This window comes from Castanea sativa, chromosome 1 (assembly GCF_040712315.1).
Source record: "Castanea sativa cultivar Marrone di Chiusa Pesio chromosome 1, ASM4071231v1".
NCBI classification, from domain to species: Eukaryota; Viridiplantae; Streptophyta; class Magnoliopsida; order Fagales; family Fagaceae; genus Castanea; species Castanea sativa.
The window spans coordinates 64049197-64119432 of NC_134013.1; the positions used below are offsets into that span (position 1 = coordinate 64049197).

Here is a 70236-nt window from a genome sequence, read left to right on the forward strand (position 1 = left end):
GCCCCACTCCATTTGCAAAAGGGTTTCAAGTATACACACCCTATTCCCACTTTAATTGCCACCTTTGACCCACACCACTACCATGGGCTCTAATACCACTTGTTGAGGATATAAACAATTTGGAGAATTTCCTTAAGTAATTAATATTACATATAAAAATACACTTAAATCCAAAAGGCCTAAACTCAATGAGTATGTGCTCAATTATATTATATTAATTACTCATTATTCATATTATTATTCAATGTCTCACACGCGTATATACACAAAACTTCCTTGCACAACTTCTTTCTTGTCACTGATTTTTAACAAATATTGCTTTTTTCTTTCTTTCTTTCTCTAACTGGCTGGCATCATAGGAGGACGTGCAACCACTGAAAAAAAATGGGGGTAGACAGATTCTCTATTTCTTGGTCAAGAATTCTCTTTGGTATTTTCTTCTTCAACATAACCCAACCTCAAACAAGCCAAATATTTCAGAAAATATATAATTTATGTTTTTTTGTTTGATAAATACTATACAATAAGCTATAAAAAAATCAACAATTTCCAAATGGACACACGATAACACTTCTCAAATAATATGCTATAGCTTTATTGATAAAATTAAAAACAATGATTACAACTTTACATACATAAACATTTGATGAGCAATGCATGGGGAAGTTTGTGACCCCTCAAGCTAATAGTTATCGATTATAAAACATAAAAAGTGAAGGAGAAAAAAAAGTCGATAATTTTTATGATGAAGTATTGAAGATGGTCAGCCAGAGTGAATCACATTTAGTATTATTATTATTATTATTATTAAGAGAATTACAAAAGATGGATTCAAAGAGAACTAGGCTAGCTGTTTTAGCCTCAACTAAAACCTCAATGCTTGGAATACTCCAAAGCGAAAAGGATCAAATTTATTCTGATAATTAAGAAGGTTGGAACTAATTGTCAGACAACCAATTGATCCTGCATATGAGATCAGGGCTAATCCATATTAAGGTCAACGTCCCACAAAGGACTTGAGCCATTTTGCAGACTTCTTTGGGATTCTGTTCAAGTTGTTAAGGTAATCTGTGTAAGCAAGCCCAAATCGAGCAGTGTAGCCTGACCCCATTTCCATGCAGTCCATTAAAGCCCAAATGAAGTAGCCATTTACGTTCACCCCCTTCCTGCACTCAAACAACAAATAATCTTTATGATGACTTTGTTTTATGGGACAAACTTGTTTTATGGTCCTATTTATGAATAATATTGCTATCATCAAACGGTAGTTGTTAGTACTTAGCACATAATTTGAACTTACTTCATGGCTTCTGAAATAGCAGAAAGATGGCTAATAATATATTTAATTCGCGCATTATCTTTTAGTGCAATCTTTATTGGGATAGTATCGTTTCGTTTCTCTGGATATCCTGTTCCAAAGAATGTATAACTTGAATATACATCAAGATAAAAAAATATTTATATTTTGTGATTTTTTTTTTTTCTCTTGATTAATGTGGAAAAAAATTAAGGAACTATTTTAAGTTAATTACTAACCATTTTCAGTAACGTAGAACTTGGGATTGTTGTATTCTTTCTTCATATAAATCAATGCATCCCTTAACCCTTGTGGATAGATATACATTTGAGTGCTACCTGGTGTCTGGTTTAACAATGAAATAACATGTTCTTAGATGATGTCTTCAAGTCATTGAGTTTAATCAATGTGTAAACAATTTAAAATGAAACAATCTTACCCGATCACCAATGGGTTTCCCATTTCTATCGACTATGACAAATGCGACAAACAGGGATTAGATAATACTAACTACCAAAATCATATCTATGCCAAATTCAATTACAAGCTAAATTAAGATGTTTTACAAAGGAAACCACAAAGTTTACCTTTGAGCTCAGCATACTGGTATTGACTAAAGGTAGAATAGTTATCATCTTTATCAAAATGTTGGGAAAGCGCGTATCTGGATGTATAATAATTGACACCAATAAAATCAAAGGATCCTTTAACTAAATCCTTCTCTGCTTTTGTGAATTCTGGAAGTCCATCTCTTATCAAAGCCTTCATGATGAATGGGTAATCTCCAAACTCTAATGGTTCCATAAACCTATACATATAATAGGGGGGGGGGGGGGGTGTGGGGGGGATTAGGCATGATTTTTTTTATCAAAAGGATTTGATTATATGTGTGTGTGTGTGTGTTTTATTGACTTTGATAATTGTTCTAACCATCCAACCAAGAAGTCAAATGCTCTCTTGGCTGCATCTTTATCATGAGGTGTATCTCCATATGGCTCAAACCATTCTACCGTTGGTGAAACACCGATTTCTCCCCCTTGAGTTGGCTATGAATAAAAAAAAAATTATATAAATAACGTTGTAACAAAATGGGTGTTTTATATAGATTTTACCTGGTATTTTTCTTTGTAGTGTTTTACAGCTGCAGCATGGGCTAATATAATGTTATGGGTAGCAAGGTATGGATCTGTTGCAGGTTTTGGATTTGGATTCCTAGTTTCATAACCGTACGGCCCAAAGATTTGTGGCTCATTGATAGTAGTCCAGTACTTCACTCGGTCACCAAAATTGTGGTAACAAATGTCGGCATAGGCTTTAAAATCATCCCTATTATTAATAGTAAGGTAGCATCCAAGTACACGTACACTGATTAGTAATTATTATCTTAGGAAATATTGATAGTTGAAATAAGAAGTTTGATCAACTGGATCACATGAACCTACACAATCTGTCTGCTCAAGAAGCCCTCGTATTTGTCTTGCAGTGCTTGAGGTAAGTCAAAGTGGAAGAGTGTCACAAATGGGGTTATCCCTGCATGCATGGGGAATTCAGGTTCTCATTTTTTGAGCAGTTGAAAAGTAAACTGAATTGAAAATTTAGGAACAAAAACTGGTCCTTGCATATATGAAGCACAATCAGCTACTAGAATTGTAAAGCCAAATATTGGTTCATACCATTTTTTACCAATTCATTAATAAAACTGTTGTAGAAATTGACTCCCTCTTGGTTTACTCCACCAGCTACGGTCCCATCTGCATGCAAGATGATTATATAAATAGAACATAAACTTTTTTTTCTTTTTAAATATTTGGTTGATTTGAGGGTGGCATATTTTGAAGAAGAAAGTACCAGGGAGGATTCTTGACCAGGAAATGGAGAATCTGTAAGTGTCTGCTCCCATATTTTTCAGCAATTGCACGTCCTCCTGTGACACCAACCAATTAGAGAAAGAAAGAAAAACACACGTGTGGCTAGAAGGATGACATTATTTTACACAAGCTTATTTCTGAATTTAGGTTAGTGCAAAAGGCCAAAAACTTGATCTACTAATAAAGCTTTCATTATGGTTATAAAGTAGATTAAGAATCGGGGCTACACGTTAGCGACATTTCCTAATTGGAACTTCATAACTCAATAATGTATGTGTTTAGTGTGACGTGTTATTTAAAATTTAAAATAAAATGATGATAGATATATTTTTAGATTTATAATATATCTAATTTGATTCATAAAGTAGATCCATTCTAAATAAGTATGATCATTTTTCAATCTGATATAATTAAGAACAAATATTTTCTTTTGGTCGAACTTAGGAAGTGAGATGTGATGACTGATGAGCGTGAGATCTAAAAAAGGTCAAAATTTTGAAATACATGGGGAGTGCTTGAGTGCTTTAATTATATTCTATCTTTAGTTTTCTTGTTTTGAACATTTGTAGAGTAGAGTTGTTTTTATCATTTATTGATAACTATGTAACAATATTCATATATACTTTATAATGATTGTATGAATCAACTGCAATGTCCTTATCTCCAACTCCATCTTGGATAAAACGGTCCCAGGTGCTTGGTCCTCTCCCTCCTTCATCACCTGCTCCTTCTGTCTGCACCATGTCATTACATGTCAACTATTTATACAGTTAACTAGTTTTAAAGTCAAGTTGTTAATTAAATCTATTATAAATATTACTTAATTAAACAGAATAGTAAATAACATAAAATATGATGACTTAAGAAAATCAATTAAACAAACTAGTTTTATAATAAATAAAATAAAATAACCTAAGGGGAAACCTTGCCAAAAAAAAAACAAACCACTATATTAAAAAAAAGTTTAAGATCTAGTACAAAATCTTTGCTCCAAAACTTTACAATCTCAGTAGATGAATTTACAATAAAAACCTTTTATTACATCATATTGCATCAAAACCTCTAGATTCTTCAATATATGAATATTCCACAAATGATGCACTCACAATCACAATACGAACCTCCAACTGACTCCAAGAACTTCTTGAAGGTTTTTTTTCATATCAGTAAGTCTGCGGTGGTTGTTATTGCTTTGGCTTTTTCACCAAACGAACTTCAAATTTATTTTGAATCTCTTCGGTATGGTCAAATTGAGAGAACTTGGTTACAAAAACCCTAGCTACACAAACAGAGTGTTTCTTTCTCTTAAAAAAAAACCTTCTAATATATTGCTTATAATGTACTTTAAATATCGGTTCAAATGGATCTTGAATCAAGCTTCAAACGAACAAGTTATTGGCTTTTTTGTGTTGTTGATTTTTGCTGAAACTCAAATCTTGGTAGATTGAGAGGTATCAAGATGGTTATTAAGAGGTATCGAGCCAGCTATCAAGGAGGCAGAAGGTGACCTAGAAGGGCTAGACAGATCGAGATGTATCGAGGAGGTATCGAGAGGTATTGAGCCAACTGTCATGGTACATGCTGAAATTCACTTTTCTTGAGCTTTTCTTTAGTTAACTTTTGTCTTCAACTTAAGTAATCTTCAATTACAACTTTAAAACATATTAAAACTCAATAAAAGAACACAATTTGATATTGTTTGACAATACCAAAACACATGAACCTTAGAATCTCCCCCTTTGTCAATCCATGACAAAACCTCAATTACAAAAATAACCCAATTACAAGAATGAATCCATATTCAACTAACTAGCCTAATCTAACAACATGTCCCAAGAAATCATAGTATGAACTAGGATTAGATTGTTTTGATTGGCTTCGTATCTGTCTTTTCTTAAAGCACTTAACAAACACATTATGCGCACCATGTGGAAAACAATGACAAATAATACACAAGTAGAGCTCAAGAATATGTATACCAATAAAAAATTGGCACAAAATCCCAAAGTACATAATACTCCCCCTAAGTAAATAAAACACATCTCCCCGTTACAGAAACATGTATTGCTCCCCCTAACATGTAGACACTCCAAATACCAATTTTCTCTCCCTTCTTGTCCTGATTAATAGAAAGCTACAAAGTTTTACCAAGAAAACATAAAAGGGATCACAGGGGCACAAAGAATCCATAAGAGCATTCACTTTCGATCTTCTATATGCCATATGTTGGTATATTTTAGCATAAAACGTACAAAAATAGTCCATTACCCAGTCTTGCAAAACCTTGCAATTGTCAAAAAATTTGCAATTGTGCTACAGTGTCATCCTAAATGTATGATGGCCCTGTAGTACAATTGTAATCCAAAAAAAAAAATATTGCTTTTCACCTTTTGTTTTCTCTCACTTCTGTCTCTCATTTCCTCTCTCTCTCTCTCTCTCTCTCTCTCTCTCTCTCTCTCTCTCTCTCTCTCGTTCAGAGCTTGCACCAGAGCTGGGTTGGATTTGGAATGGTCACAGCATGCCGATCGGCATGATCACGGCATGGTCACAGCGTGGCGGAGATCGAAGGTTGGATTTTGGATCGGCAGAGATCGGAGATCATGGCGGTATGGCTTTGGATCGGTGGGTTGTGTGGGTCGTGGGTGAAGTGGTGGGTTTGGAGTTGTGGATCAAGTGATGGGTTTAGATCGGTGGATCAATGTATTGTGGGTTAGGTGGTGGCGTGGGTTTGGATCGGTGGGCTGTGTGGGTCGTGGGTTAGGTGAGGTGAATTTGGAGCTGTGGGTCAGGTGGGGTTGTGGTGTGGAGATTGGTGGGTTTCTCTTGGTTATTTGACAGTGGTTTTTCTGGGTTTGGGTGCAATGTATGGCTTCATTGGTGGCTCCATTGATGGCTCCGTTGGTTTTTTTTTTTTAATTGGGTTTGTTGTGATAAGTGGGGTTTTGGTTGGGTTTGAATTGATGGTTTGATGAGTTTTTTTTTAATGTGGTTTTGGTTTTGAATTGATGATTCGGTGGGTGGTGCTATGATATGTGGGGGTGGTAGTTTGTTGGTAAGTGGCATTGTGGTGGTGGCTATTGTGATTGTGGTGACTGATGTGGGCTATTGTGGTTGTTATGTGTGTTTTTTTCTAGGTTCTTTTGATTTGTGGCTGGTGTGGTGGTTTTTGGTGTGGTGGCGTGGTTGTTTCTGGGTTTTTTTTTTTTTTTTTTTTTTTTTTTGTGGCCGGTGCCTAGAGGCAGAGGGAGAAAGAGAGGAAAAGGAAAAGAGAGAGAGCGAGAGAAATAGTATAAAAAAAAAAGAATAAATAAGAATATTTAAATAAACTGGGAAAAGAATAGAGTTTGAGATGTTACGTGTGTTGTAAAATGGTATGGTATAAATGATAAAGTAACTTTTGATATGGTAAAATGAGATTTTGTTTAGAAATCGGATGTGAATGCTCTAAACAAACATGGATAGAATGAAAACATGGATGCCATGGATACTAAGGGGACAACATATTGAAAATAAGAATGACACACTCATGGAATGCTAATAGATTAAACTCCCACTATAAAGAGCAAGGGTTATAAGAACAATTTCTCCCATTTAAAAAAAAAAATTATAGAACAACTGTTACAGAAAAAAAAAAATTGAGATGAAAAGTGACTCACAAAACAAATGAGATAGCACATAAAGTACCAATATTCTCTCTTTCATTTTATGCAAATCTTAACACTATGTAACCCATGAACAAAGGTATGCAGACACTTCTAAGCATTATCACTTAAGATTATACCGTATAGTTCTCATTGAAATAAAAAATCACGCATTCAAGGGGTTTTCATGTGCTCAAGTGTCTTGTAAACTCATATCAACCTCAAAAGTAGAGAAAAAGTTATGAAAATAAACAATATAAAAATTTCCAAGCATTTCAAATCAATCAAATAGTATTGACCATGGAAAACCAATAAAACAAATTAGTTTTACAACAAAAACCTAGGGGAACCTTCCCAAAAAGCAATTTGCTAGTAAAGATAAGTTTGAGATTGAGTACAAAACTTTTATCCCTAAACTTTATAATCCCAATAGATGAATTTACAATAAAAACCTTCTGCCACATCAAATTCTCTGAACTTTTCAATATATTAACCCTTAATGAATGATGCACCCACAATCACAATCGGAACCTTTGACTGACTTCGAGAACTTCTTAAGAGTTTTCTTCATAGAATTAAGTCTATAGTTGTTGCTATGCCTTCAGTTTCTTCACCAAACAAACTTCAAATTTACTTTGAAACTTTGGTATGGTGAAATTGAGAAAACTCGGTTACAAAAACCTAGCCATAAAAAACAAAGTGTTTCTCTCTCTAAAAAGCCTTCTATGGATGGCTTATAACCTCCTTTAAATAATGGTTCAAATAAATCTTGAATTAGGTTTCAAACAAAAAAGTTATGGACTTTTTCACGTTGCTAACTTTTGCTAAAACGTGAATCTTGATAGATCAATGAGGTATCGAGACAGCTATTAAGAGGAATTGCACTAGCTATCAAGGAGGCAGAAGGTGGCCTAGAAGAGCTTGATAGATCAAGAGGTATCAAGGAGGTGTCGAGAAAGTTATCAGAAGATATCGAGCCAACTATTAAGGTATATGCTAGAAATAATTTTTTTTTTTTTTTTTTTTTTTTTTTTGTAGTTTTTCTTGAGCAGTGTTTTCAACTTGACCTTCAATTACAACTTTAATAAGACACATCAAAACTCAATAAAAGAATATAGGGTAAAATACAAAATATACTCTGAAATTTGAGGTTTTTGGATTTTACAGCTGAAGTTTTATACTGTTTGTATCAACAACCCCTCCGCTAGTTTTTTTTGCTAATGTGTCTGTTAAGTGACACATCAACTTGCCACTTATGCCAATTGATCCAATAAAAATATGACACGTGTATAACACTATTCCAAGTAATTAAGTACCTTAAAAAAATATTTGAAAATATTAAAACAATTCTTTAAAATATGTTATTATTATTAGGGATAATTACACATAACCCACTTGTGGTTTGAGTGCAAATCAATTTGCCTACCCGTGGTTTGAAAAGTATCACTTAACCCACCTGTGGTATGTTTCCGTCAATCTCTGTAACCGACCTCACTCCTAGTCGTTACAAAAACATCTCTTAACCCCAAAACACAACATAACCCGGATCAAAACACTCAAAACTCAAAAAAATTTCAAGAGAGAGACCTGTGGTGAAAGCAAAGTGTTCTTCGTGGTTTAGAGTGTCTGGAGGGGGAGAAAACACAAGTTTCGCAACATCGAAGCTAGGGGAAGGTATGTGTGACTGTTGTTGATTTGCATTTGGGTTCTTGATGGCATTTTTTCCCACGACCCATTCACGTAGTTAGGGTTTGTAAAATTTTCTCAAAATTGGTGTATGTTAAATGTGCATTTTGCTATTTATATGTAGAATCGCTTAGGATATAGCTAATGTACTGCTATGGTTGTTTATATGATGCGTATATCTGAAAGAATCAAGTTTATTTGTCAATGATTACACTTGTTTGTGAACTGTGGGTAGTGTGGTCCCTATGAATTTGTTGGGAATTTGGTTTTGCATGTGCTATATGTGGTCCTTTGGCCATGTGTTGTCTCTCAGCAACAAAACAAATATTATATGAAAACAAAATAGTACTATGTTTGGCTTGTTGTCTCTTTTGGCTTGTTGTCGTTTTCAGCATATCAGTATGTAAACAAACTACTTATTTTAAACAAACTACTAAATTTAAACAAACTACTTATTTTAATTGCAGATGGTTGACTTTACATTTGACATTGAAATTCATGTTATGGGATGTTTTGTGGAGGACCCAACCATTCAATATGTGGGTGGGTCTGTACATACATTGACAGAGATTGACCTTGATATGTTGAGTTTCTTTGAAATTCGAGATTTATGCCATCTAGTTGGTGCTCCTAAAGAACACAGTAGATATAGGTATTTACTTCCTGAAGGTGATGTAGAGAATGATTTAAGGGCCATAGAATCAAATGCAGATGTGGTGAACATGACTACCCTTCATAGGGCATGGCTAGCTAACAAAATCATAATCTATACTGACATAGATTTGGAGCCACTGGTAGTTGAGCATCCTGATGGAGGGGGGAGCAGATGATGGTGTAGGTGGTGATGGAGGGGTGGATGAAACAGATGTGGAGAGTGATTATGAGGAAGAAGAAGACGATGAGAATGTTGAGGATGTTGAGGTTGGTGATAGAGTTGAAGAACAAGATGCTGAGGTTGGTGCAAGGGTTGAAGAACAAAATGTTGAAGGAGATGATGATGATGATTGGCTATATGAAGGCCTAGAGGGGGATGACTTTGGTGATGACATATTTGCTGCTCCAAACTCAGCTCCACGAGGTTCTGCTCCAAAATCAAGTGATGCTCCCAATACAGCCCTAGAATCAAGCAATGCACCCCATGCAGACCCTAAGTGGGCTGAGCCAGCTCTTGAGGATGACTTGGTAAGCATGGATGGGTTTGATGATGAGTAGGTACCTGAGCAGCCGGAGTTTAATGCTAAGAGTGACATGAGAAATATTGTACTGAAGAAGGAGATGAAGTTTCCTAATGCAAAGGTGTTCAGAGTTGCTTTGAGGGAGTATGCAATTAAAAACCTATTGACATCAAATTCAAGCTTAATGAGAGGATCAAGATATCAATTCACTGTAAGAATGAGTATGGGTGGAGATGTTATGCATCTCAAATAAGTGGAGAGCTAACATTTCAGATTAAGACCTTGACTGATGACTATACTTGCCCCAAATCTTTTAAAAATAGCCAAGCAACATTAGCTTATGTTGCTGAGAGCTTCATTAAGGACTTTAGCAAAAATCCAAATTGGGAGGTGGGTGGTGTACATAACCATATGATGCAAAATTTATCTATTGGCTTAAGTGTAAACCAAGTATATAGGTAAAAGAGAAAGGCAAATGATTTGATCAATGGAGATGAGCAACTGCAGTATGGTGTCCTTAGGGACTATGCGTAAATGATAAACACAGTAGACAAGGGGAGTAGGGTTATACTACAGACAGAAATGGCTGATGAGACTTCCCAGCCAAAATTTAAGAGGATGTATGTTAGGTTCAATGCTCAGAAGGTAGGATTTTTAGGTGGATGCAGGTCATTTATAGGTTTAGATGGTTGTTACATAAAGCACAGATTTGGAAGGCAAATCTTATCTGCCACTGCTAGGGATGCAAATGACAACATTTTTCCAGTAGTCATGGCTGTTGTGGAACAAGAAAACAAGGAGTCTTAGATATGGTTTTTGGAAATTTTTGCTAATGATATAGGGAGACCAGAGGAGCTTCAATTGGTCTTCATTTCTAATAGGCGAAAGGTATGCAAGTTTTGTTCAGTTATACTTGAATAGTTTACTATATATGTAGCTGAACTAACATGTTTTGTTTGTTTGTTTGGTTATTTGTAGGGGCTTATACCTGCAATAGAGACACTATTCCCTACTGTGGAGCCTAGATACTATGTGAAACACATCTACAACAATTTCAAAGTAGATTACAAGGGATTGGAGCTGAAGGATGCATTGTGGAGGTGTGCTACTGCCACAACAGTAAGGGAGTTTGAGAGATGCATGCAGTACATAAAGGATTTGAATGAAAAGGCATATGAGTATCTTGCAAACATTGCACCTGCACAGTGGACAAGGTCACACTTCACTCCTAGGGCCTTAACAGATTATTTGGTAAATAACTTGAGTGAGACTTTTAACTCAATGATATTGAAGTCTAGGGACAAGCCTATCTTGGCAATGTTGAAGTGGATTAGGGTTAGACTTATGACTAGACTTTACACAAAAAGGGAAGGGATAGAGAAGTATGCTGGAAAGTTGTGTCAAAGCATAAAAGATAAGTTGGAGAAATTGAAGGTTGAAAGCAAGTCATTTAGTACTACCCCAGCTAGCAGTTTCCTTTATGAGGTAGCTAGTTAGTATGAGAGGCATGTAGTTGATCTTGTCAAGAAGACATGCAGCTATAGGTATTGGGATTTAAATGGCGTTCCATGCAAACATGCCATAACAACCATTTATACAAACATTGAGACACCATAAGCCTACACCCACTCATGCTACCACAAAGAAACTTACATGGAGATATACAAGGAGGGACTTCCTCCCATGCCTGGTCAGTCAGAATGGGCTGAGACTGGACAGCCTACTTCTGTAGCACCTTACATATACAAACCACCAGGCAGGCCACCCAAGCAAAGAAGGAGGGCTCTTGATGAGCCTAAGAACCCTTACAAAGCAAGTAGGCTGAACAGACCTGTAAGGTGTGGGAAATGCAAAAAGGAAGGGCATAACTCATGAGGGTGCAAGGCTAGCATCACTAGGGAGACACCATGGCAAAGGAGACTGAGGCTTGAAAGAGAAAATGTTGTAAGTAATTGAGATTTAAATGGCAAAAAAAAAAAAAAACTTGTTTTTAAACTTACAAAGGTATTAATGTACTGAAACTGGGTTTTGTTGCAGGCAAGGGGAGGGGTGCCTGCACCTAGTACCAGATCTGGATCTGCACCTCAAGTTGCATCCCAGCAGCCTACCCAGACTTACAACATGAGGTCTGCCACTCAGCCTTCATCCTCACAGCAAGGAAATCAAGCTTCACAGCAAGGAAATCAAGCTTTATAGCAAAGAAATCAAGGTAGGCCATCTCACATGAGAGCAGGATGGTTCTCTTCCTCACAACCAGAGTTTCACACACCCAGGGAGACCTGGGATACCCTACCAAGTTCTTTACAGGTAACTTAGTTGAGTTACCTCTTTCTTAGATGGTTGTGTAGACTGTGATATTTTTTACCAAGGATTTTGAATGTTCAAATGTTCATCCGAAAAGTGATAAAAAAGGAAACAATTTTTTTAAAAATAATAATAATTTAAAAAATTTTAAAGATTTATTTTAATATTTTTAAAGATTTTTTAAGTTAGTTAATTCGTGAAATATACAAGTGTCATGTATTTATTAAAAAAATTGGTATACATGGCTAGCTGCTGTGTCAATTAACGGACACATCACAAAAAAATATATATATATATATATATATATATATTTATGTGTGTGTGTGTGGACAGATTGTTGATACACTTTAGGGTATACAATCAAAATTTTAATATTTTAGAGGTAAAATTCAAACTCTCAAACTTTAGAGGTATATTTTCCATTTTACCTTAAAACATAATTAAGCATGTATTGACCATACCAAAAAACATGAACTTACATATGTGTGTGTATTTGAGAGAGAAAGAGACTCCTAAAGAGCAGAAGTGGCGCAACCAAACTTGAAATCAGCAGGGAAGTCCTTTCTCTGTACTTTCTTGGGTTTAGGAATTACTGTAGGTTGGGCTACTTGTACTCCGTTGAGAACTTCATCAAGAATTGTGGTTGGTGGAACATGGCCTTCCCAACTTCTAACGGTAGTTTCTGATTTCTTTAAAAAACCCACATCAGCCATAGATGGCCTCGTTGGCAATGCAAGGTAAAGTGCAATATAAAGAAACAGATAGAGAGAGAGATCAAGCAATGCTATGTTAAGCGCCATATTGAGAGACAAATAGAGAAGGGTGGTTAGTGATCTAGAGACAAAGAGATGGGACTTTGAAAGGTTGTTAGGAGTCTAGAGCTAAGGGCTATTTATGGATTTGAGGTTGAAAGAGTTAGAAAATTTTGTTTCGCGTCAAAGGGATCTAGAGACAAAGAGATGGGACTTTGAAGGGTGGTTAGGAATCTAGAGCTGAGGACTATTTATGGATTTGAGGTTGAAAGAGTTAGGAAAATTTGTTTGGCGTCATTCATTTTGTCTCATATATGTTTTTTTTTTTTTTTGAAACATGTTTTGTCTCATATATATATATATATATATATATATATATATATCATATACTAATAGTCGAAACATTTGACTATATATTAGTATATATATCATATACTAATAGTTGAAATGTTTGACTTTTTGTGGTTCACGTCTCATTATGCTACGTGGCTACATAAATTGAAGCCACATATACATTTAAAAACACCGAACAATTGTGACTTTTTATTTTTCAATAGGCACATTTTCGGTCAATAGACATTTTTATTTAATAGGCAACTTTTTGATCAATAGGCACCTTTTCAGTCAATAGACAACTATTTGTATAACCAATGTGAAGAGCTATAACCTTTTAATAGACATCTTTTGATATGTAGTTTTTCATTCAATAGGAACATTTTTTGCCAATAGGCACATTTTCGGTCAATATGTACATTCATTCAATAGGCACCTTTCGGTTAATAGACACCTTTTAGTATATTAAATTTGAATGGTTATGACATTTCAATAGACACTTTTTTTTTCTTTTTTTTTTCTACTGTAATTGTTATTCATCAAAAGAGATACATTACATAGTACATTTATGTCTACAAATCAACCAAGACAATTAATTATAGACAGAGAATAAGGTATTTTCCAATCTCAATCTATAAAATGTAGATCCATATATATGTAAATGCATTAACCGATATCATTGCTCCACAAAAAAAAAAAAAAAAAAAAAAAAACAGAGTTGATCATAAAGGTAAGTTTGAATCTTAAGCCAAACAATCAAAAGAATTGAAATCTAATACTGAAAATAGAGAAAAAAAAAAACAAAAAGATTAACACAAATCACAGTAATGAGAATATTGTGAAAGTAAATATATATACCTATCATTTAGAACACGAAGGATAAAAAAAAAAAAAAAAAACCAGAGACTGTCAGTAACTATTGGAACGTGTAAAATTTAAATATTATGCTATAGAAACATACTTTTAAAAAAATGAAAAATGTATATATATAATGCGTGTGTAATACATAGTTAAAGAAATCTAAATCTAATATAACAAGGAAAGAAACAGAAATAGTGAAATGCTCTTAAATCAGTGGTGACCATTTTGTGGTGGTAACTATGTAATAATGATCCCACTCACATTATATACACATATATAATGTGAGTGGGATCATTATTCTGTTATAGATTATCACCAGCATTCAATAAGGTTACAATTACTATTTAACAAAAAAGACCTGACTTACAAATAGCATTTAGGAGAATACTCACAAGTTTTTTGTGTTTTTAAGAAATATGAAAGAGAAGAAGTTGAGAATAAGTTACCAAATGAATGTGAACCTTTATTTATACCCGAAGGATTATTACCCTTCAACAAACACCTTTTTATTTAATAGATACATTTTCATTTAATATACATATTTTTAGTCAATACTCACCTTTTGGATCAACAGACACTTTTTATTTATTTATAAGAATAGACACCTTTTTGGTCAATAGGCACCTAGGCACCTTTTGATATATCCAATTTAAATGGTCATGACCTTTCTTTTTAGGCAGTTTCAACTTATGATAAATAAAAATATATATATATATATATATATATATATATTATAACCTATATTGTATACACTTATATATACAAAACAAATTAAACTAGAGACGCAACATTATGTCTCTTATTCCTTCTTACATAAAAACTAATAAATAAAACATTTTTTTTCCCCTAAAACTCATCCAATAGCTAATAGTTAAAACGTTTGACTTTTTGTTAATTGCGTTCCATTGCGCCATGTGGCTACTCAAACTTATGACATGTTTACTTTTAAAAACACTGAATAATTGTGTCTTTTCGTGTTAGTTTTGGTATCTATTCATCGTTTCATAGGGGATTCTAGCATTTTGCCCTCATTTTAAAAAAAATTAGCAATATGTCCTTGTTTTGAAACTATATAGGTTCGTGCCCCTATTTTGAAACTCGATTTTAATAAAATCGAGTTTCAATAAAAAACTAGATTGTTTTGAAATCGAGTTTCAACCAAAAACTCGATTGTTTTAAAATCGAGTAATGCCAAATGAAACTAAAAGAAAAAAAAAACTTGCATGGAACTCGAGTTCATAGAGCTCAAGTTCCATACCTATAACTGCATTTTAAATGTCCGATAGTGGCATTTTCAATGGAACTCGAGCTCCATGAACTTGAGTTCCATGCAAGTTTTTTTTTTTTTTTTTTTTTTTTAAGTCCATACCTATAGTTGCATTTTAAATGACTTATAGTAGAGTTTTCAATGGAACTCGAGCTCCATGAACTCGAGTTCCATGCAAGTTTTTTTTTTTTTTTTAAGTCCATACCTATAGCTGCGTTTTAAATGACTTATAGTGGCGTTTTCAATGGAACTCGAGCTCCATGAACTCAAGTTCCATGCAAGTTTTTTTTTATTTTTTATTTTTTTAGTTTGATCGCACTATACTCTATTTTCTACAAATTGAGGTTTACATTGAAACTCAATTTTGAGAAAATTGAGTTTCAAAACAGAGCCATGGACCTAAATAATTTCAAAACAGGGATATATTGCTAAATTTTTTAAAAAATAAAGGCAAAATGCTAGAATCCCCTCGTTTCATATAAGATATATATTAAAACAAAGAGATAATTATAATAAACCCACTTGTGGTATGGCCCGTTTTCACTTTGTCTACTCGTGGTTCAATCATTTATACTTTGCCTATTGAGGTTAGCCTTCCGTAACCCACCTCTTCGTTTGCCATTAGAAAAACACATTTTTAGGTAAAAACAAATATAACAAGAATAAAAAAGTTAGGGTTTTTGATTGCTGAAGAACTTCTTATTGCTGCCTCGACAACAAACCATCCTTCATTTCTTTTAAAACCCCAAGTATCTCTGATTTTTTTACATCTTTACCCTCATCTCCTTCCTTTAGTTTGAAGAAGCTGACTTGAATTGCGGATCCAGGTTTGGGTTTGGGTGTGACCGCAAAATGAAGATCGGAGGCGACCCAATCGAAGGCCATGATGTCTTCGACTATGAGCAGGTCGTGATCTTTGACGGCGCTGTCATGGCGGGGGTGGATAGTGTAGGCTTTGAGGTCTTGCTTGGAGTTGTAGCGACTGTGGAGGATGTGAGTAAAGTTGAGCGAAGTGGCGGTGGTAGTAGTTTGGATTAATGGGGCGGCGGTGAGCTGGGCCACTTGGTCCAGGGAGGACAAGCCATTGAGAGCGTCGAGCCACGCCTTTACCTTCGATGGTTCAGCCTCATCTTTCACCTTGAACAGGACGATGTGTTCGATGGCCTCGGACTTAGATTGAGATGATGGCCTCTCTACTATCTTGCTCATGGGTAGGAGTGGGTTTCGGCGCTGGGGCGTATCGGCGTGGATCGGAGTGGGTCTTTCTTGCTCGTGGGTCAGAGTGGGTTTCGGCGTTGGGGCGTATCGATGTGGTGGGTTTCGGGTTGTTTTGGGTTTGTTTTGTGGTGGCTGTGGGTTTGTGTTGGTGGTGGCAGTGCGGATCAGAGGAAGGGGAAGGTTGTGTAGGTGTATCAGTGTGGTGGGTTTCGGGTTGCTGTGGGTTGTTTTGTGGTGGGTTTGTGTTGGTGGTGGCGGCACGGATCGGAGGAAGGGGAAGGTTTTGTTGGTAGTGGCTATTGGTGGGGCGCTGGGATTTATTTATTTTTTATTTTTTCTCCCTCTTCATCTCTATCTCTCTGACTTCTCCTTTTTTTCAAACCCAACCCACTCACGGCATTACCCACAATCCACTATCAACCAAAAACGTGTATGATTTTTGTAAATAACTGAAATTGTCTGAAAGGATTTTTGTGAAATTAGAATAGAGCACTTTCAAGTGTAGGATTTTTGTAAATGTTTTTTATGATTTATGCGAATATGAAAATTTTATTTGGATTGATTGGCTCAAGATTGTTCATACTAAAAGCAAGTGTGTTCTTGAATCCAAGCTACAAAACCCCCTCTTTGATCTTGTTTGTTTGAGGTTTTTTTTTTTTTTTAGAAGAGAGAAACATAAAAATAAAAATAAAATACATTTTTATTTTAATAGAGGTGGATAACGGATTGAAGTTTAGATAGACAAAGTGTAAATGATTGAAATTGAACCATAAATAGGCCAAGTGAAAATGGATCATACCACATGTGAGTTTATTGTAATTATCCCTAAAACAAAATAACTGAAATTGAGAAGAAATCATTTGTAAGGAGCAGGCGTGTAGGGAGAGAGAAAGAGAAGGAGAAATTTAAGGGCCCTACTACCGTTAAGCAAACGAGCACCCACATTCAGGCCGACATCCCACAACCACAATTGGTAAAGGCATTTTAAATAGACTAAAATTTAGATTTGGTTGTTTTGGTTTGATTGATTTGATGGTGTTTGTGATGAAGGTTGAACCGGCTCCGCAAGAATCATATGCTAGCATAGGTATATTTCTTTGAATAGAAAAACCAAAACTTCACTTCTCTCGTCTCCCTCTCTCCGAATATGTATAATAGTCTTCTCTGGAATAACCCCAATTCCCAGATCCAATTGTATTATTCTAATTCAATTCGGTTCTCTCACTCTGCCTTTCCTTCTTCCAGCGATAGTATTCTGCTTGGAATGTTCCATCTCCTTCTTAAAGTTGTTTTTCCAAGCCTCCCTCTAACCCAATCGAAGCGTGATTCGATTACCTTGATTTAACACTTTTAATTTAGGTTTTGATTATTTTTACTCTCTAAAGCTTTACTATTTGTGTGTCTCTCTACCAACAAACTAAATGTTGTATTAGACACTTGATTCTAGCACTTCAAATATATTTCCAATTTATATGATTCTCGATTTCTTTCATTTACTTGAATATCAGATCAGTATTTCCTGCAAAAGAAGTTGGGTATATAATCTCTACAAAATCCCCTCTTAATAATTTGCTTTAAATATTTTGTTGCTGATGTAACTAACAAAAAATTTTGTTACTTGCATGCAAATTGTTTGATAAAATACCTGACTATTTTTTTTTTTCCCAGAATTTGATTGATTCTGTACAATGTCCATTTTGCAAGTCTTATAAGTAGACATGTATTCTTCTTGCTATAGTATACACATGGTCTGACTAGAGTCAATAAATTAGCAAAGAGGTTTTTTTCCTTCTTCATGTTCGTATCAATTTACTTTAGATTTATGTGTAATGAACTTCATATGGTAGAATTGTTTTCTTGGTTTTACTGTTATGTGAAATTAGGAGTGTGGGCAAGAAAACAAAAGTTGAATTGTTTATTTTGTGGTAAGGTTTGGAAGTTTGAGATTTGATTATTGATTGAGTAGAGTGATGGGGATACTGGATCTTTTATATTTGTGATTGGCATTTGGGAATGGGTTGATAAATTGGATTTGTTATCATTATCATTGTGGTTCAGGATATTTTAAGTTCAAATATTGTTATTTATCAGATGCATCTAACACAGATATATATATGCGGCTGTAAATAATCTCCTCAACAGTTTCCAAGAAGCCTGCATAATCAAAATTGGGGGCTAACAGGAGTATATAAGTAGAGAAACCTAGACTATTTGTCTGTTGTTTCGAAGTTTTGAATTTTGTGTTTGTGAGTTGCTTCTTATAAGAGAGAGTGGCATAGCGCCTCATGGATTGAGGTGGCATATTACTCCTTGGCAGCAAATGTATGGTCTTGCTATGCTATCACGAGATTGTCTACACATTTGTATATTCAATTTATCAATAAAGTTTTATCTTTTATCCTCTAAAAAAAAATAGTGCATCTTAGGAGTAGAACAAATTAGCAAAGCAGGAAGAGCAAATTTATTAGTTTGAATATTTTAAAGTGCTGCAAATGTTCTTTTTCTATTTTTAGGGTCTTCAAAATTGTTGATAGCTTTCAATATGGCTGTACATGCATAAATGTTTTGTTCATGACTGCTTCGCAGCTTTAAGATTTACAAGTCATTGAAAACTTGTGTACATGGCCAGATCATCAAATTCCCCAATTCAACGATATATAAATGATCCAGAATGCTCAAAAGGTTTAGTATTAGTGCTCAAGCTTCAGTTGCATAGTTTTTATTCTACATTCCATCGACTTGTGAACTGAGTTTGTTTTAATGTCTTATTGATAATTTGACAATTTTTTTTTTTTAATAATTTGAACTGAGTTTATCTTATATATAGTGGTTTTTGTATCTTCCTTTGTCATGAACGAATGAGCTTCCTTGCTGTAGGATTGAATTAAAAATAAATAATAAACTGTGGACTTGGCATCAATTTTTTTTTAAAAAAATTATATATAATTAATTTTGCAATATCTTTTCTCAGTTTCTGTTATTGCAATAATTGTCTATGTGTTGTATTTCTTAGTCAACTACTATAAACTATAAAGTAGTTTTTAAGCGATCCAGTTAGTTATAAAGACAAGTGCGCAAGACAACATGCTTTATATTGGTGTGGACTATAAATTCAATTATAGTTGAGCATTATAGGAATTCTAATTATGCCCAAATCTGTGTATGAGCTTTGGGAGTATTAATAATAATGTTGTCATTGCCATATAGCAACCAAGGAGTGACGTTTATGTGTTATGTGGAGCACCCTATATTTGTAATCAAAGAACATAGGGGCTTTATATGATTATTTGTAATTGTTATTTAACCAACTATCTTGTGCATTGCACGGGTTAGCGACTAGTATAGATAAAAGTTGAAACATAACATTTGTTATTGTTACACTTCTATTGAACTACATTAATAGCCACATCATCCACCTATTGTTTAGCTCTCTTTCTTATTTTTTAACTCTTTTTCTTCTTATTTGTATAAAATAAAATTTTAAAAAAAAACGTAAAATAAAATTTAAAAAAAAAAACTCTTTTTCTTCTTATTAATTCTTAACTTCTTGTTACACTTTCTCTAACATTTCTCCTCCTTTTACCTTTTCAACTTCCCAATACTTCCTAGTACTTTAATATCACTCTTCATCTATCATTTTATAATCCTCATTCATTTTTTACTCTTTTTAATCGCATCCTTTTAGCAATTCTCTCTCCCATTCTAAGCATATCTGTCTAGCACAAAAATGTTATTTCTCTCTCTCTCTCTCTCAATTTTTTTTTTATTTTAATCTTGCATCTCTACTTTAGGTTAGTTAATTTTTGTGTTATTTAAAACTCTACTTTTGGTTGATGTGTTTAATTTAGTTTTGTGTTTTTAAGTTTTTTTTTTCCTTTTATTTAATTTCATAGATGTTATCATATTGCACTATAAAGATATTATATACAAATATAATGTTAGTCTATTACATAATATAACTTAGATAATTTGGTGCATTTAGCCTGACCCCATCTCTTTGTGCATGTAGCCTGACCCCATCTCCATGCAATCCATCGCAGCCCACATGAAGTACCCCTTCACGTTTACTCCCTTTCTGCACTACACGAAGAATTAGAAAATCTTCTTGACTTTGTTTTACGAAGAAAATTTCTAGTCTGATCCACGCCTATTATTGGTGCTCTCAAAATGTAATATTGTTCATATATCATATATGTAATGTAAAACTTATGAGCATAGTCTCTAGCTTCTGAAATAGAAAAAAGATGACCAAGAATCTGCTGAATTTGTCCATTATCAAATGCAATCTCTATGGGAATACTGTCATATTGTTTATCTGGATATCCTGTTGCGAGGCATAAAGAAGAGGGTAAAAAATATATACTTTGAACTTAAACCAACTGTTGTGAAAATACACTGACTAACTCAAGATTAAAGAAAAAGAGAAGAAATAATAGACATAAGGATTTACATGGTTCGACAATTGCTTATATCTACTAGTAGCGACAAAAAAAGTTTCATTATAAAATAAGGAGATTACAATAGTAGCACAATGACATTCTCATAGGACCTAAGCCTCAAATACACCCTGGGTTCTCTCACAAAGAATAGAGCACCCTATTTCCAATTTTATAAGAACCCAGTTCATCCAGTCATTATTTTGGTAAAAATTGATGACAATATGTTGCTGGCAGGACCTAAACCTGACTCAGCAAGTGAAATAACATGTCTAGCATGCAAACCATTGGGCCACACGCATCTTGTTAGTCAGGAATGAAAAATTAATAAATATAAACCAATTTAAGTATCAAATATATTAAAAAATTAAATGGAACATCACGGTTTGACCTCGGTTGAACTTCAGTCTGACCTCCTCTCCCTTTCTCGATTCATTAAACAGTCCAAGTTTCAAAACTATGATTTGCACTAGTCTTGTAGCTAGCCTCATTCTCTTGTACAATACAATTAAAAAAAATTGTAGCATAGTGTTCATCAAAAAAAAAAAAAACTATAGCATAGTGTATATACATACTAACCAAGTCGGCTAATCAATCCTAATACAACTAGGACTTGATTTCTTATATTGCTAGCCACGAAACCAAAACCAAGTAGGACTTGATGTCCTTGGTTTCCACAACTCAAACAATCCTAACATAAATAAGATTCAGTCAAACCTTTATTGGTCAAGTAAGCCACCGACTCAACAAATCTCCACCTTGGTTTGAATTGGTCAAGCCTTAAGAACTAACAACTTCGTCGCCACAACCATAGCCCCTAAGGACTATAACAAGCTACAAACATTGACTAAGTCCAAGCAATGCTTGAACTTGTCCTTTGGAGTCAGCTTCGTCAACATATTAGCTACATTCTTCGAAGTGTGAACCTTCTCAAGAAAAATTTCTTCTATAACAATCAACTCCCTTATTTTTTGAAACTTTACAACAAGATAAACCCAATGTTTTGCCAAGTAAATGACACTCTGACTGTCACAATGCAACTAAACTCAACCTTGGTTCAAATCAAGCTCTTTAATTAGCCCATCCAACCACAGTGCTTCCTTTTTAGCTTCATCTCCAGCCATCTACTTAACTTCAGTAGTAGACATGGCTATTATGAATTGTAATGTGGATCTCCAATAGATAGGTCTGCTTGACAATGTGAAAATATAACCATCCACATTGTCTGCGTAATCTGCATCCACATACCCTACCACTAAATTATCACCATGTTGCCTTACAAACAAGATCTCATGTTTCGAAGTACCTTTCAAGTATCTGAATATCCATTTCACTGCATTCTAATGCTCTTTACCAGGATTTTCCATGCACCTGCTGATAGTACTTACTACATGAGCCAAATCCAGCTTAATGCAGACCATCCATACATCAAACACCCAATAGCACTTGCATTTGGGACCTTTGACATGTTTTCAACTTTCATGTCAAACTCATTGTGCAAAGCAGACTTTCTCCTGTCAACCTCACACATGCTCTTAGCTGCAATTACCATATCATCCCGCTTTCTAAACATGTCCACTTGCAACCCATTGGTTTCTTTCTCTTTGGAAATTCTGACAATTCTCAAATATTATTCTTATTCAAGGATTTCATCTCCTCTTCCTTCTACTTGTCCTTTTCAAGGCTATCAATTGATTCTTGAAATGTGGAAGGATCCTCGCTACTGATTGGTAAACAATAAAAAGAAAGATCCTTGAAACCATACCTAACCGATGGTCTTTTGTTGCGTTTAGGCCTGTCTGATTTTGTACTGTGAGGTTGCTTTTCTAGTTGAGACTCCACCTCATCTAGCTCCAACTGCAAAATTGATTTACCGTTATCACTACTACTTCCCACTACTTAAGATTCATCTTCCTTTCTGAAAGCTTTTATTATAGACTTTTCGTCAAAGGCAACATCTCTGATTATCACGACTTTTTTTGCAATCGGATCCCAAAGCTTGTATCCCTTTACATCTTTCTAAAACCCAAGAAAGTTGCACTTATTTGATTCTAAATCAAGCTTTGACCTTTCTTCACTAGGAATATGCACAGAGGTAGGACACCCAAAGATCCTTATCGAAGAATAATCAACTTCTTTTCTAGTCCAAACCTCTTCAACAACTTTCCCATTGTTAGGATATATGTGAATCATGTTAGGAACATATGTCAATATTTTATGTAATTGGCTAATCCTTTGACAAAACGCACTTTACTTGTAATTTGGTAGATTTAGGATGTGTTTAATGCTTCAAGAAATAAGGTTTCAAGTTCAAGTGTTAAAGCCATGCAAGTCTATCCAAGAATCAAGTGAAGAAATGTTGGATTTTAAAGCACGACAGCTAGTATCTATCAAGGCTTAAAAGGTTGTTCTAGTTCGTGGCTCGACAACTGCTCGATAGATAGGGTATCTATCGAGATTTATGAAAATAATTTTTTCAGATCTGATTTCATTCCAATCCGTGAATGTATGTTTGGGCTTTCTTTTCTCATAACCCTAAATATATATAAGGATTGTTTTAAGGGCCGTCAAAGGTTGCTCAAGTTGCTCGTGCGTATATCAAAATTTTTTTATGCAAATTGTAATTGAAGACAGAATTTGCCCTAGTTCTTCTTTCTCTTGAAGAAACTGTTGTGTTTGTACATCGTAGGGTTTTGTAACCAAAGAGCTTTGTGATCTTCATCGTGTGATGAACTGAAGAACTTTGCAACTAGCATCCTTCTCAAGTTGGTGATCAAGTCGCGTACTGGGATCCACACATCTATTGGTTAATCACGTACTGGGAGCCGTGCATTAAGAGGAGAGATTGTCACTACAGAACAAGTCCAATTGGGTATTGGGATAAGAGTTTAACTATAGGTTGGTATAAGGTACTGGGATTCCTTTATTTGTAATCGCTTGTTGTGATAATAGTGAATTCTTGGGAATGGTGACCTTAAAATCACCCGGTAGAGTTTTTGCCTCGGAAGTTTTCCCCATTCGTAAACAAATCATTGTGTCAACTTTCTTTTCCACTGTATTATATTTTAGTTGGTGATTTGTTTGTGTTGCCACGTACATTGCATGCTAATTTGATTAATTAATAAACTTGGGTAATTAATCAATTAATTCATCACAAGGGGTCAATACATTTTTAGTCTATCACCCATCAAGTGAAAAACTAGGTGATCAGTTAATGTAACAAACCATATTCACAGCTTTAGCCTAGAAGACCTTAGGAAGCCCAACATTCAGTCTTATGCACCTAGCTATTTCTCTAAGTGTTCTACTAAGCCTCTCAGCTCTTCCATTTTTTTGAGGTGTTCTTGGCACCGTAAAGTGCCTCCTGATGCCATGCTTTTCACAAAACCTCAAGAACTCTTTATTCATGTACTCATTGCCATTATCAATTTTAAGGCACTTGACCATCCCGATTGGTTTTCCATTTCATCTTTCCACATCTTGAATTTTTAAAAGGCATCAAACTTGTTCTTCAAGAAGTAAACCCAAACTTTCTTGGAATAGTCATCAATTAAACTCATATAATACCGAGATCTACCTTTAGAGACAACCTTCAACGGTCCCTAAATATCAAAATGAACATAATCCAAAATACCTTATGTCTTGTGTGTGGAAGTTTTGAATTACACCTTACACTACCTTCCCATAATGCAATATTTACAAAAATCTAATTTGCATGACTGAACTCCAGCCAATAGATTTCTTTTATGCAATTCTCTCAAACTACGCTCACCTACATGCCCTAATCACATATGCCACAAGAGTGTATCATCCTGTTCAGATTCAATTATTGCAGTAGCTCCACCTACAATGGTGCTACCAAGCAATTTGTAGATATTACCGTCTACTTTCCGTCCCTTCACCATAGCCATAGCATCCTTTGATACCTTCTGTAAGTGCACAATTGCACCTGGACCTAAAGACAACTATGGACTCAGGCCCAACGAGCCTTAAACAATGAAATTTATAGAGTGTGGATCTAAAATCTAGTTAGGGACACTGGAAACTTAATAAACAGGCTAAGATGTAAAAACACGTGCAAATAGTAAAAGATTATTGCAAAAAAGCTTCCTCGGACATTAGCCGAGGACGGTTTCTGTATTATTTCTCTTTCTTTCTTTTTTGAAGGTTACAATTCTTAATTTCTTTCTTCGTAATTGATCGATCCCCCTTCTTCTTTGGCCTCTACTCCCTTTAAATACTTATTCTCTTGGTGTTTTATCCACGTGTTGCCCAAATCTTCCCCTTCCTCCTTGACACCACCTTCTTCCAGTGTTTTAAATAGTAACCAGAAGGTTTTATTCTACTGTTCAGGGGTCACTTCCCCATTAATGCGGCCAGGGAGGTAGGTGCAAGATCTTTAATGTGGAGGTGGCAGCTTTTTCTAAGATATTTCTTCAACACTGGTGCCTTTAGAGGGTACGGGGATCCCCCCTTTAACCAACAGTCCTTCTAGAGCTCTGTCTTGATCTTTCTAGCGAATCTTTGAGTCCTCTTGGGTCTATCCGAGGAGAAACTCACCCTTGGATGTATTCTCGGACTCTTAGCGTATGGGCCGATTTGCAATATTAACAGGCTTTTAATCAAGAACAGATTGGCCCTCCTTGTTAGAGCCCAAAGGTCCAAATGCCTGCTCGGGTCCTTTTACTCCCCACACCTTCATTATCCCATTTTTAAACTTATAGCTAAAACCATTAAAGTCTAGGGTTCCTAACGAAATAAGATTCTTTTTCAAATCTGAAACATGTCTTACATCCTTTAATGTCCTCACGACATTGTCGAACATCTTAACTTTAACCTATTCCAACAACTTTGCAAACAACATTGTTTCTCATTAGAACAAAACCACAACTAACTTGTAAGTGTCAAACCAATTCTTGTGAGGTGTCACATGGAACGAACATACTAAATCTAGAACCCAAGAATCGATCAATCGGTCTACATTTGATGAAACAAAACACAAATCTCGATCTAAATTTGCATCTACCTCCACTACATTAGCAGATCTTGAGGAAACTTCATTGTCTTCTTCCTTGTCTCTTTTCCACTCTGGATAGTCTCGCCGTATATACCCCTTCTTTTGGCATTTATAGCACTTTATTGTCTTGCTCTTGGATTTGAATCTACTATATCCCCTGGTAGAATCGTTATCCCTATCTTTCTCCCTTTCAAGATTTGGATTACCCTTAACCATAAGCCCTTCCCCAGAACGTTCACCCGAATTCTGTTTTCAATGGTAGTGATCCATCAATACTCCTAAGATCTCTTTAAATTCCAAAGTCTCCTCCCCCCCCCCCCCCCAACATAGGGTTGTAACCAAGTGTTCGTAGGAAGCCAGAGGTGAGGTCTAAAGCATCATCACCTTATCTTCATCATTGAATTTTATATCAATCCTCAACATGTCGCTAATAACTTGGTTGAATGTGTTGATGTGCTAAGCCAAATCTGCACCCTCTAGCATCTTAAGCCCATAAAGTTTCCGCTAAAGATTCAATTTATTTGTGAGGAACTTGGACATATAATGGCTCTCCAACATCAACTATATAGCAGCAGTTGACACCTTATCCATGACATCATTCATAAGCTCATCTACTGGACATAGCTAAATTGCACTCATCATCTTCATCTCAAGTTCTTCCTACTCGTCATCGGTCACCCTTCTCTGCCATTACTCGAAGTTGCCAATCCTGTCAAACTTAACTATGTCTACCTTGCCAATAGAAGCATTAACCTCCATTAGATCAACCAACCTAGAGCTCTAATACCAATTGTTGTGAAAAATACACCCACTAACGCAATAGTAAAAAAGAGAGAAGAAAATAATGGACACAATGATTTACATGATTTGGCAATCGCCTACATCCACAAGTGACGACAGAAAAAGTTCCACTAAAAATAAGGAGATTACAATAGTAGCACAATAACACTCTCACAAGTCCCAAGCCCCAAATACACCCTTAGCTCTCTCACAAAGAATAATAGAACATCCTATTGTATTTGCACTAATCTTGTAGCTAGCCTCTTTCTCTTGTACAACACAATTAAACAAAACCGTAGCAAGGTGTATATATATACTAACCAAGTCGGCTAATCAATCCTAATACAACTAGGACTTGATTTCTTATATGGCTAGCCACGAAACCAAAACTAAGTAGGACCTATGTCCTTGGTTTCCACGGCTGAAACAATACTGACATAAATAGGATTCGGTCAAACCTTTATTGACCAAGCAAGCCACCAACTCAACACCAACCAACCAACTGTTCTCGGTAACCTAGAATTTGACATTAAAGTACTCTTGCAGTCTTGCTTCATATAAATCAATGCATCCCTTAATCCTTGTAAATAGACACAAATTTGACTGCAACCTGGTGTCTAGATTAACAATGAAATAATACGTTTTTAGGGTAAGTCCTTGATTTAAATCTATTTTGACATGTCAATTTTAAAGAAAATAATATTAACGGATCACCAATGAGTGCCCCATTTCTGTCGACTGTGATAAATATAAGATCTAATTCAAATATATTTGCATGCGTTACATTCTAATTATAAATAATAGAAATCCTCTAGAAGTTGTGTACAAAAAGTTTACCTGTCAAGTTAACGTACTGGTACAGTGGTACCCAATAAAGCTAGTAGACGTATGAGGTATCGTCTTTATCAAATTGAATGGAACCTGCATAATTGGATGTATAATAATTGACACCAATAAAGACAAATGTCCCTTTAGCTAATTACTTCTGTAAATTCAGGAAGTCCATCCCTTACCAAAACCATCATAATAAATGGGTAATCTTCAAACATTAATGAGTCCATAAACCTATTTTTAGGAGAGTGTTTAATGACTTAATTTATTAAAAGAGGAAACTGATATTATATTTATATATAAAATTGCAAAGATCATTTGTATGTATTTCATTCAGAGTGACAAACCATCCAACCAAGCTAAGCCATACAACAAACGAACTGCTATAATCCTATCTATAATATACAGCAAGCAACTTGGCCTAGGATTTCATTTCTCCCTGTTTCTGCTCTCTCCTCTCTCTCAACATCTTTTATTTTTCTTCCTTCTAACTTATAGTTTTTTTAAAATAAACTAACTTTTAACTTTTTAAAATACATTTAACATTAAAGTTCTCAAAAATTATATTTTTTTGATAAATACTATGCAAATAAGCTACCAAAAATTAACAATTTCCAAACGGATATATGATAACACTTCTCAAATAATATGCTATAGCTTTATTGATAAAATTAAAAATGATAGTGACGTTATTTTATGCTGACGGTACGTTAAGAAGTTGACGGAATTATACTTATTACATACTGACTGCACGTTAATAAGCTGACGGAAATATACTATCCGTCAGCTATTGTCGTTGACGCCTCTTTTAACGTTCGAGGCCACACCCCTTACGTGGTGACGTTAGGCTAAAGGAATCAAGATAGCGAAGACTGACGGCCAAGGTGAGAAGGTCCTTAGCTGACGATATCTTTGGAGATGTACCTAGGCTGACGGCAGCATAGGAGGTGTACTTTGGTTAACGACCTAGGCTGGCGGCAGTATAGGATGTGCATATTGGTTGACGACCTAGGCAGAAAAAGGTTGAAGGGGTGATCCAACCTCCATTCTTAATCTATCTTGACTTCTACATACGTGAATATAAGGAAAGTTCTTTCGCTACACGTTTGGTCTTAGTCAAAAGGATCCCTATAAGGAAAAGAGCTCTATACGATATGCAAAGATCCGCGAATTGCTCTTCTAAAAGGAAAGTACTTCCTCGCCAAGGCGTTTATTTCGGCTCTACACCACTATATAAACCCCAAAAACCCTCATGACAAAAGGTACGCACTATTACCTCAACTCTGGCACTCTAGGGTTGTTCTAAAGACTCTAACTTGATCGTCGGAGGGTCTTTGGCCGGCACCACACCGGTGCTCTCTGTCGATCACCTACTTTCTCTTCGCAGGTGTTGCTTCAATCGGAGGAGTACTCGCAGCTCACTGGTGATTTCTTCGCCATCATCAAAAAACAATGTTTACATACGTAAACATTTGATGAGCAATGCATGGGGGAGTTTGTGACCCTTCAAGCCGATAGTTATTGAATTTAAAACATAAAAAGTAAAGGAAAAAAAGTCGATAAGTTTTTACAATGAAGAATTGAAGATGGCCAACGAGAGTGAATCACATTATTTGTTATTATTATTATTAAGAGAATTACAAAAGATCAATTCAAAGAGAACGGAGCTGTTTAGGCTCAACTCAAACCCACAGTGCTTGGAATACTCCAAAGCGAAAAGGTTCGAATTTATTATGATAATTAAGAAGGTTGGAACTAATTGTCACACAAGCAAATTGGTCTGCATATGATATCTGGGTTAACACATCTTAAGTTTAACGTTTCACAAAGGACTTAAGCCATTTTGCAGACTTCTTGGGGATTCTGTTCAAGTTATTAAGATAATCTGTGTAAGCAAGCCCAAATCGAGCAGTGTAGCCTGACCCCATTTCCATGCAGTCCATTAAAGCCCACATGAAGTATCCATTTACGTTTACCCCCTTCCTGCACTCAAACAACAAATAATCTTTATGATGACTTTGTTTTATCGGACAAATTTGTTTTATGGGCCTATTTATGAATAATATTGGCTACCATCGAAAGCTACTTGTTAGTACTTAGCACTTAATTTGAACTTACTTCATGGCTTCTGAAATAGCAGAAAGATGGCTTTTAATATATTTAATTCGCGCATTGTCTTCCAGTGCAGTCTTTATTGGGATAGTATCGTTTCGTTTCTCTGGATATCCTGTTTCAAAGCATGTATAACTTGATTATATATCAAGATTAAAAAAAAACAAATTGTGATGTTTTTTTTTCTCTTGATTAATGTTGAAAAAAAATTAAGGAGCTATTTTACATTAATTACTAACCATTTTCAGTAACGTAGAACTTCGGATTGTTGTATTCTTTCTTCATATAAATCAATGCATCCCTTAACCCTTGTGGATAGATATACATTTGAGTGCTACCTGGTGTCTGGTTTAACAATGAAATGACATGTTCTTAGATGAGTCTTCAAGTCATTGAGTTTAATCAATGTGTAAACAATTTAAAATGAAACAATCTTACCCGATCACCAATGGGTTTCCCATTTCTATCAACTATGGCAAATGCAACAAACAGGAAAGATGGATTAGATAATACTATAGCTACCAAAATCATATCTATGCCATATTCAATTACAAGCTAAATTAAGATGTTTTGCTAAGGAAATCACAAAGTTTACCTTTGAGCTCAGCGTACTGGTATTGACTATAGGTAGAATAGTTATCATCTTTATCAAATTGGTGGGAAAGTGCGTATCTGGATGTATAATAATTGACACCAATAAAATCAAAGGACCCTTTCACTAAATCCTTCTCAACTTCTGTGAATTCTGGAAGTCCATCCCTTATCAAAGCCTTCATGATGAATGGGTAATCTCCAAACACTAATGGTTCCATAAACCTATACATATAATAGAGGGGAAAATTAGACATGATTTTTTTTTATTATCAAAAGGATTTGATTATATGTGACTGTGTGTGTTTTATTGACAGTGATAAATATTCTAACCATCCAACCAGGAAGTCAAATGCTCTCTTGGCTGCATCTTTATCATGAAGTGTATCTCCATATGGCTCAAACCATTGTACCATTTGCGAAGCACCGATTTCTCCCCCTTGAGTTGGCTACGAATAAAATAAAATAAAATAACATAAATTATATAAATAACGTTGTATAGAAACAAAATGGGTGTCAGCTTATGATTGTCCTATTGGAAATTAATTCTACAAAACGAAAAAAGAAGAAGATGATTTTACCTGGTATTTTTCTTTGTAGTGTTTTGCAGCTGCGGCATGGGCTAATATAATGTTATGGCTAGAAAGGTATGGATCTGTTGCAGGTTTTGGATTTGGGTTCCTAGTTTCATAGCCGTACGGCCCAAATATTTGTGGCTCATTGATAGTAGTCCAGTACTTCACTCGGTCACCAAAATTTTGGAAACAAATGTCGGCATAGGCTTTAAAATCATCCCTATTATTAATAGTACGTAACATCCAAGTACACATACAGCACTGATTAATAATTATTATCATAGGAAATATTGGTAGTTGAAATAAGAAGTTTGATCAACTGGATCACATGAACCTACACAGTCTGTCTGCTCAAGAAGCCCTCGTATTTGTCTTGCAGTGCTTGAGGTAAGTCAAAGTGGAAGAGTGTCACAAATGGGGTTATCCCTGCATGGAGAATTCAGAGTCTCAGTTTTTGAGCAGTTGAAAAGTAAACTGGTTTGAAAAATTTTAATTAGGAACAAAAACTGGTCCTTGCATATATGAAGCACAAGCAGCTACTAAGGTTGTAAAGTCAAATATTGGTTCATACCATTTTTTATCAGTTCATTAATAAAACTGTTGTAGAAATTGATGCCCTCTTGGTTTACTCCACCAGCAACGGTCCCATCTGCATGCAAGTTGATTATATAAATAGAACATAAATTTTCTCTTCTTTTCTTTCGAAATATTTTGTTGATTTGAGGGTGGCATATTTTGAAGAAGAAAGTACCAGGGAGGATTCTTGACCAGGAAATGGAAAATCTGTAAGTGTCTGCCCCCATATATTTCAGCAGTTGCACGTCCTCCTGTGACACCAACCAATTAGAGAAAGAAAGAAAAACACACTATAAGCAACAAATTGGTGACCAGAAAATGACAACAATTTACACAAGCTTATTTTCTGAATTTACGTTCGTGCAAAAACTTGTTCTGCTTATAAAGCTTTCATTACTGTTACAAAGAAGATTGAGAATCCGGGCTACACATTAGCAACATTTCTAATTGGAACTTCATGATTCAATAATGTATGTGTATAGTGTGACATATTATTTAAAATTTTAAATAATGTAACAATAGATATATTTTTAGATTTATAATATATCTAAATTGATTTATAAAATAAATCCATTCTGAATAAGTATGATCACTTTTCATTCTGATAATAAACAACAAATAATTCCTTTTGGTCGAACTTAGGAAATGATATGTGATGAGCATGAGATCTAAAAAAGGTCAAACTTTTGAAATACATGGGTAGTGCTTAAGTGCTTTAATTATATTCTATCTTTAGTTTTCTTGCTTTGACCATTTGTAGAGTAGAGTTGTTTTTATCATATCTTAATAATTATGTAGCAATATTCATACATACTTTGTAACGATGGTATGAATCAACTGCTCTGTCCTTGTCTCCAATCCCGTCATCGATATTATGATCCCAGGTGCTTGGTCCTCTCCCTCCTTCGTCACCTGCTCCTTCTGTCTGCACCATGTCAGTACATGTCAACTATTTATGCAACACAAGTATTCTATATTAAATCCAAGTTGTTAATTAGATTTATTATGAATAGTATTTGGTTAAACAAACAAACATCAATATCATACACAATAGAATAGTAAAAAACACAGGATATGATGGTCTAGGAAAACAAATTAAATAAATTAGTTTCACAAAAAAATAAAATAAAAAACCTAAGGGGAAACCTTCCCAAAAAGCAATCCTCTATGGTAAAGAAAAGTTTAAGATCTAGTAAAAAAACATTTGTCTTAGACTCTACAACCCCAGAAGATGAACTTACAATAAAAATCTTCTACTGCATTCTACTGCATCAGAGCCTTTGAACTCTTCAATATATAAACACTCCACGAATGACTCACTTACAAACAATCGAAACCTCCGACTGACTCCAAGAACTTCCTGAAGATTTTTTTCACAATAGTAAGTCTATGGTGGTTGCTATGGCTTCTACTTCTTCACCAAACGAACTTCAAATTTATTTTGAAACTCCTTGGTATGGTGAAATTGAAAGAACTTGGTTACAAAAACCCTAGCAGCACAAATGGCTTGTTTCTTTCTCTAAAAAAAACCTTATAATATTTGGCTTATAACGTCCTTTAAATACCAGTTCAAATGGATCTTGAATCAGGCTTCAAATGGAGAAGTTATGTGCTTTTTTCGTGTCACTAATTTTTGTTGAAACTCAAATCTTGATAGATTGAGAAGTATCAAGCCAGCTATCAAGGAGGTAGAAGGTGACTTAGAATGGCTAGATTGATTGAGATGTATTAAGGAGGTATCGAGATAGCTATCATAGGTATCAAGAGGTATTGAGCCAACTAATGAGGTATGTGTTGAAATTCATATTTCTTGAGCTTTTCTTTAGCAAATTTTGTGTCTTCAACTTAATCTTCAATTACAACTTTAAAACACATCAAAACTCAATAGAAGCACATAATTTTCATTTGCTTGACAATACCAAAACACATGAACCTTAGAATCTTCTCCTTTGTCAATACATGACAAAACCTCAATTACAAAAATATCCCAATTACAAAGAATGAATCCATATTCAACTAAACTAGCCTAATCTAACAACTTGTCCCGAGAAATCATAGCACAAACTAGGATTGATAGTTTTGATTGGCTTCATATTTGTCTTTTCTTAAAGCATAACAAACACATTATGTGCATTATGTGGAAAACAATTACAAATAATACACAAGTAAAGCTCAAGAATATGCATACCAATAAAAATTGGCACAAAACACCAAAGTACATAATGCTCCTCTTAAGTAAAAAAAACACATCTCCCCCTTACGAAAACATGTATTGCTCCCCTAACATGTAGAAAATCCAAATACCAATTTTCTCCCCCTTCTTGTCATGATTGACAAAAAGCTACAGTGTTACCAAGGAAACATAAAAGGGATCAAAAGGGTACAAAGAATCCATAAACAAACGTCAATAGAATGACAGCAAGATGCTATGGATACTAAGGGGACAACATATGGTAAATAAGAATGACACACTCATGGAATGCAAACAGATAAAACTCCCACTATAAAGAGCAAGGGTATAAAAACAACATTCTTCCATTTAAAAAAAATTATAGAACAATTAATGAGAAAAATCATTTTGAGGAGAAAAATGAATCACAAAAAAAAAAAAAAAAAAAAGATTGCACATAGAATACCAATATTCTCCCTTTCATTTTATGCAAATCTTGACACTATGTGACCCATGAACAAAGGTATACAAACACTTCTAAGCATGATCATTTAAGACTATTTCATATGAAATTAAAATTCAAGCATATAAGGGGTTTTCATGTGCTCAAGTCTTATAAACTCATATCAACCTAAAATATAGAGAAAAAGTTATGAAGATTGTAAAGTTGTAATTTACAACTATTTTGTGTTGACTTTAATTCCGTGCCAAATTTGATTGTAATTTTCTAAATCATATTTCCCTATATTTATGTGGGTTTTTAATTGTAAGGGATGAGTGTGAAAAAAGTGTGAAGACTCAAGCTTAAAACGATAAAGAAGTGGATTTGGCTTGTGCCTTATGAGAAGCTATCCCGCAAAAGAGTCACATGTAGAGCACATGAATGGAAGGTGAAGAGTTATGCCAGCCTGGAGGATTGTATCTCGCGGGTAAGGTCTTCCTGCAAAATACTCGCAAAACATTCTGTTAGGCAAAATATCATGTTTTGTTTTACCAAGACTTTACTCACACTATATATACCCTCATTACTCACATATTGTAAGGAGTGCTTTTCAGAGAGAAAACCCTAGAAAATACACTTGAGAGTTAGAGATTGTTATACCCATAATCATTTATACATTTCCTTGTGGTTTTCCTCTACTCCTACCTCTCCATCTCTAAATCCATGATAGGTTGATAGCTCAAACACTTACCACACCAAATTTGAGTGTCAAGTGAAATTTTGGTGCTGCTGGGAAACATTGGAAGGAGTCATTCATTAGCAAATGCAATCGGGTTGAATTGCGGGATCCGGAAAAGCTAAAGAAGACAAGGTTTCGAGAAGTTAATTGGTAGCAAGAGTTTGAATGGCTCAAGTACATTAGGTAAACTAGGCTTGGAGGGTCTTTTGTTATTCATGTACTCCAACTTATTCTCAAGTGGATCAATTTACCGCTTGGAGGGCAGCAGAGAGGTTTTTCTTTGAGTTCTTCATTTTCCTCTTTGATAACACGTCTCGGTGTAATCTTGTATTTGCATCTCTCTTCCCTACTCTTTAAGCTTATCTTTTATAGTTGATATTGGATGAATATGGCTTAGGGTAGTTTTATCAGTTGTTTGTGCTTATTTACTTTTATTCCACACTTACTTTAAGTTAAAGTAAAAGCACTCTAGCCGTAATTTTTATTGGAGGTCTGAACAAGCTCTTGTGTTTTCACACAAATTTGAGCTTTCAATTGGTATCAGAGTGGGTACACTTTTCCGAATTTCATTATCCTAGTGTGATCCTAGACCCCTTGTTTTGCTATGGATATAGCTATGGATAAAACCAACATAAAGTGTAGTTCATGTGTTTGTGATAATGACTCTATAAGCATCTTTAGAGATTGTCCTAGCAATGAGCTCCTAGAGTTAATCAAGTGTAAGAAACATGCTAGAAACTTTTTTCACATGTTGAAATGTTTAGAGCATAAAAATCACGAGCTTCATAATAGCTTATGTGAGTCTAATTCCTTAATTGCAAAATATAAGAGAAGGAATAGACATTTTTGTAACAAACTTGATGGTTTGAAAAGAAAACTTCACTCATCCATGAATAGTGTAAAGGAAGATGAGTCTGGCTTTGATAATCAAGAATGTTTGTCTCATGCTTGTCTTTGTGTGCATACCACATTGAAAGTGTTTAATTCATGTTTGTGGTATCTTGACAGTGGATGCTCAAGGCACATGACTGGAGATAAATCACTCTTCAAAAGTCTTAAGAAGAAAGAGGATGGTTTTGTGACGTTTGGAGATGGTAGCCACTCACAAGTCCTAGGAAAGCGAACTATTGACGTTCCGGGACTTTCTTTGTTGACCAATGTTCTTTATATCAAATGGCTGAAAGCAAACTTGTTAAGTATCACCCAAATTTGTGATGAAGACTTTCTAGTTCAATTTTCGAAGAAAGGGTGTCTAATCCTCAGTGAAGAAGTTCTGCAAGTCTTGAAGGGGACTTACGACCACCGACAATTGCTATAGCGTAGTTCCCAAGCCAAATGTATCATGCTAGAGTGCACGAGTAAATTTGTTGGAGTTGTGGCACTAACGTTTTGGGCATGCAAATTACAAGCAAGTGGCAAAAGTTTCAAAGCTTGAAGCCGTGATTGGTTTTTCAAAATTTGGAAAGATCAAGAAAAATGTTTGTGGTCCACGTCAATGGGGAAAACAAACTAAATCAACCCATCCCAAAGTAAATGTAGTTGCTACATCTTGCCCTTTGTAGCTGCTTCATGTGGATCCAATGGGTCCAACAAGAACGAAAAGCATGGGTGGGAAAAGATACATCATGGTATTGGTTGATGATTTCTCAAGGTACTCTTGGGTGGAATTCCTTAGAGAGAAGTCGGTGGCATGTGACAAGATGGAAAACTTATGCAAAAAGCTCCAAAATGAAAAGGGAGTTCCTATAGTTAAAATCAAGAGTGATCGTGGGAAGGAGTTTAAGAATGCAAAATTTGAAACATTTTGCATTGAGCACAGTATCAAAAAGGAGTTCTCAACCCCAAAGACTCCACAACAGAATGGGGTTGTTGAAAGGAAGAGTTGGGTGATTCAAGAGATCGCAAGAGTAATGCTTCTTAACAAAGACATCCCACAGAAATTTTGGGCTGAAGTGGTGAACACATCATTCCACATTGGGAATAGGATTTTCTTCCGAGCAAGAACAAAGAAAACGTCATATGAGACTTGGAAGGAAAAGAAGCCTAAGGTGAAATACTTCTGAGTATTTGGGAGTAAATGCTACATTCTCAATGATAGGGGATAATCTTGGGAAGTTTGATGCCAAAAGCGACGAAGGGATCTTCCTAGAATACTCTGTAAATAGCCAGGCATATAGAGTGTACAACAAGTGTACCAAGACCGTGATGGAGTCGATAAATGGGGTCATAGATGACACCATTCAAGAAAAGGATGTTAGTAAGGATGGCGAAGTTTCAAGCCTTAAGAAAAATAAGGGTGATGGTAACATGTCTCAAAGTGATGATGGTGAGAGACAATCACCAAAAGGAGTCTACTCCTACTACATCAAGAAGGGAGGGTAGATCAATTCAAAGGTCTTTGAGTCCACTCACCCCTCCAGAAGCTCAACTTCCAATTTCTCGTGATGATGAACCCTCCACTTCTAAGAAACCTTCATCAAGAGTAACTCCCAATCATCCTAAAAGCAACATAATTGGTGATTTGGATGAAGGACTCTGTTTGAGAAGAGGATCGAGCTGTAGTGTGAATCATGTTATGTATCATTACTATCTTGCTTAATTTGAACCCAATAAAGTGGAAGAAGTTTTGAAAGATGAAAATTGGGTCGAATCCATGTACCAAGAGTTACATCAATTTGTTAGAAATGATGTATAGGAGTCGGTACTGAGGCCCAAGGACACACATGTAATTGGCAACAAGTGGATCTTTAAGAACAAGATCGATGAAGATGGTGAAGTTGTTCAAAACAAGTCCAAATTGGTGGCTCAAGGATATACTCAAGTTGAAGGTGTAGATTTTGATAAGTTATTTGCTCCAGTAGAAAGACTTGAGTCAATCTGAATTCTTCTCTCCATAGCTTGTATTATGAACTTCAAGCTATACCAAATGGATATGAAGAGTGCCTTTTTTAACAGACTTTTGAATGAAGAAGTATTCGTTGAGCAACTGAAACGGTTCCAAGATCCACATTTTCCTAAGATTGAAGAAAGCATTATGTGGGCTAAAGCAAGCACCAAAAGCATGGTATGATCATCTCACCTCATATCTTTTAGATCATGGTTTCAAGAGAGGCCAAGCCGATCGAACACTCTTTGTCAAACAAGATGAGAAATCTCTCATTGTTGCTCAAGTATATGTGGATGACATTGTATTTAGGTCAACAATTGATCACCTTACTCAATAATTTTCGGAAGAAATGAAGAAGGAATTTGAGATGAGCATGGTGGAGGAGTTAAACTACTTCTTAGGCCTTCAAGTGAAACAAGGGAAAGATGGGATATTCATATCTCAAGAGAAGTATGCCAAAAATCTTGTAAAGAGATTCGGTTTAGACTCCAAGAAACATGCATCCACTCCAATGAGTTCCTCAGTAAAACTGAGCTCCGATCCAACCGGTGTGAAAGTAGATCCAACACTTTATAGGAGTATGATTAGCAGTTTTTTTTACCTCAGTGCGAGTAGGCCGGACATAGCCTTTATTGTTGGGGTATGTGCACACTTTCAGGCAGCACCCAAAGAATCCCATCTAACAACGGTCAAAAGAATCATCCACTATTTCAATGGAACATCCGACTATGGAATTTAGTATTCAAAAGATTCGAATGACTGCCTAGCCGAATACTCGGATGCTAATTGGGCCAAGTGTGTTAGTGATAGAAAGAGCACCTCGGGAGGTTGTTTCTACATCAAGAACAATTTGGTGCCATGGATGAGCAAAAAGCAAAATCCAGTCTCTCTATTAATGGTTGAAGCTGAGTACATTGCAGTAGGGAGTTGTTGTGCTCAACTATTATGGATGAAGAAGCTCCTACATGATTATGGAATCCCTCAAGAAACCATGTGCGTCTTTTGTGACAACATGAGTGCCATCAATCTATCCAAGAACCCAGTTCAACATTCAAAGTCTAAACATATCGAAATTCGATATCTTTTCATTTGAGACTTGGTAGAGGAGAAAATTGTGTGACTGAAGTTTTATCAACACCAACAATCAAAAAGCAGACATTTTTACTAAATCCCTTAATGGTCCACAGTTTGAATCTCTCCGAAAGACCATTGGTGTTGGTATCATCCTTTGACTCATATCTCTTGTGTGACTTACTGTTGGTTTGTTTTTGTGCACCATTGCTATTTCTTTTTCATGTTTTGGCTTGTTGTTTGTGTTGATCTTACTTTGCTTCTATTTTTGAGTGTGTTGAAAAATTCAAAAATCTATAAAAAGTGAAAAATCTCAAAAAGTTTTATCACTTGTGTTGTGTTTATCACATGTGAGTTTGGCGTAGTACCTCCGTACTAATGGCATAGTGCATTTACGAGCTTAACTTGTTATGTATGCATATTTTCTAAGTGTGAACAACATCTAGAAATCTACGTTTTGATTGTTGTAAATAGATCTTCAAGCTTGTCATAAATGATTAGTCAATAGTCTTGTTTGATCTTGATACATACGTGGACTTGAGCCTATATATCTCCTCACATTTTCTTTTATGTTTTTGCTTATAGCTCATCCAATGTCAAATCTCGAAAAGAGATAACGAGTTGCAAAAGTCGTCGCACACTCTAGTATTTGACTAGAAAAAAGGGAAAGCGACTTGTATTGAAATGTATGGTGCCAAAGCCAAAGGCTAATTTGTCAAAAAGCAATCCACTATAGTAAAGATGAGTTTAAGATCTTGTACAAAATCCTTATCCCTAAACTTTACAATCCCAATAGATAAACTTACAATAGAAACCTTCTATCGCATTAAAACCTCTAACTCTCAATATATGAACCCTCCGCAAATGATGCACCCACAATCACAGTCAGAACCTTTGACTAACTCCAAGAACTTCTTAAGGGTGTTTTCTTCATAGCAATAAGTGTGTGGTGGTTGCCATAGCTTTAGCTTCTTCACCAAAAAAACTTCAAATGTACTTTCTAACTTTGGTCTAATAGATGGCTTATAACATTCTTTAAAAATTGGTTCAAATAGATCTCAAATTAGACTATCGAGAAGTATTAAGCTAGCTATCAAGGAGGCAAAAGGGGGACCTAGAAGGGCATAAATCGAGAGCTATCAAGAGGTATTAAGTTAGCTACTGAGGTACATGTTGAAAATAGACTTTTTGAGCTTTTCTTAAGCAAACTTTGTGTCTTTGACTTAACTTTAATTACAACTTTAAGACACATCAAAACTCAATAAAATAAAAAAATTTGGCATAATTTAACAATATCAAAACACATGAACCTTATATATATATATATGAATGTATATGTATTTATGAGAGAGAGAGAGAGACCTGAAGAGCAGAAGTGGAGCAACCAAACTTGAAATTTGCAGGGAAGTCCTTTCTTTTTACTTTCTTGGGTTTAGAAATTGTTGTAGGTTGGACTACTTGGACTCCATTGAGAACTTCATCAAGAGTTGTAGTTGGTGGAACAACATGTCCTTTCCAACTTTTAATGGTAGTTTCTGATTTCTTTAAAGAACCCAAATCAGCCATAGATGGCCTCATTGTCAATGCAAGGTTAAGTGCCATATAAAGAAACAGATAAAGAGAGAGATCAAGCAATGCAATGTTAAGTGCCATATCGAGAGAGAGAGAGAGAGCGAGAGAGAGAGAGAGAGAGAGAGAGAGATGACACTTTGAAGGATGGTTAGGGATCTAGAGATGAGGGCTATCTATAGATTTGAGGTCATGACAGAGTTCGGAAAATTTATTTAACATCATTAGTTTTGTCTCATCTCTCTCTCTCTGTGAAACATAGCATTTATTATTGTTACATTTCTGTTAAGCCACATCATCCACACATTTTCAAACTCTTTCTGTCTTATTTTTAATTCTTTTTCTTTTTATTAATTCACAACTTACCTTTTATCCTCCTTTATTTTTGGCTCTTCTTATTCACATCATTTTACTATAAATTTGCAATTCTCTCTCCCATTCTATGGATGGTTTTCCCATATAAAAATATTAATTCTCTCTCTCTCTCTCTCTCTCTCTCTCTCTCTCTCGATTGATCGATCGATCGATTGATTTTATTATTATTTTTTGGTGGATTTTTTTTATCTTGCATCTCTACTTTAGGTTGATTAATTTTTGTATTTTTTAGAATTCTACTTTGGGTTGATGTGGTCTAGTTTTGTGTTTTTAAATTATTATCTTTTTCTTTTATTTGATTTCATAGATGTTATCTTATTACATTATAAAGATAGTATATACAAATATAATGTTAGTCTAGACATAGCATGACTTAGATAATTTGGTGTTTATTACTATATCTTTTATTTTTACTCTTTTTCTTCTTATCTTCTTTACTATAAATTTGTTATTATCTCTCATATTCTCTCCTAAAAATAACTAATACTATATATGTATTAATTTTAGCAATTTGTTTCAATAAAATTGCACTTTTTCCTCCTCAACAATATTATTGATCCTTTTGAAATGGCTATAAAAAAATTTTATTGATCTAAAATTTAAAATAAATTTAATAAGCTCAAAAAAATTAGCATAACAACAAAATTTATCAATAGCAAACTTTAGCCCAAACAACACCCCAAAACAAACCCATGATAGACACACACACAAAAAGAGAGAGAAAGGGTCTAAAAAGAAAAAAACACACAACACTCAAGACACTAAAATAAATAAATAAAATTTAAAGTGAGACTTTGGACTAAGGGCAGGAAAAAGGAGGTGTTGGGCCTGGGCAAGTGGGCACAGGCTGCACAGCATAGCATAGCACAACATAGCCGTAACAGTAAATAGACCGCACCGCGCCACCACTAGTCCACTATCCTCAAATTCGGTATTATTTCCTTTTTTAATTGGAATATCTTATCTCTCTCATAAATCTTATTGCCAAAAATTGCTAAACTTTTGTTGGTTGATTAGTTTGATTTGATAATTTGAGTTGTGAAGAAAATAGACAGAGTGATGAGAGAATTCTCTCCACAATTTACACTCACCGAAAATAGAAGAGAGAGAGAGGCAAAATGCTCAATCTCTCTCTCTCTCTCTCTCTCTAATAAATCTAAAGAGAGAAATAGATTATTTGCAACTTTGAAATTTATTGGTTAATTGTTAAAAGTTCAAATCTTCTATCCCACTCTTCTTGCTCCACTGTATACTCTACAAATAAAAACATGTGACATGTCCATCTAATTTATTAAATGCTAAATTTATGCCTTCTATTATTTCAATTTCCTAAAATAAATAAATAAATAACCCATAATATTTAGGTAATTGAAATAATAGAACGCATAAATTTAGCATTTAATAAATTAGATGGACATGTGACATGTTTTATTTGTAGAGTATACAGTGGAGTAGGAAGAGTAGGACAAAAGATTTGGACTCAGTTGTTAAGTGCTTGTGTGCATAGTGCTGGTGTGTTGTGTGTAATGATTTGTAGATTATTGAGTATTTAATGAGATGATAAATTCAAATTATATTTATTTGTAGACTATGAAAAAGTCAACTATAAATATTTGATGTTTTTCAAAAAGAAAAGATTCAAATAATTTCAAAGATTTAAAAATAAAAAAATAAAAAAAACTCCAAGTTTCATTTTCTTAAATAATTGCATTTGAATGTATTAAAAAAATAATGATTTTTGTATTTGTCTTTATTAATGGTTTGTTAATACTAAATAAATGTTTATTTGGAGTTTCATAATTATTTTTTTTGGTTTATACTTATGTCCCTCTAACTCTAAATCCTGGCTCTGTCCTTACCCCATCTCCAAACAGACCATCAAAGCCCTACCCAAATGAAGTACCCCTTCACCTTTACTACCTTTCTGCACTCAAAAAGAATTAGAAAATTTTCTTGACCTTGTTTATCATCTAATGCAATCTCTATGGGAATAGTGTAATCTCGATTATCTGGATATCCTGTTGCAACTTGCAAGGCATAACTTGGTCATTTCCAAAGAAGAGGAGAAAGAGTATATACTTTGAACTTAAACCAACCCACCAACTATTCTGGGTACGCAACATAGAATTTGATATTATGGTACTCTTGCTTCATATAAATCAATGCATCCCTTAACCCTTGTGGATAGACAAAAATTTGACTGCAACCTAGTGTCTGGATTAACAATGAAATAATATGTTTTTAGGGTAAGTCCTTGATTTAAATCTATTTTAACATGTCAATTTAAAAACATTTTCTGCTAAAACAAGCTTAGTATGAAAATTTAGGAAGAAAAACTTGGCATTACTCATATGAAGCACGATGGGGTTGAAAAGAAAATCGGTCCTTACCATTTTGTATTAGCTCATTAATGAAACTGTTGTAGAAGTTGACTCCCTCTTGGTTTACTCCACCCCTACCGTCCCACCTGCAAGTTCAACTTGGACCATATAATAACCACTTGAACTCTTGCTTTCATTTAGCTCATATTGAACTTTAGAACTTGCGGCCAAAAATTGGATCTCTGACTTCTGTAGAAAAAAAAAATCCCAAATCCGCTATTGATGGCCACATTGGCAATTCAATGTTGAGAGCCATATCTAGAGAGAGTCAGAGAGAAGATCAATAGATGGGTTGGGAATTTTTTCTTCAGCTTAGGGGTATTCATATTGTCCAAGTTTTCATCCAAATTAATTTGAAAGAATCTCTTCCAATCTACCGGCTAACAATTTATAAATTATATGTACTTATCTTAAATAAATTGCATGACTCATTTAAAACATTATATAATTATAAATACTGGTTCATGTTCTTTTTAATTGTTAAGTAATGAGTTTTTTTTTTTTTTTTCATATGAAAATCAAGAAGATTTTATTTAAACAGAAATGGTACAAACTACCCTGAAAATCCAATTAAACCTGCTCATCTATAACTAAATCAAAGAACACTTGAGAGGCATAGCCCAAAACAAAAGAAGCAGCCAACTTGTTCCATAAAGGCCAGGTTGCTAGGCAGTGGGCCGCATCATTTGCTTCTCTTGGAGCCCAGTTAAACTGAGTATTTTGTGAGAAATGTGCCAGCCTAATTGTATTAGCAATTAGAATGAAAATTCTTCATCTCTCTGTTTTGCTTCTGAATAGTCTCCACACAAACTTTGGCATCACTTTCCACAATTATAGAGTAGGCGTATACGTCCAGCTTCAAGGCTTGTTGAGTTGCCCAATTGATGGCTTCAGCTTCGGCTTGAAGTGGGATAATGGTTTCCACCCTTTTGGACAGGCAAAAACTAACGTCCCTCTCCAATCTCTCGTCACAATAGCCACGTATGATTAAAATACTAGTTCATGGTCTCTTTAATTGTCATACAATGATTTGAGGGAAATTTTCTTTAAACCATAGGTGGTAAACTTTTTTCCTGATAGGTTGAGGCGACTATAAATGTGGGAAATTTTGTTTTGCTTCAGCATGTGGGTTTAATTAGATTTGTGTCGTAATAAATTTCTTTTAGCATGCATGTTCTTGGGTTTATATGGACACTGAAAAGAGACGCTCAACAAGTCAATGTCAATGTCCATTGTTTTCTTTTCTAATTTGACGTTGACATATATACTTCTTAATTTGCTACATTACATTTCAAAAATGGATGGGTAGAGTACGAAAAAGACAAATAGATAATGGAAGTGACAAATTTAGAACGAGGAAAAGGAAATAAAACAGAGAAGATAGTGGGAGATGCGAGGGATTGAAGGAGAGAAGATATTAAAATTGACTTGGACTTCCAGAGGGATGATCAGATAAGGGTGACAAATTGAGATGATAGATAGGATACAAGAACGACAAAGTCTTGGAAATTGGAATTCAATATTAAGGAAAATGGGAGCAGGTTGGAGAGAGAAAAAAAAAATTCTAGAATACTTCGAAAGGCGATTGAAATTTTGGAATGATTATTATTGCACATTCTGATATGTGCAGAGTACATACAAGTCACATATATGACTTGTGTGTACTATGTGTATACTAAAGTATGTATAATAAACATCACTCCGAATTTTGAGGGCAATATGGAGCAGAACCTTTTTTTTTTTTTTTTACACTTTTTAGTCATTTGCTGGTTTGTCCCACCCGATTGGTATGCTGACCTAGTGAGAATGTCTTATAAGGAATTGCATGGCAAGTGAAATTTGGAGGTGATGTGAGTGGGATTTTCCATTTATAGAAGGGTGAGGGCGACTGAGGTATGTGGGAAAATTCCGGACCTTCTTACCCCTAACCCTAAGGACAAGTTATGACTTGGGGGAGAGGGAATTGATATTCTTTCATTCCCTTCATGCCTAGATTTAGGCAAATGTCCTCATCTTATAGCACTATGAGATAAAAATCTACATGGTTTGTTATGAGAAGACTCTAGAGTTAAAACACTTGTATCAATTGTGAGCTCTCACATGGTAGCATTATGGACCATACCACATTTAAATGTGCATTTCTCAAGATAATTAATTTAAAGCATGGCACAATAAAATGGTAATGGATCAAGATCACTTAACTTTGGCCATGCCCTTAATCAAAATATGAGGACAATTGAATGAATTTCCAATGAATCAGGTGCATATATTTTTTAGTTAAATTCATGGAACCAATTTAAATTAATTTCAATTTCCTTTTGAAAGTAATTGGATCCAAAATAAAGGCACACTCTATGGAAAATCAATTAACTTCCACAATGAACTGCAATTATAAGGCACACATCTCAAGGTAATTTAAAGATTAATTTTTTGCCAAAGTTTCAGGATCACCCAATCACGAGAATAATCTTGGAAATATCTTTGAAAAGTTCAACATGGGAAAATAACAAATTTTATAAAATATTGCATGTCTCCCAATAAAATAAACTATGATATCTCAACTGTCTTAAACCTAATTTTATCATATTAACCCCCATAAAATTTATTGAAATCAACAAAAAAGGGGATTTAACCATTAATTAACCCCATAAAATTTATTGAAATCAACAAAAAAGGGGATTTAACCATTAAATTTACGAAGTCCCTTAATTCAAAGCTCAGAGGGAGAGGGAGAGAGGTGACGGGTTGAGACCAACGCCAACAAGGTAAAAAATCCAACTCTTTGACCAAAAACAACAACAAATTCATTAAACACTACATATGCAGATATATTCAACACAAGCACAATGTGCTTTTAGCCATGTCCATGCTTCCTAGTATAGAACACTTGTAATAGTCGAGTCCATAATGATACACGTTTTCTTGAGTCACTTGTCTTTCCTATTTAGTGTTCGTAACATGTGGGAATTTTGGTGCGGGTGTGTTCCAAACACTCCTATATTAGTTAGGAGCATGTTCTTACTTGTGTTTATAAATTATTGTGGACCTTCCTTGATAGCTTAAGATATGTGGCCCCAAAGCAAACATGAGCCTTATCTATGTCATACACATGCCCTGCCCCCACCCTACCCCACCCAATCTCGTATCTTGCTTGTGAATCTAAAATAGTTTTACTTTGGATCTTTTATTTTTATCTCCTTTTGTGCCTTTATAGCCATTTGTAATAGTTTAGTTTGACCTGTTCTGCATAGCTTCTTTTGTAAACTAAAAGGATAATTATTGGGTATTCCCATAGTATTATAAATACGTATTTTTTTTTTTTATATAATTATCGATCCTACTAATTAAATTTATGGTACTCCCAGAATATTCAATAATTTTCGGTAAGTAATCTATTAATTTACGAAGTCAATGGGTTATTAAACACATCATCAAAACACTTTCCCAATCCATTCATTTATTGCTTTCTCAATTAGATTACTTGAACCCGATAGAATTGTAACACATGTCCACATTTTGATGGATCCATTGCATAAGAGCGCTGAGACAAGGAAGTCCATGATATTAGGCAATTAGGGGCCGGGAGGAAGGCATTGATGTGTTAACATCATTAAAATATGAGGATGGAGATAAAACGTCAGATTCCTTAATTATAAACAATTTCATCGATAACAATAGTTAATACGTAGTATATTTTAAAAAAGCAACTTTATCAGTGACGACACATATTGGGGGAAACAAATTAACATACAAAGAAAAAGATATATTATTATTCGTTGAATTATAACATACGAAGTGTATTATTTCACAGATATGAAGGAGTGAAGCGTGTGAAAGTAAAACAAGGGTGTGAATAGACTTCCAACAAATAGATATCTAGCTGTGTAGCTTATTGGACAAGAAGAGGCACTTTGACTTGAAATCCTCATTTGAAGCTTTCAAATTTTCCTTGCATTCAGAGACAGTTCATCTGATGCACTGTATTTCTCATTTCTGCATATCTTGTTGGATTCTTGAGCTTACATCTGCAGCTTCCATCTAGTAAGACTATTTCTCTTTTTATATTGATTAAGATTCATGGATGTTCTTCATCCCAATACCATAGAAACTGATTGAAGCTTTTCTTATTTTCTTTTTTTCCTAGATCAGCCTTGATTTTCTTGCGATGATATGATTGTGTTTGATATTGATCTGACCCACTTAAAAATATGCATCAGAATTTTAATCAAGTGAATCATAAAAACCAGAAAACATCCAATTTTCAGTAAGTAGCAAACTTATGTTATATCAGGCTCCAGAAAAAGTGGAGCTTTGTAGCACCAACTACCAGTCTACCATCTTTTTAATGATCTATAGACAATTAATATGCTTTTTAAATTTTGTTATATGGGCTGTCAAATTCCTGACCTTTATTTTTTGGGAGTGTAAATTAAGACACGTGGACTTGTTGTAATTATTGGGATTGGTCTAATTCAAAATAAGCTTATCATTAATTTATTGACTTTCTCATTTTATTATGTCTTATAATATGCTCTAACCCTGTCTTTGTTTGTAATTCCTGCAACATGAACCTTTTTTTTCTTTTTAAAGGTATGACTTCAAGAAGCCGAAATGCTAACTTAGAAATTTTTATCTTTTTGCTCAAGTGAACTTGTTAATTTAAGGTATGCTTGAGTGTAATTAATATCATTTTGACTATTAATTTCAGCGTTAACTTCTTGTTATGTGCAGGTCTCCAAGTTGTCATAGCTTATAATGAAAATCCTCCAGAATTTTTGGAACAGTCCCATTGGCCCTAAAACAACACACTTTTGGGGCCCTGTTGTGGGCTGGGGCATTCCTATTGCAGTATGCTTCAATACTTCTACTGATGCCACACTAATGCATATATACTAACTTCAAATGTTTATTGTAGTTTCTTTATCCAAACATTTTTAGGAACTCATAGATTTTGAACTTAGCTACTTTCAGATTAATATCATTGCTGATTCTGACAGGCAATGGTCGACACAAACAAACCCCCAGAATTGATTTCTGGCAATTTGACAACAGGTTTCTATAAATTTAAGGCTTTGGGCTAATCAAGAATGGATTAATAATAATTTGAAACTTTTGATTTTAGCCTTGTAATGTGACCTTAGAACTATCATTTCTGCGGTGTTATTGCAGTTATGTGTGTTTATTCAGCATTGTTCATGAGGTTTGCATGGATGGTACAGCCACGGAATCTCCATCTTCTTGCATTGCATGCCGCGAATGAGAGTGTACAGCTCTATCAGCTCTCACGTTGGTTGAAATTTCAAGGGTGAGCATCTAATTATTGACTAATTTTAGCACACATCTCAGACTAGAATGGTTTCCAACTTTTGTTTTATCACTTGTGGTTTCAATCTAATCCCATGGTTCTGAATTCTAATAATTAGTTAAAAAGAACAATGACCGATGAGTGTTGAATTGTGCTTGGCTCATGGAAGCATGAGCTGCATTGCTCAATGGTTCTGTTCATATATTGTTGCCAGATAGATAAATGGGACTAGTTATTCCATCCCAATTTCTTGTATTCCATATAATCACCATTACATTATAATTATACCAAATGTACCTTTTACCTTTGTTTGGGCGATCCTTTCCTCCTTAACATAGACAAAAAAAATACTCCAGGACAAAGAATTTAAGCCATGCAACAAACTGCTATAATCCTATCTATAATATACAGAAAGCAACTTGGCCCAGGAATTCATTTCTCCCTGTTTCTACTCTCTCCTTCTCTCTCAAGATCTTTTATTTTTTCCTCAATTTTATTTTGACAGGTTTCTTGGTGACAAAAGCTTGCAGCAGAAGAACGAGGAAGCTGAAACATAGTGATTCAGAGATGGTTGATTTATATTTTCTTTGTCGAATCTTTGAAACATAGTGATTCAGAGATGATTGCTTTATGTTTTCCTAGCTAGGCCTAATCTTTGTACATTATTTATGATATATGGACGATTTGCTTCTTTTCCCCCAAGTGGTTTTCAACTACAATTTGTTTTATAAATAAAAATGAAGAAATATCATAAAGTAGATGTTATAAGTTGCAATTTTATTGTATTTATATATAAATAAAAAAAACAATAAAAAAACTGATTAGATTGCACTGGACATACTAAATACAACAAAAACTATAGTCCGATGCATCATTTGTGACACAAGACCAAAAAATTAATTTCATATTTTAATTTCATTTAAAAAATCTAGACTCTAGAATCAAATCTAATTTTGGACATCTTCGATTTGACCAAACAAAACTAGAAAATTCTCAAATTGCGCTTCTTCTTTTTTGGGGTAAAACTCTTTGGTAAATTTGAAAATAAATAAATAAATAATTAATGGTTCCCTCATCCTTCGCCCTTCCTTTCTTCTCCCAAACTAGAAGGACTATGTGCGAGGTTAGAAGTGTCCATTGCCCTCTCTTCTTTTTTTCTTTTTTTCTTTTTTTTTTAAATATAGAATAACTGTCCATTGTTACCATGAGGGTCAGACTTGGTAGTACTCTATTTCCTTGGGATTATACTTACAAAATAGATATTTGGCTAAAATATTGCCTTCATTTGTAAATTTTATGACAAGTTTGGTTTTCCTCACTAAAATTTATAACTTCATTTTTGGTTTTTAAACTTTCAAAACTAAATATTTTATATCCTTTCTTCTATGTCTAACAGTTTATATCTTATATTGTCTAACGGAATGCTGGTGTGGTATCTAACTTGGACCAAACTATTTCCTTTTTAAAAATTTTAGACACAAAACATGAAATTATTGGTACATGTGAAGATAACATTACATTAGGACAATTACGCATTCTCAAATATTGATTTTGATAAAGATTCTGATCCCTTAATAATTTTGCCCATTATAAGTTACCATGGATAATGGAATGGGAATATGAATTTTCTTTATTACCATCAAGAATTAAGTATATTGTCATAAAAACATTAGTCTAGTGGTGGATACAATTTATGAATAATAATATATGTTTGATTTGGCTTATTTTGGTTTTTTTTTTTATATATACAATTTTAAAAATTTTCACATATTTCTAAATATAGTTATACTTATATCTAATTTATTTCTTAAAAAATAACCAAGCAAAATTTTTTTTTTAATAAGTTTTTATAATTTGATATTTGGGGTATAACAAAATTGTGAGAAAATAATGCTTCATTCACAAGTTACTACGTAGAATTTGCCGGATTCAATTGATAGCTCAATATAAATAGTAGGGCTGTAAACGAGTCAAACTTTATCAAGTAGTGCATATTTGAGCTTGACTCATCAATAAAAATCAAATACTCAAGCTTGGTTCGAGCTTGAGACAAGCCTAAAAGCAATGTTTGAACTTGAGCTCTTGAAAATACCATAAAGTTTGAGCTCAGCTTGATTAATTAGTCAAGCCAAGCTTGAGCTCAAACTCGAGCTCAAGTCAAGCTTTTTAGCTTGGGATCCAAAACAATTGCATCATCAAATACTTATGTCACTAAAAATCAAGTAAATGAAAAACAATAATATACTCATTTTATCATGCTTCTTAACCCCCATGTTTAGAAATTGCTCAAATTACAAATTTACATAATTAAATCCATCCATTCATCATTCATTGTCTATAACTTGAGTAATTGTTCAAAACACAATTTTTACATCCACATTTGTCATGAATGCAACTATAAGCTTCACAAATCTAAATAAATTAACATTCCAAAACATATATGAATAAACAAGCTATAAATTAACATTCTAAAGCATGTGTAATGTCATAATAATGAGTTTATTTAGTAAACATATGTCAAGTTATAAACGAGTCAAAACTCAGCACGTTTTTATTGAGCTATATTGTTCACGAGCTTGTTCAAAAACTTTTTTTTTTTTTTTGGGCTTTGCTTGTTTATCAAACAAGTTTAAAACTAAGGCTCAAGCTTAGTTTATTTATAAACAAACGAACATGAACGAACTTTTTATCGAACCAAGCTCAAGTTGTTCATGAGCGACTTGGTTCATTTACAACCTTAATAGATGGTATTGTCAAGGTTTTTGTGTTTGTGATTTGAAAGCTGCCTACCTCCCCATTATTTACCTATTTCACAAACAAAAAATATTTTTTATAAAATTTTTTCTTTTTTTTAAAAAAAAGCCAAATTTTGGTCCATAGTCAGTAGTGCTTGGGCTCCATGATAGAGTGTATTTTCAGAGCCCAATAGTGCAGAGTCAGTCCGATTTAATCATCCTTGATTATATGAAGATCAACGGCATCAAGTCCTCCCAAAACAGAGAGAGAATTGCACTGGATCAGAGCTCAACCCAGTCTCTCTTTCTTTGCTCAAACCCTACTCTCTCTCTCTCTCTCTTCAGGGTTTTACAGGTCGAAAAAATTTTCCTTTCCATTTCATATATTTTGCTTTGCATTAACAAGCTATTAACTTTTCAATTTACCTAGTCTTAAACTTGAATTGAATTTTCAGGGCTGAATGATTTACCTGTGAAGAAGGAGATTCAAAGAAAAGAAAAAAACAAGGGAAATGGCAAGCCAAGCAGCTAGCTCTTTCAATGGCAACGTCAAGGCAATTTTCCCTTTTTATGTTTCAAAGTTTATAGATTTCATTCATTGTTAAAAATCCTCTGTTAAATTATTTTTTTAAAACCCGAAACTGACTTTCACAGCTTGGAGTAGGGTGTAACTGAAGCACTCCACGTGTTTGTGAAATGTACTGAACGACTTGTTTTATCTGTTTTGGGCTTTTATGGTTTAAGTCTTGGAGTATTTGTGCTGTATTATCACTACCCATTTCTTCTTTACTGTTGAAAGTGCTGCTAGCTTGCATTTCAGAGTTCTTGAATCTTTGAATTGCCTGTTTTTGAATTGTATCAAGATAGATATATGACTTCTACTGTCTAGTAGATTATATGCATATTTTTTAAATCATGGATAGTTTAGTAGTTTTTTTTTTTTTTTGGTTTGGGTTATTGGGTATTTTTTGGTTGCCACAATTAAGTGGTATAGGTTTTATTAGTTAGCATTCTAGCAAGATCCATTAATAGGTAAAACCCAAGAAAAGTACACTTCTTTTTTCTCTGGTTGACATCAATTAGATTGATGATCTTAATATTTACAACATGTTATGTATTGCTTATAGTTTGGGCAGTGTAGTGTCTGAACGCAAAATATTAGCCTAATTTGGTTCTATGGGCAATTAAAAATAAAATTTAACTTATATTTTCACAAGAAATTAAATATCAAATGGCTTTACATTTATACAATAAAGTTCAACGATTGCCTTCTTGTTTTTTGTGGTTAATGGAAAGGTAATTTGGATAATAAATTATGCTCGTACAGGTTGCCAAAATTTTCTTTTAAGGGGAATTATGATTCATTATGTTCTGAAGTTCCAATTGTGAAATCTATGTAATGGATTATAGTGGCATGCATTATGAGGTTGTTAAACATATTTTTTGGTATCACCTACTGAGTGGCCTGCCTAAAGTCATCTTTATGTATTATGGGAATGCCATAGGGAATTTAGATTCGTATACATCTGTGTAAGCTCCATGTAATATGCTTTATGGTAAATGGTACTTAATCTCAATAAAACATTTCAAAATTTTCAATTTATATTTCATGCCCTTGAGTCTGTAACTTGCTGATTAATGTTTAACTAAGATGACAAATCAATAACAGAGCCAATGACTCAATATTCTTTCAGAAAGCACTTGCTGGGCTGAGACGCATTAACCTGGATGGTCTGCGATGGAGGGTATTTGATGCCAAAGACAAGGTTTGCATATACCATCATTTTCTCCTTATGCCACTAATTTTGGTAAATTATAAAGTTATAAGATCTTTATTCATTCCAGCTGGCTTGGATGAAAAATAAAATAAATTTTATTCTTCAAATTTCAATGATGCTGTTCTTTCTACTCCCTTTTGGGAAAAGATGTACCCTAGTTGATCAGTGAATTATAATGAAATGAGGCAGATTGTAGCAGCTGGCTTCTTAAATGTAATTTTTTTTCAATTATTCATATTTCCAATTTATCCACTTGAAGAAGTTTACAGATGATAATAGTAATGTACATTTTTCCATAGGTCCTTGGCAGATTAGCATCTCAAATATCTACTGTGATTCAAGGAAAGGATAAGCCAACGTATGCTCCAAATCGTGATGATGGGGATATGTGCATCGTGCTTAATGCAAAGGATATTTCTGTCACTGGGAGAAAACTTACAAACAAGTTTTATCGCTGGCATACTGGGCAAGTACTGCTCTTTATTCTTGGATTGTGAACTGTAGGAATGATTGGAAAGTTGGGGGAATGAATGAAAATAAAATGATTTAAGTCTTGTTTGGTTTTTGTATAAGTTGAGTGCACAACTTTCTCATCACAATGTAAATAAACTAATTCCAACAGTGAAGTTCAAATCTAGACATTTTGTATTTACTTGTTCAACATAGCCTAAAGAAAATGTCTAAAGATTTAGTTTTAAAAAATATATTAAAAAGACCTGTTGATGATCAGTGTGAGAATAAAAGGTTTACTTCCCTTTAAGTGCCACTTGAAACAATGTAGACGCATTTTAAAAGTACATCTATGTAGAAAAGAGAACCATTCATGCAGCTTCTATTGCCTCCTAATATGTGCCATTTTTATGCATTTTGATGTTGACATTGAACTTGTGTGCCTTGTAGGTATGTGGGCCATCTCAAGGAAAGGAGTTTAAAGGACCAGATGGCTAAAGATCCAACAGAAGTCATCCGAAAAGCTGTATTACGCATGCTTCCAAGAAACAAACTGCGTGATGTGAGTGTTTGAATTTGAGGCTACGCCCTCTCAGATGCTTGTCTTTATCTGGCTGATTTGCATGACCTTGAATCTTTGAGCAGTCAATTAATGACATCTTCAGTTGTAGGAAATCTACACTATCATTATTCAACCTACAAGTATAACTCGCATGTGCTATGATGCCTGAAAGAGCTATTAAATTATACAAAAACAATAAAGTAGATCATTAATCTAATTCAAATAAATTAGTAGAAGCAATTTGAAGTGCTAGTATTGAGGGGTAGAAAGTGGCTTGAAAAATTATTGGTCTCTGCATCCATAACATGTAGATCACCTTGGTTATCATCATCTATATCTCAACAAGCTTTGTGAATCCTCTAAAAATATGGTCCCCAAAAGTTTGACTATTTTGCTGTTGACCAACAAATCATTAGTTATCTTTATAGTTTTGTCTCTCAATATACTTTGTTCTCCTTTAATGTGGACACGACGCTCATTCAAGGCCAAAAGTTGTGTTGCCAGTCTCATGGATCTCAGATATGTTATATGAGTAATGGTTTAATTGATTGCGTGGCATGATTTGATTTGTCCTTGGAAAATTGAGACTACTTTTGGCAATTGAGATTATTTGCTTGTTGCTGCTTTTCGGTTATAGAGTCGGGCTAATTTGTTCTTTGGATTAGATATCACTTGGATTGTTTTGACAGGACAACAGGGAATGTAGAACAAATAAAGTCACTGCTAATTTTAAAATGTTAATTCATGCACTTTTTCTTCCATGCAACTGGTTTGTTACAAGGATCACACCATAATTTCTTTACATAAAAAAAAATAATAATAAAAAAAAAAAGTCTTTCTGAGTTTTACTTGGCACCTAATCTATTTCGGTTTTGTGTGATTTTTTTACTAGAAGAATTAGCCTTTTGAATTAAATAATCTTACAGTTTAGCTCATTGTGGATGCAGGATAGAGATCGAAAGTTGAGGATATTTGCTGACAGTGAGCACCCCTTCGGTGACAGGCCCCTTGAACCATACATAATGCCTCCTCGAAGAGTACGTGAAATGCGTCCCCGTGCAAGGCGAGCAATGATTCGAGCTCAGAAAAAAGAGGAGCTGCAAAAACAAACCGCTAATGAGACAGTGAAAGGTAAAAGGAGAGTAGTTAAAGAAGAAGTGAAAGCATAAAGAGTAGTTGTAGTTTGTTCACCTTTCTGGGAGATGGCAATTTCTTATCGTTTATGCATCCACCATAAATGTGGGCATGGATCAGCTCTTATCTGGAAGGACAGTCGAATATGTTTGGTTTGTGAAATTCTTTTATGGTTTATCAGAATTCATATTAAATGTTTGTATTGAGGTGTCAAAACCTTGAGCAAAGGAAAACAGTGATCAATTGCCCATGATATTTTGTCTATTGAAACTTCTTTAGGCAGAGTGCAGGATCTTTCAGGCAGCGTCTAAAAAATGCATGCTCATGCCTTGAGCTTGTGCATGCTTAAAATTTGCATTTGTTTCATTTAGATAAAAGAGCTACAAGTACAAGTTGTGAAAAGAAAGACTACAAAATAAAGAGCAATGCGTAACAAAACTAAATTCAAAAAAAGGTTCATGCCGAACGGTAATGACCGTCTGCTATTTGCTTGAGCAAGTGTCCCCATTTTTTTTTTCTTTTGTTTGTGTCAATTTTACAATAGTGCTCATTCATACAAAATTCATCTCTTTTTCTTAATAAAGATTTTCCTTAGTTCATTTATTAGTCTAGTAAATCTATACAGATAAAAGTCAACCTCAAATTTTGGAATTAAGACTTCTTCTTGTTAAAAACTATACAAATAAAAGCAAGGAATGATCATTTCTCATTAAATCTTCTAATTTCTTTTCATTTTTAGCCCAATGTGAGATTAGTGGCATTTATTTGATTTTAAATGTTATGTGTTGCATTAAAATAAAAATTAGTGGATTTAATCTATGTTTTAAAAACCAGACCGGACCGTTCGGTCCACCCGTTGAACTGGGAATCGGAGGCCAGTCTAGTTTGAAAAAAAGGTCTAAAACCGGTGAAAACTGAGAACCAGGGGCAAATTTGGTTTTGCCTCCGGTCCGGTTGTTAAAACCATGAATTCAATAAAAGACATATAGCTCAATTGACACCTTCTATTGTTTCCAACAAAGATGTCCAAAATTTAAATTGCATCTATTTCATTGTAATTATCAAATTATAAAAAATAAAATAAAATGATTCAATAGGAGAGTATCTTATCCCTATGTCATTCTTGACTTATTGTGGTTGAAAAAAATCACTTTCATTAAATCTATCACTAATATCATATTTACTATATACTAATCATAACAACCCATGTCACATATTATAATTTTCAACCTATGGGCGATGACGTTCACTTTTGGTAATTACTTTTTATCATCAGGACATAATACAAATTAGATTTCAATATGGTGGAGATTGAGCCTAGATTTCCTATATTGTGTCTTCCATTTTATTTGTGCACGATGTCATAAACATAATGCGGGAGAAGGCCTAAGATGTTAGGAGGTTTCAACGTTGTAGGTTTAAATTCAGATACAAAGGGTTCATGTTTATAACAAGCAACTCGCCCAAGTCAGAATAGAAACAAACCAACAAAAATTGCCCAAAAGCAGATACAGGGCTTAATCACCCAACAGGCCAACACCCATCATCATCATCATCATCATCAATGTGAGGTCGCATTATCAACCTTTCCTCACAGATTGTTAACCTCCCTCCCTGATACATTTTTAACCAGAGTGGTAGACATATTTCACAATCTTCCAAGTTAAATTTTGTCTTCTATATTATTGTGAATATTTTGCCAAATTGTTTGCCCTTTGTTTTTGAGTTTGGTAAAAAAAAAAGTGGTACACATGTTTAAAGTTAATCACTTGGTACAAGGCGTGTTTCGATTCCACATTAATTTATCACTACTACTGAATCATGTTTAATGTCGGCAACTGGCATGATACAAATTCATCAACAAAACTTTGAATCTAAGAATGAACATAATACATTAATGCCATGAGATGCATAAGTTACACAATGTCATACATCAGGATCAGACATCCTAGTTTCACTGATGATGAGAAAACCAGAAAAGGTGTGCAAGCAGCCAAACAACAAAACCAACTAAGCGAACATTGCTTCATCTTCATTGAACACAACTTTTTTCTGCTAAGCCTGAAAGAACGCCTAAAAATTTAATCACTTGAAAATCCATCATCATCATCTTCATGCGCTTTCACAACTTTCTCTAAGAAACTCCTGCGAACTCCATCAATCACAGCTTTACTTGACGGATCACTCCCACTTAGGCCATCATTAAGTACAGGATCTGAATTGCAGAGAACTAATGCAACACCTAATTCCATGTGAACACAGAAATATTTAATAATAAAAATGCTAAGAGTTTCATCAGAATACTTGTGAGTAACAAGCCAGCAGGATTACAATATAATGAGCCAAAGAGCATAATAATTGGGTATCATGACATAAGGCTGAGAAAAGAAAAGGTTCAGGAAAAGTATTCTCCAATAATTCCAAATCAGATATCATGCCAAGAGATACAAGGCAAGAGCACCAACTCAACGATATAAAATCCACCTAATACAAATAGGAAACAGACATTCTGGATACAGCCACGATGCCTCTGCGCAAGTGCTAAAAGGGTGGGGTGAGGTGTCTTAGATTCAAATCTTCCCAACTTTTTTTGAACAATAATAATAATAAAAATTTGGGGTCCAGGACTTGGGAAAAAAAAATTAAAAAATCTCCCAGTCAAAACATCCAATAATACTGCCTAAACTTTTAAGTACCAACATCTACTACCACACATAAAGTTCAACTGACAAAGTTAATACTTGACTTTCAACTACAATTTCCAGGATAAGGTTCACAAATTTTTCTACTTGTAAAAAAGAAAAAAGGTTCACAAAATTTTCTCTTCTGCAATACATATTTCAAGAACAAGAAAGTAAGATGAGTGGTACTAAATAATCCCGTACATGATACATGAAGTTCATTTAAATTATCCACCACTCTCCCCTCCTTCCTCCCCTTGGAGGAGGTATCTCATGGAGCCACTCCATGAACCATCCCCTCACAGCACGTGGGAGCACAGATGCATAGATCCCACATGCTGTTAGAGAGTGGCTCCATGGAAACGCTTTATAAGATAATTCCCCCCCCCCCCCTGGGGCGAAAACTTATTTTAAAAAAAACAATAAATAATCCACCATTTGAAGTTCACAAAAGTAAGTCTTAAGTACAATATTATAAGCATTGCTGTTTGTGCACAGCAAACTAACCTCAAAGATCATACTAAAAATGCCCATAAAAGAAGAGTTAATTTCCATTTTACTACAGTAAATGTCAACTAATATCATGTCTAGAGATAACTTAAATTCAAGCTTAGTTTGTCTTCCAAAAAAAGCATAAGGATCCAACTTGTCATTCATTTGGGTTTAATTTCTTTCACCAACACATTTTACAAATTCATAATACGTGATTGACCTCAATTTTGGGAGTCATCACAGACTGATTATCTGCATAGAGATGCAACGATCTCACATTAAAGAATAGCAATTGATGAAGAGAAGCAGCAAGGTAATACATAAGCTAATGACAATATGAGGCATGCTTAAATATAACATACCTTCAGGAGTGCATCTCCTGCCAAAACTATGAATGCCCACATGATTTGCTTTCACTGCACCATTGTTGTACACTAACAACGTTGGAAGATTACGATCAGGGTAGTTAGGAATGCAGTCTGTAGATATTATCTTAACAAATTTTGTTGCTGGGTATTTCGTTGCCAACTCTTCCAAACATCGCATTAGCAGTGTACATTCTGGGATTCTATCAGAAAATTCCAAAAAAACATTAGTATAACAAACATAACTACAATCCTCATAAAGAAACTAAGTTTGGGATTAAGATCTCTCATAAAGTACCCATCTTTGTAGAGGATCACAACAACCCAAACATCAGATGGAGCTTGTGAAACCTCTCGCACAAAATCTGATCCTGTAATTGGAATCACCGATCCAAACTTTGCAACCTTAGCTGCTTCCCTCATCTCAGCCAACCTCTTTTTCCTAATTAGCAAACACCGTTCAATATATTTAAAAGATAAAACAAAAAAACAAAAAAAAAAACCAGCAAAGACCCTGAATTTCACAAGGATTGAAATTGGATTTAAGGATATGAAGTCAAGGGATATAAAGAACAATTGCAAGTACAAATTGCTTGATATAAATTAAAACAATACATTGATGACGTGAGCATTGGAGCTTTTACTCAAACAAAAACACATGGTAATACTATGGATTTAAAATAAAGTCTTACACCCAGTCATTTCAATCTACATATTACTAAAGCTCAAATCCATCCACAAATTTTATCAATAGGAAAAAAAAATGTCAGTATCTATGGACTCTGCTCACTATAAGTTATATGTCAAGACTTAAGAGAAGACTGACTAAGGCTCAAGCCCGGCCTCAGTTTAATAATAGTGGTGCACATGCAATACAATCCTTGCTGTTTATGAAGAACAAATCATTAATTGAGTATTGCCTGGTTGATAAGAACTGAGATCTTTCTATTATCCTACATTTGGTTAAAATATTCACAATTGAGTTAATCCCAGGACCAGGCAAAAGATATTGTGTTTCATATCCGTTTGATTCTCTTTTGATCAAGAGATATCACATTACACTCTAAAGTCTTAACTATGATCATACCATGTTTTGCTTTCAGGAGATGATTAGATATCATATACCCACTTCACGAATATGATTTTATATAATTTTCCTTTGAAGTAAAACTAAAAATCTAAACATCCCATGTATGATTAAACAAAAATAAAAAATCCCAACCTATGCTACCCTTGTACGATTAAACAACTAACCAACCGTACTGAGACAACACAACACAACTGATACAACGTTAACACAAAAACCCCCACCCAGTTGAGGTTCTATAAAAATGGAGCTGAAAGTTTTAAAATTTTCAATTTGTAAAAAAAACAAATACTAAATTTATTGCCTGTAGTCTTCGAGGAATCGATCGTCGTCGAGATCTGGGTCGTCCTGGAGATCCTCGAGCTCATCCTCGGTTTTGTTATCGATCCAAGACTTGTCTTTCGGAGCAGAGGATTCATCTGGGGCTGGAGTAAAAGCTGGGGGCTTGAAAGCTGGTGGTTTTGGAGGTAAATTCCCGAGCTTTCGTTGAATATCGTCCCACTGCGTCGACGCACCCTCTAAATCCTTGTACACAAAGTGATAGTCCCCCATTGTTGCTCACCTCTCACTACTCACTTTTCTCTACACAATTCCCTCTCTCTCTCTCTCTCGATTCCTTTAATTTTTTTCCAGAACAACGAAGACAACTTTCACTGTTTCAAAACCTAATGGCAATTATACCCTTTTCTCTATACAATTCCTACTCAAATATTTATAATTTCATTTTGGTCCTCTTATTTTTATACCCTACTTTCATTTTGGTTCATGCTGTTATTTTACTTTTTAACAAAAAAAAAACGCTTACATGAATTTTTTTTTTTTTGAGAAACAAAAACGCTTACATGATTGATGTACTGCACTATTTGCTTAAAAAAAATTGTGTTTTTGGTAAGTGGGATGACGATAGAGGCCAAAACAAGTAATTTAGAAATATAAGGGCCAAAATAAAATTATAAAATTTTAAGTTAAAATATAAACTCACAATCTATATTTCACTAAAATTTAACTTTGTTTTTATTCATTTTAGTCACATAAGTTTCAAGTTTATTTAATTAAGAACTCTCCACAAGTATATGTGCTTGTAGAATATAGAGGATAATGACCAAAGTTTAAGTCTCTAGAAGGGAGTTTCACACATATACAATTAGATTGGGCTAAAGTATAATTTTATCTGAAAGCACAAAAAAAAAATTTAAGAACTCCCTATCAAATTTTATTGAATATTGCAGTTAATTGTTCAAATTTTTATTTTCAAGATTTTTAAATTAAAAAAAATTAAACTAATAATTGAAAAATATTTTCTATAATTTTTATTTGAAAAAAATTAACGAAAATTAACAAATTTATAATGTAATAAACTTGAATGTTAGAGGAGTTAAATAAACGAAAACAAAGTTAAAGAACTTAAATGGATTTTAGTGAAATTCAAAAGGTGAATTTTGCATTTTAGCCAAAAATTTAAAGAATAAATTCAAAACTTAGCCAAAATATAGGGACCATAAAGGGATTTTTGCCTAAGCTAATTATATGTTTTAACATTTTTTTAAGGGGGAATTACAAAAAAAACCACATGTGGTTTAGCCCGAATTTAACTTACCCACCCGTGGTTTCATTTTTGACACTTTACCCACATGTGTTTCCTTCCGTTACTACTTCATAACCCACCTCCCTTTCAGACATTACTCTAACACATTTTTTTTTTTTATAAAAAAAAAAAACCAAAAACAAATCAAACACTCCTCTCTCTCTCAAAACACACTCTCATTTACGTGTACAAATTTTTAGCATTTTAAGCTTGTTACAAGTTTAAAATCAAACATATCAATCATTCCAATAAGAGATCGCTTTCTCACTGCTCTCTCTTTGTTTCACACAACTCTCTCTCTCTCTCTCTCTCTTTGGGGTCTGGCTCTGTGAGAGAGAAGAATAGAATCAGATAAGGTGAATTCTCATCTGGGGTTTTTGAATATATGTACTTTCTTTAATTTTATCATATGGGTTTTGTTTAATTGTTGTGCTTTTCTTTGATAATTCTTTTTTTTTTCCTGGGCAAATGGGTGTGTTTGGAATTGTGAATGTGATTGTTTTTTTTTTTTGGGCAAAATGAATGTGGGTTTTGTGTTGAGTGAAAATGTTGTGATCTGGGTTTTGTTTAATTGTTGTACTTTTCTTTGATAATTTTTTTTTCTAGGCAAATGAGTGTATTTGGAACTGTGAACGTGATTGTTGTTTTTTTTTTGGCATAATCAAAGTGGGTTTTGTGAAAATGTTGTGTGGAGTTTGATTTGATTGATTCTCCACTCAATGAATATGCTTTTTCTTTTTCAATTAATGTCTTGCGTGTTTGGTTTTTCTTTTTTGGTAAGATGGGCAATGTGGAATCCTTGGATTGTTCTTTGAGCAATATTAGGGTTTTGATCTTACATTTATGTATATTTCTTTAAGGTTCTTAATCCAAACCTAACTAGAATTGGTACAAGCTTAAAATACTGAAAATTTGTACGTGTGAATTGAATGTATTTTGGGAGAGAGAGGAATGTTTGATCTGTTTTGGGTTTTATTTTTGATAAAAAAATGTGTTAAGTATGACAGAGAGGTGGGTTATGAAGTAGTAATAGAGAGAAGCATAGATAGGTAAAGTGTCAAAAATAAAATATCAGGCAAGTAAGTTAAATTCGAGCTAAATTATAAGTGGTTAATCTGTAATTTCCCATTTTTTAAAATATATTTTAGCTAGAATTAGGTGGGCCGAAACGGGGCTTAAATAATGGCCCACATAAAATTGTTAGACGATGGACCCACTTCGCGGGCCCATTCGCCGTTAATTAGATCGGTCTCACTCAATTCGGTCCCTATTTATATATATATATATAAAAAAACTGTATTAAAGAGCTCTTTCTTCTATTTGCGACTTTTATTTATTTATTTATTTTGGCTCGCTGTGTCTCCGTAGCTGTGAGTGAGTGAGTGAGTGAGTTTGTTGTTGTTGTTGTTGGTATCATCAGCGAGTTAAATCGATGAATTCGTTGGAAGGAGTGGTGGTGCAAATCCAAGGGCTGTCGAGCAGCGCCGGCGACATCTCACGCCTCCACGTCATCCTAAAACAAGCCGAGGAATCGCTCCGCTCCGAGTCGACTCGGTTGTCTCCGATTCTCAACCAGCTTGACCCTTCCAACCACTCTCTCGGTTATCTCTATATCCTGTATGCTCTCCTTCATCCTCCTAATTACACTGTATCCTTTTTTTTTTTTATATATACTTTTTTTATCTGTAAATATACACTGTGTGTTAGGGTTTATATATTCGAGATATTATTACTTTTTTAATAAAAGTAATTTTTAATTTTTATTGGAGTGTGAGTGTTGAAGTTGTTTGGTTGCGTGGAAAACCTAGGAAAGAAAAAAATAAAAATAAATTCTACTGTAATTATATACTGCTAATTCTTAACTTAGTTTTTTTTTTTTTTAATAAAATAAAAATGAAGGAGTAGAAGTATGAGAAATAGTTGCATTATGTTCAATGCGTAGGGTTCAGAAATTCTTTGTGCTTTCAATAATGAACAGAATTTAAGAAAAAAAGAATTTTTGTTTTTGTTTTTGGGGTATGTTCAATTGGGTGGGGTGTTAAATTTTCTTGAGCATTCAATAATGAAAAGTTCTATTTTATTTTTTATGTTTTTGGTTTGATACATTTTAGAGAACACTTTTATCTAACTTAATTAAATATATCACATTATAATTGAGATGGGAATTTTTGGCGGACATGTGTGATGTCGCACTTGATTACAATGGGAATTTGTATGTATTTGTGGTGATCCTGCTTTTTTATTTTTCTTTTGGGGTGCATATTTGTGGTGACAGAGAGGCTTGCACATCTGCTCCAGTTTCGAAAGAGCAAGCTGCTACACTGGTTCCCTACATTGCCAGATTTATTAGTTATTGTGCCCCAGAGCAAATTCGTTTGGCCCCTGAAAAATGTATGTATCTTTACTTGTATGAATTTTATTTGTGGACACAAATGCCGTTAAATCATGTGTAGTATGCAAATTGATGTTATTTATTGTCGGGGTTGCAGTCATAGCTGTTTGTAAGAGGTTCAAGGACCAGGTCATGCTACTTGGAACACCAATGCGTGGGGTGGCTCCATTGCAGGCAGCTGTACGGAAACTTCAGAATTCTTCAGAACATTTGACTACTTTGCATCCGGAGTTTCTTCTTCTTTGTCTATTGGCAAAGTGTTACAAAACTGGCCTGTCAATTTTGGAGGAAGATATCTTTGAAGTTGATCAGCCAAGGGACCTTTTTCTCTACTGTTATTATGGGTGGGTTGTTTCTGCAAAGACTTTTCAGCTTTTGTGGTTATCTTTTTTGGGGAACTCTTCTTGTTATCATGTCCATTTTAATCTTCTTGGTAGCTTTTTTGTTCTCATTTGTCATTTTACTTTCTTTATCCATATGGTGTAAATTCTTGGAACTCTCTTGTTTGATTGTATGCTTAGTTGATTACTTCCTTGATGTTTGTTGTATAACTAGATGCATTTGTAGTGCATTTTTTAGAAATTTAATAATGTGCAATTTTACCTTTAAGATAAGTAAGGCATTTATATCTTGGTGATGTGAGAGGCGTCCATTGATGCATCAAGGGTTTGATAGTATGGTAATTTATTCAATGAAAAATTTTTTTATGGGAAGAAATTACTGCTTAGTTGCCTAAGTATGAATATGTCAAATTTTAGAACAATCCCATAATGTATGGTCCTTAAGAAAAATAGAATATATATATATATATATATATATATATTGATTTTGTGTGTTAAGCTGTTGATAGCTAGTTACTTTTGTTCAAAGATAAAGAATCATTGTTTCTTGTTTACAAATGTTAGGTTTTCTACATGGCAGCAGAATGGTCTCATGAGAAGTCTGGAAATTTTAAATCCTAAAATAATTTCTTATTTTACTCTAAAAGGCATAGGGTGGGGGGAAGCCTCTACTTGTTTAATTTCAAAATTGTATTTACATACTGTTTGTGAGCAAATGCAACCAATTTCATCATCTCTAAGGTGGTATCATCTTAATAATATGGGGAAATATCAGTTCTCAATTGATGTGTGATTTTATCAATCTATAGGGTTTCTGGCTATTGATATTAGTAAGGAAGTTTGCTTACAGATTTTCACATTTGTTATGATTATAGGGGGATGATATGCATAGGACAAAAACGTTTTCGCAAGGCACTGGAGCTCCTACATAATGTGTGTTATATCTATACAGCTCACTAGCTAAGTTAAAGGTTGTCATTGACATCTTGACTTTTTTTATGCACATGGCCATCCTAATTGCTCATTGCTTATCTTTCAGGTTGTTACTGCTCCAATGTCAAGTATAAATGCCATAGCTGTTGAAGCTTACAAAAAGTACATATTGGTTTCTCTCATTCACAATGGACAGGTATGCTCTTTTTCTTTACCCTCATACTGATGGGACTGAAGAGAAGGCTATTAAAGAAAACATGGTCAAATAGTTCACAGTCGGGATACAATTTGTGGGCAATTAAATTGCTCTCACTTTTCTAGACTAATAAAATTACTTTTTATATTTTTTATGGCAGTTCTCTACCAGTCTTCCTAAGTACACTTCTTCAGCCGCTCAGAGAAATCTAAAGAACTACTGTCAGGTATTTTTTATATTAATTTAGGCATTGCTATTGATTCTGGGAGTCCTTAGGTTGATTCTAGGTTTAGATTTTTTTTTTTTGGTTAGACTAATGATTTACAAGCTTGCTACTTAGTTTTAAGTTTTTTGATATGTATGCTACTATGTTTTAAAGTAACATTAGTAGAATTAATAAAAAAGGACTTATTAATTAAGTGAGTAACAGAGAATATGGCTTTAGATAGAATAGAATGGAGGAAAAAAATACATGCAACCGATCCTAACTAATCTAATGAAGATCCTTAGCCAACCCCAAAAATTTGAGATTAAGGCTTGTATGTTGTTTTTTTGTTGTTGTTGTTGTTATGCTACTAGTTTTAAGTTATGGTTAGAGCATTAGCATCTGGGTTTGTAAAAAATACCTATTTTAACACATGAAAAACTACTTATCTACGTTAACACACTATTTTACCACACTCTGCATCCCATTTCTCATTTTTCACTTCACAACCAACACTATTCATTTATTTATTCATTTCACTCTCTCTTCCTCTCTGTCTCTCTCTCTTCCTCTCCAACTGAAACTATTGCAATCTCTTCTTTTTCTTTTTTCTTTTTTTTCTTTTTTGATACCAATGAAAACATTAAAGAACAGAGAGTACCACATAGTAGCACTACAAAAACGCTGGGGAAACCAGCAATGGTGGAGAGAGAGAGAGAGAGAGAGAGAGAGAGAGAGAGAGAGAGAGAGAGAGAGACCAATTCTATTTTGGTGTTTGGGGTTGCTAAAGTAAGATTTTAGCACTTTAGCAACACCAATGCTCTTCGTGAGCAGAGTTATTGTACAAGTGTTATGGAAAGAACAATTTTTTATCCACATTGTTGCATGCCCATTTTAACATACTGTTTGCTTGTTAACTCCACTTTGATAATTGGCCTCAATGAGAGGCTTGGATTGATTAATAAATAGATTTTCCTTTTAGATCTTGGATTCATTAATTTCATTTTGTACTTATAGAGATCAATGTGTTCCTCTTCTTACCAAGCAGAAATTAAGTACTAATAATCTTTAGACATTTTGGACTAAAATAGTTGTCTTGTTTGAATGGTTGGCCAGCATTATGGCTAGAATATAATGATTGACTAAAACTACATAATATATATATATATATATATATGTGTGTGTGTGTGTGTGTGTGTGTATATATATATATATATGAAGAAAAGATCTCTTTGGGTTGTCCAAATTAAGGTTCTAATGAGCTGACAAACATGAACTAAGAGATGTTTGTGTGACCTAGCTGAAAAGGCTACTGTTCACACTTCACACTCAAAACAATATTTGTTTCTATATATGGAGGTAGGTAGTTTTCTTTTAACTTGTCTTATGCGCCCACCTTTGTGATTCCTATATTTCATTTATGCGATATGAATTCACCTTTGTGACTCCTATGTTACATTTATGGCCCTTGACATAACAACAATTCGGGCATCTCATGCCAGCTTACCAGTATGATTAATCTGCTCCGTTAAATCTATCTTTTCTCGGCTAGACATAATAACAATTCAGGCACAACACTAGTCCACCAACTCATTCTTGGTCTTCTTTCTGTGCAACAAATCACGACTAGAACACCTGAAAATTTTGTTGTATTCTTTCTCGTGTGCATATTTGAACCATTGTTCATGGTATTCAAATTTGGAGCTTTGCGAACATTGTCCAAAACAATTATTTGTTAATTATCTTATTTATTAAAATAAAATTATTTGTTCATTATCTTCTTTGTGCAGTCCTACATTGAACTGGCGAATAGTTATAGCACTGGGAAAATTGCAGAATTAGAGCAGTACGTCCAGACAAACGGGGAGAAGTTTGAAAGTGTGAGCTTTCTACTATACACAATTCATTCTATACTTTGTTTTGGTTAGAACTTAGAAGTCTGAGATCTATGCTTAAGTCAAGTAGGACGCAACATTATACTTGGGTTTTTTTATAGTTATTTGGTGAAGCTCTAACCCGAATACTTCAGCTATCTAAAGGTGGCCTTATTTTTCTTTTCAGGACAACAATCTTGGACTGGTGAAGCAGGTTGTGTCATCCATGTATAAGCGAAATATCCAGAGATTGACTCAGACATACCTGACCCTCTCTCTCCAAGATATTGCCAACACAGTCCAATTAAACAGCCCTAAGGAGGCAGAAATGCATGTCCTACAAATGGTAGTTTCAGAGAGACAATTATGTATCATAATATTGCCTCACGTCATTTAAATTGTGCTACTGACATTTCTATGCCAAATTTAGATCCAAGATGGTGAGATATTTGCAACAATCAACCAGAAGGATGGAATGGTTAGATTCCTGGAGGACCCTGAACAATATAAGTCCTGTGAGATGATTGAGCGTATCGATTCATCCATCCAAAGGTATGCAGCTTGAAGTTTGTTCAAGTTTTCAAGTTTATTAGAGAGAAGGGTACATGATATCTTAGTCCTTCCTGTATTGTCCAAGTCTTAATTTCCAGTGAGATGGCATTGGATGATTTTCTTGTTCGAATCAAATACATTTTATATGAAGTGAATATCTTAGAAATAAAGTAAAATTATAATTATTTACCAAAAGCATAATTATAAATCTCATAATGCATCCAGAGTTGAATACCCTCCCCCCACTTAAAATGTATCCAAAAAAGACAAATGTATCATGCTGTACATAAAGCATTGTAACCACGTCAGAGATGTGGAGCGGAGCCCATGTTTTAACTCTGTTTGCTACTTTTCCATTTCTTACAAATTTTCTTTAATGATATCAAAATAAGACTATGGAATCATTGTTGATGGTGATTAACAGAAAATCAGTGGTTGTTTTTCTCTTTATTATTTTCTTTTTGCTCTGGATGTAAATATTGTAAAGATTTCAACCTTCTACTGTTGGTATCTGTTCTTTTATCATGGAAGTCATCTCCATTTCTATAATTGTTTATGTTCCAGGATAATGTCACTGTCAAGGAAGCTGACTACTATGGAAGAGCAGATGTCATGTGATCCTCAGTACCTAGCAAAGGTTAGCCTATCACTTCATTTTGTCTTTATTTTCGCTGAACTTGTTTGTATAAATTATCTGATCACTGATCACACAATACATGTTTATTACGTATATGTTCAGGCTGGGAGAGAAAGACAGAGATTTGACTTCGATGACTTTGATACTGTTCCTCAGAAATTTAACATATGAAGTAATCTTGATTAGTCATCCATGATCTATGGCAATGATACATGATTACAAGAATGATGCCAGACCACATACTTTGCTCCATCGGCATTTATTGTTCAAAGAGATGAAAATTTTTCTTTTGTTATTTTACTCCCAAAATGAGAGATGTGGATATCTGTGATTAGAACCTTGTTCAATTATTATTATCTAGTTATGAGATGTTATATATTGAAGTCGTTTCCTGTATTCTTTCTCAATGATGGTCTTTTTTGTTTGTTTGTTTGTTTGTTTTTTTTTTTTTGTCTTGGTAAATAACTCAATGATGGTCTGAGCATTATGCATTGTTAACATTTAAATGTTTTTAAATTGAAACTTATGGATGATTCAGTGCAATACCAGAAACATTCCCCTTTCTTGATATGGTGCTGGAGCACAATTTGTAGACGAATGCCCCTATATCTTAATCTTTAGTCTCTACTGTAGTTGGGAAAGACACCTCTTACAATGAAATCTGCACCAAGTATCTAATATGTGGGCAATCAACTAACAAAGAAATCACCAAGAGTCTTGTAATTCAAATGGCATCTCTTGATGTGTCCTACAGAGACATTTTGGGGTTCAAAACGCTCCACTCTCCTATTGTTGCACCTGTCAAACTGTCCAAAAAGAACTGATGAAGGAATTGCTTCATTTTCTTAGCTAGACAGTACACACTTTAGTCCAGTGGAAAGACAAGCATAAAGAATATGTAAAAAGGCAAATTTTTCCGCTCACTGACGATTTAACATCTGGTAAAATATATATTTCTTTTTCTTTTTTGAGAATCAACATTTGGTATGATCTAAGTGTAAATAATTGTTTAAAACTGAAGATCAAGGTTCAAAACTTCAAGTTCGACAGTCGGGAGTTGGGACACTTAGACCCATCTTTTGCTCAGATTCTGGATTTGGGTCTACATTCTATAATATAGCCTGGAGAAGAAGCCATTTCGTTGCTCATTAGAAAGCAGATAATAGAAGACAGGCAAGCAAAAAGCACTAGTTTAAAATTTAATGCACCAGATCAATAAGCAATTCCAAATGTCAACAACAAATTTCTTATAAACAATCACAAGAGTGTACAGAAGAAATGAAATTTCAAAGTGGAATTACATCTGCTATATAAGAAATACTAATCACAAATCATATTTCTAACAATTAATTTCTCAAAGTGAACACCATACCAATGACAAGCCGATACAAGATGTACAAAGGGACTTCCCCAAGGGGGTTAAATAAGTAGAAAAAAAAAGGGGAGAAAAGCAAAGACACAAGAGAGCACTCTTGTCAAATTTTCAACTACCACCTAAATCAGTTATCACAAAAAGAATACCTATGAATAGTGAATACAAAGAATATATTCGTATCCATTTTTTTTTTAAAGAATGATTAATTTTGACTTTGGTTCCTCTCTTTACACAACATGTGCCACTCCTGGAGCACAGCAGCTTGAAGAGCACGATGCTCAACCTCCTCTGCAGTTAACTTTGACAGGGTTGAAGGTCCCTTCGTTTTTTCATCTTCTTCACCATCTTTCTTCTTTTCCTTCTTTTTATCCTCATCTTCCTCATCTTCATCCTCATTTTCATCATCAGATTTTGGAGTCTTTGGTCGTGGTTGGGCTGCTTTCAGTAAGGCAATTCTTTCCATTGAGATCCTAAGCCTCTCAGCAGCAGCCACCTTCACTTCATCTTCGGGCATGTACTCCACACCCCCATCAGTAAGATCATCCAACCATCCCTGTAGATCTGATCCAATCTCCTTTGTAATTGATGCATCAGAGGCTCTAA

General features: G+C 34.4%; 8 protein-coding genes and 1 long non-coding RNA gene across 10 annotated transcripts in view; 4 read left to right on the plus strand and 5 right to left on the minus strand.

Annotated features, from left to right (window-relative positions):
* Window positions 1–773: 773 nt before the first annotated feature.
* LOC142615427 (beta-glucosidase 13-like) lies at window positions 774–12937 on the minus strand. Of its 2 annotated transcripts, XM_075788176.1 has the most exons (12): window positions 12487–12937; window positions 3789–3902; window positions 3146–3221; window positions 2971–3048; window positions 2740–2827; window positions 2410–2623; window positions 2228–2343; window positions 1885–2105; window positions 1737–1768; window positions 1537–1642; window positions 1301–1409; window positions 774–1166 (listed from the first exon to the last, which is right to left on the minus strand). In XM_075788176.1, the coding sequence occupies exons 1-12, from the start codon at window positions 12769–12771 to the stop codon at window positions 998–1000; spliced, it is 1608 nt and encodes a 535-aa protein (XP_075644291.1). In that variant the 5' UTR covers window positions 12772–12937; the 3' UTR covers window positions 774–997. The 2 variants fall into 2 exon arrangements, with proteins under 2 accessions (XP_075644291.1, XP_075644295.1); XM_075788180.1 differs by lacking the exon at window positions 1301–1409 and having other exon boundaries at window positions 12487–12932.
* Window positions 12938–15865: 2928 nt separating this feature from the next.
* Window positions 15866–17008, minus strand: LOC142622608 (stress-response A/B barrel domain-containing protein UP3-like). The gene has a single exon (XM_075796123.1). It carries the CDS (start codon window positions 16391–16393, stop codon window positions 15884–15886), a length of 510 nt encoding a protein of 169 aa, XP_075652238.1. The 5' UTR covers window positions 16394–17008; the 3' UTR covers window positions 15866–15883.
* Window positions 17009–17209: 201 nt separating this feature from the next.
* On the plus strand, window positions 17210–20654 carry LOC142609930 (uncharacterized). The gene is made up of 2 exons (XR_012839723.1): window positions 17210–19084; window positions 20412–20654. It is a non-coding gene; the product is annotated as an uncharacterized LOC142609930 (long non-coding RNA).
* Window positions 20655–29280: 8626 nt separating this feature from the next.
* Window positions 29281–40282, minus strand: LOC142622914 (beta-glucosidase 13-like). The gene is made up of 12 exons (XM_075796477.1): window positions 39992–40282; window positions 32135–32245; window positions 31496–31610; window positions 31316–31393; window positions 31083–31170; window positions 30751–30964; window positions 30503–30618; window positions 30174–30394; window positions 30017–30048; window positions 29818–29923; window positions 29585–29693; window positions 29281–29449 (listed from the first exon to the last, which is right to left on the minus strand). The coding sequence occupies exons 1-12, from the start codon at window positions 40280–40282 to the stop codon at window positions 29281–29283; spliced, it is 1650 nt and encodes a 549-aa protein (XP_075652592.1).
* Window positions 40283–46751: 6469 nt separating this feature from the next.
* Window positions 46752–49014, plus strand: LOC142621867 (mitochondrial pyruvate carrier 1-like). Its single transcript, XM_075795235.1, has 5 exons — window positions 46752–46995; window positions 47686–47802; window positions 47952–48006; window positions 48124–48259; window positions 48765–49014. The coding sequence occupies exons 2-5, from the start codon at window positions 47710–47712 to the stop codon at window positions 48814–48816; spliced, it is 336 nt and encodes a 111-aa protein (XP_075651350.1). The 5' UTR covers window positions 46752–46995; window positions 47686–47709; the 3' UTR covers window positions 48817–49014.
* A 2154-nt stretch (window positions 49015–51168) lies between these two features.
* On the plus strand, window positions 51169–55202 carry LOC142622676 (uncharacterized). The gene is made up of 6 exons (XM_075796203.1): window positions 51169–51349; window positions 51450–51548; window positions 52689–52760; window positions 53072–53238; window positions 53673–53784; window positions 54732–55202. The coding sequence occupies exons 2-6, from the start codon at window positions 51507–51509 to the stop codon at window positions 54951–54953; spliced, it is 615 nt and encodes a 204-aa protein (XP_075652318.1). The 5' UTR covers window positions 51169–51349; window positions 51450–51506; the 3' UTR covers window positions 54954–55202.
* Window positions 55203–56785: 1583 nt separating this feature from the next.
* LOC142621596 (uncharacterized) lies at window positions 56786–60401 on the minus strand. The gene is made up of 4 exons (XM_075794893.1): window positions 59848–60401; window positions 58755–58898; window positions 58454–58659; window positions 56786–57160 (listed from the first exon to the last, which is right to left on the minus strand). Exons 1-4 carry the CDS (start codon window positions 60093–60095, stop codon window positions 57000–57002), a joined length of 759 nt encoding a protein of 252 aa, XP_075651008.1. The 5' UTR covers window positions 60096–60401; the 3' UTR covers window positions 56786–56999.
* Window positions 60402–62419: 2018 nt separating this feature from the next.
* LOC142622774 (COP9 signalosome complex subunit 3) lies at window positions 62420–68683 on the plus strand. The gene is made up of 11 exons (XM_075796306.1): window positions 62420–62745; window positions 63404–63519; window positions 63618–63864; window positions 64737–64794; window positions 64901–64990; window positions 65151–65216; window positions 66986–67075; window positions 67257–67415; window positions 67500–67621; window positions 68186–68258; window positions 68361–68683. Exons 1-11 carry the CDS (start codon window positions 62561–62563, stop codon window positions 68427–68429), a joined length of 1275 nt encoding a protein of 424 aa, XP_075652421.1. The 5' UTR covers window positions 62420–62560; the 3' UTR covers window positions 68430–68683.
* Window positions 68684–69475: 792 nt separating this feature from the next.
* The window catches only part of LOC142612083 (protein TPLATE), a 7943-nt gene continuing 7182 nt past the window's right edge, over window positions 69476–70236 (minus strand). The window contains exon 7 of the mRNA XM_075784215.1: window positions 69476–70236. This exon is cut by the window's right edge and continues 124 nt beyond it. Within this exon, the coding sequence (XP_075640330.1) occupies window positions 69836–70236 (401 nt within the window). The 3' untranslated portion in view covers window positions 69476–69835.

Excerpts from the sequence above, each read along its gene's own strand:
- LOC142615427 (XM_075788176.1), bottom strand. The coding sequence starts at position 12,771 with ATGGCGCTTAACATAGCATTGCTTGATCTCTCTCTCTATCTGTTTCTT. Across the intron at positions 3,222-3,788 it reads ATTCATACAATCATTATAAA|GAGGACGTGCAATTGCTGAA; the intron begins GTATATATGAAT and ends TTGGTGTCACAG. Across the intron at positions 2,106-2,227 it reads TTTGACTTCTTGGTTGGATG|GTTTATGGAACCATTAGAGT; the intron begins GTTAGAACAATT and ends TTATATGTATAG.
- LOC142622608 (XM_075796123.1), bottom strand. The coding sequence starts at position 16,393 with ATGAGCAAGATAGTAGAGAGGCCATCATCTCAATCTAAGTCCGAGGCC.
- LOC142622914 (XM_075796477.1), bottom strand. The coding sequence starts at position 40,282 with ATGGCACTTAACATTGCATTGCTTGATCTCTCTCTTTATCTGTTTCTT. Across the intron at positions 30,619-30,750 it reads ACTACAAAGAAAAATACCAG|CCAACTCAAGGGGGAGAAAT; the intron begins GTAAAATCATCT and ends TTTTATTCGTAG. Across the intron at positions 30,049-30,173 it reads CCAGTACGCTGAGCTCAAAG|TTGATAGAAATGGGAAACCC; the intron begins GTAAACTTTGTG and ends CATTTGCCATAG.
- LOC142621867 (XM_075795235.1), top strand. The coding sequence starts at position 47,710 with ATGAAAATCCTCCAGAATTTTTGGAACAGTCCCATTGGCCCTAAAACA. Across the intron at positions 47,803-47,951 it reads GCTGGGGCATTCCTATTGCA|GCAATGGTCGACACAAACAA; the intron begins GTATGCTTCAAT and ends TGATTCTGACAG. Across the intron at positions 48,260-48,764 it reads CGTTGGTTGAAATTTCAAGG|GTTTCTTGGTGACAAAAGCT; the intron begins GTGAGCATCTAA and ends TTATTTTGACAG.
- LOC142622676 (XM_075796203.1), top strand. The coding sequence starts at position 51,507 with ATGGCAAGCCAAGCAGCTAGCTCTTTCAATGGCAACGTCAAG. Across the intron at positions 51,549-52,688 it reads CTTTCAATGGCAACGTCAAG|AAAGCACTTGCTGGGCTGAG; the intron begins GCAATTTTCCCT and ends ATATTCTTTCAG. Across the intron at positions 52,761-53,071 it reads TATTTGATGCCAAAGACAAG|GTCCTTGGCAGATTAGCATC; the intron begins GTTTGCATATAC and ends ATTTTTCCATAG.
- LOC142621596 (XM_075794893.1), bottom strand. The coding sequence starts at position 60,095 with ATGGGGGACTATCACTTTGTGTACAAGGATTTAGAGGGTGCGTCGACG. Across the intron at positions 58,899-59,847 it reads CGATTCCTCGAAGACTACAG|GAAAAAGAGGTTGGCTGAGA; the intron begins GCAATAAATTTA and ends TTTGCTAATTAG. Across the intron at positions 58,660-58,754 it reads GTGATCCTCTACAAAGATGG|AATCCCAGAATGTACACTGC; the intron begins GTACTTTATGAG and ends ATTTTCTGATAG.
- LOC142622774 (XM_075796306.1), top strand. The coding sequence starts at position 62,561 with ATGAATTCGTTGGAAGGAGTGGTGGTGCAAATCCAAGGGCTGTCGAGC. Across the intron at positions 63,865-64,736 it reads TTTCTCTACTGTTATTATGG|GGGGATGATATGCATAGGAC; the intron begins GTGGGTTGTTTC and ends TTATGATTATAG. Across the intron at positions 68,259-68,360 it reads ATCCTCAGTACCTAGCAAAG|GCTGGGAGAGAAAGACAGAG; the intron begins GTTAGCCTATCA and ends GTATATGTTCAG.